Here is a 69,618-nt window from a genome sequence, read left to right as displayed (position 1 = left end):
ACACAAAAATAAACTCAAAATGGGCAAAAGACCTAAGTGTGAGACAGGAAGCCATCAAAATTGTCAAGGAGAAAGCAGGCAACAACCTCTTTGATCTTGGCCACAGCAACTTCTTACTCAACACGTCTCCAGAGGCAAGGGAAACAAAAGCAAAAATGAACTATTGGAACCTCGTCAAAATAAAAAGCTTCTGGACATCAAAGGAAACAATCAGCAAAACTAAAAGACAACCAATGGAATGAGAGAAGATATTTGCAAAGACATATCAGATATAGGGTTAGTATCCAAAACCTATGAAGAACTTATCAAACTCAACACCCAAAAAACAAATAATCCAGTGAAGAAATGAGCAAAAGACATGAGTAGAAATTTCTCCAAAGAAGACATCCAGATGGCCAACCGACACATGAAAAAATGCTCCACATCACTCATCATCAGGGAAATACAAATCAAAACCACAATGAGATACCACCTCACTCCTGTCAGAATAGCGAACACTAACAACTCAGGCAACAGCAGATGTTGGCGGGGATCCGGAGAAAGAGGATCTCTTTTGCGCTGCTGGTGGGAATGTAAACGGGTACAGCCACTCTGGAAAACAGTATGGAGGTGCCGCAAAAAAGTAAGAACTACTCTACGACCCAGCAACTGCACTATGAGGTATTTATCCAAGGGATACAGGTATGCTGTTTCGAAGGGACACACGTACTCCAATGTTTATAGCAGCACTATCAACAACAGCCAAAGTATATAAAGAGCCCAAATGTCCATCGATGGATGAATGGATATAGACTATGTGGTGTGTGTGTGTATATATATATATATATATATATATATATATATAATGGAGTATTACTCGGCAATCAAAAAGAATGAAATCTTGCCATGTGCAACTACGTGGATGGAACTAGAGGGTATTATGCTACGTGAAATTAGAGAAAGACAAGTATCATATGGCTTCACTCATGTGAGGACTTTAAGACACAGAACAGATGAACATAAGGGAAGGGAAGCAAAAAGAATATAAAAACAGGGAGGGGGACAAAACATAAGAGACTCTTAAATAAGGAGAACAAACAGAGGGTTACTGGAGGGGGTGTGGGAGCAGGGATGGGCTAAATGGGTAAGGGGCATTAAGGAATCTACTCCTGAAATCATTGTTAGACTAGATGCTAACTAACTTGGCTGTAAATTTTTAAAAAATAATAAAAAAAATAAATGCTTAAAAAAAAAGAAGAAGAGAGAGTGCCAGAAGAATGTGTTCTGGATCCCGGGAGGCTCTGAGGAGGAGGGATGATCTGAAGGTGGAAGGAAACCACTGGTACTGTAGCTCCTCCAAACTTGTCCCAAGCCCTCCACACCCACCCCCATTCCCTAGCCTGAGCACACCTTGCCCCACCACTCCCACCTGCAGATCCACGGGGCTCTGGCTCAGGATTCAGGACTGCCCAGGAAGGGTGAGGGCAGGTCCGGAGCTGCTGCCATGACTGTTTCTGTTCTGGATCACGTGGCCCATAGCTTGGTTTCTGTCTCGCTGTGTGACTGACTCTGAGTTTTATTCAGTGTTTAGAGGATATCTAGCATCTGACACCAGGGTACAAAGCTTATGCACCCAGTAGGGAGAGTAAGAAACTGGCTTTAGAAGAGACAGACCAAAGCCAACAAAAAGAATAATGGACAATCTTAGCAATGTCAGTTCTTAGCCAAGGCAGATAAAATGTGGGGTTTTAATTTAATCAAACATTGCTACACTACAGAGCTATGGGCCACCCAGACCAATTTGCAAGCTTTCCTTTGTAGCCTAGCATTTCAGGGATCATGAGTGTGCAGATGGTATGCACCAGAGCGCCTCTGCAGATAAACAGGAGGTTACCCAGCATCTCCTCGCCAGTTGGCTCTAAATTACAGCATTTACAGCGTGTCAACTCTGCTCTGAATGCTTCCTATCTGTCCTAATTTCATTGTCACACAACCCTCTGGCCATATTCCCAAGGCCACACAGCTGAGGAGGGGTAAAGCAGGGTGTTTGTTTGAACCCAGTCAGACTGATGAATCCTGAAAATGAAGACGCGTGCTGCTTCATCCGTCTCTGTTGCCGCCCCAGCAGGAAGAGGACAGGGTCCTTGGTCTTCCTCACCCCAGGTTCCTCCCTCATGCTCCTGCACCTTCTGCCATCTGTCTTTGCAACCAGCACATGGGACCATCTCGCACATGAAACGTGCACAGTTTGGTGAACAGAGAAGAGAATGGATGCTTCTTGCAGCAACTGCCCAGCCAGGAGCCAAGAGGGTTTCTTTCTGGGGCCTGCCATCTTTTCTCTTTTTAAGCTTACTTTTATATGTTTTGAGAGAGAGAGAGAGAGAGAGAGAGAGAGCAAGCAGGGGAGGGGGAGAGAGAGACAGAGAGAGAGAATCCCAAGCAGGCTCTTCACTGTCAGCACAGAGCCCGACACGGGGCTCAAACCCATGAACATGAGATCATGACCTGAGCCAAAGTCAAGATTGGACACTTAACCTACTGAGCCACCCAGGCACCCTTGGAGCTTGCCATCTTTAATTCTCAAGTGGTTAATCCAGCATTTAGGTTTGGTTTATGCCCAGACCAGAGTAGGCAGTTGACCTGAGCCCATCAAGATCTTTCTCAGGATTTACAAATGGACATGAGCAATTCTGGTTGAGGGCAGACTCCTGCCTGGGGTCGGCCATGCAGACTGAGCACTGGTCGGCCACTCTACAAAACTTCAGATTGGGGTCATTCTTCCAATGGATTCAGATGCACACCCCTCCTTCTGAATCAGTTCAGCTCACAGGAGTACTGCCAGCACCCACCCCTACTAATTTAATATACAGAGACACTGAGTGTGAAATAAAGACCATAACTGGCCTATGGCCCCAGGTCACCTTGTTCCAACTTTAAAAATCAAGATTTAGGGGCACCTGGGTGGCTCACTTGGTTGAGCACCCAACTTCAGCTCAGGTCATGATCTCATGGTTCGTGAGTTCGAGCCCCACATCAGGCTCACTGCTGTCAACACAGAGCCACTTCAGATCCTCTGTCTTCCTCTCTCTCCGCCCCTCCCCTGCTTGTGCTCTCTCTCTCTCTCAAAAAAAAAAAAAAAAAAAAGGCTTTATAAAAATAAAGATAAAAATCAAGATTTAAAAAACCACAACTGATGTTAACATATAAGCAAGTCCACCTTGTTGGAGGGTGAAAGAGGAAGGATAGATTTGATGTGGGAGGGTTTGGACTGAGTTGGAGAGGGCAGGTAGGAAGAACTCCAGAAAGCATCTCTTCATGGATATGTATTTATAGTTATAGTTATAGTTATTTATTTCATCTTTTTTTTTCTCAAGAGTGAAGGGCTCACTGGGTCTGTTGGGAATGGGGTTGGATCAGGAAGCAGCCGTCAGTTCGGGGAGGTCTGTGGTCTCCATTTCATAATACCCCTTTGCGCTAGAAAAGGTCTTCCCCTTCAAGATCTCTATGAGTTGCTGTAGCCGCTTGGCAAAAGAAAGCACTTGGGGAGGTTTAGTGATAGGTGGGGGTGCGGGAGGGGGTGGGGATGGGGATGGAGGCGGGGGTGGGGGTGGAGGCAGGGATGGGGCTGGGGGTTTGGGTTGGGGTCGGGGTCGAGGTTGAGATGCAGGGGGATGCGCGGGAAGTGGTTGAACAGGGCGTTGGAAGTACCAAGGAGGGCGAGCAGAAGGGTGGGAAGAGGGGCGTCTGACTGGGGGTGCTGGAGTAGTGGGAGGGGGAGGGGTGGGCACTTGAGCCATGTGCAAGACATTAGAACCGATCTTGGAGGCAATCCAGTTCAGATAGGGCCAGGTGGCCGTGTAGACTCCAGGGCGCTTAGCTCGGGCACAGCCTACCCCCCAGCTTGTAACTCCCACGACCACATAGGTATTTGCCACGTTGTCTCTGCACATGAGAGGACCGCCGCTGTCCCCCTGCCCAGAAGGACACAAGAGTCACTCTCTGCCTGAGCCACTTTTCCCCTGCCCAGAAGGGCCATAGGCTCTGGAAGGACAGTCTCTGGATCACATGACTTCCTGCTGCCATGAACACAGTGGTTGTGGCAAACTTTGAGTTGGTACCAACATCTTCGGTTGGAATGTGAGAAGGGTATGGATTGTCGTGGGTTTCCTTCCAGTGAGGAGGGAGTAAGCGACCCATGCGTCCATGCATGTGGCTTCACGCATACATTGGCTTGTGTACACGTGGATTGGGAGGTTTTGATTTCTGGCGAAGAGAGGCAAGCATTCTCTTCAGGGGTGGCAGTTGGGTGGTTTGACCCCTGTGCCATGGCAGAATAAGCTCTCGGTGTGGCGGCTGGTCCTCTGTAGGGGCAGCAGGTTAGTGTCTCTCCCCACCCTCGCTGCTGGAAGATGGGGCCAGGGAAGGGGTCACTGGAGCAGGGCCCTAGCGGTAGTGTAGCTAAACAAGAGGGACTCAAACAAGAGGTCGGCTGGAAGTGGGCACCTGAGGGGAGTTACCTGGCAGGTGTCAATCTTGCCTTCAGGGTACCCCGCGCACACGTTGGTGGACCGGATGCGCCCGTTGTACCACTGGGTGGAGTTACATAAGTCGAGATCGATGAGGTTCACGCGCGCCTCCTGCAGTGTAGGTGACGTCCTGTAGGCTGCAGCCAGGCGCCTGGCTCAGTGGTCAGCGAGCACAGACATGTGCTGGGAAAGCCCTGCCCCGTCCCCCCCCACAGAACCCCATCGCCCCCAAATGCTCTGATTAAACCCATGAAATAAAACCATTAAACCCGTGGGAGCGAATGCCCCTGGCCTCTCCTCATATAACCCCGAGGAGAAGAGCAGGCAGGGTGTGGGGTGCAGGTGGGCGTGTGCAGTCGGTAGATGCAGATGCGGCTCCAGGGCTGTGTGTGCTGAGGGCAGATTAACAGCCAGAGTGTGTCACCTCATTTACAGCCCACAGCAACCCCCTGCGTGGAGGGCTGTGACTCGCCTTTCCTCCACTTCGTCCTGGCAGGGAAGTGGTGAGGCCGGGATTCAGACCAAGGTTTTCCTCTACACTTAAGCCCAAGACACACGTCTCATCCCCCATAGCACAGCTCTGGGTCACACTCCCTGCTTTTCACCCGGGATGCCTCTGCTCAGCTGTGGACGGGAGGAGTCCCTCCCGCGTGCCTCCCTTCTGCTTTGAGGAGATTCTATAAAGGGAAGAGCTGTGGGGTCGTGTCCACACACAGACAGACCTGTCAGGGGCGTAGGCGGTTGGAATGACCTGAAGTCAAGTCAGAACTTCCTTTACAGCCCCAGATGCTCCATCATGACCTTCGGGCTAAGGAAGGTCCAGCCCAGGCGATGCCTCAATCAGCCAACCTCGCATCTGGCTTAGACAGAGCTCAAGAATAGGTGCAGCCATTCCCCCTTCACCAGTGGCCCCCACAAACAGAAGGGCCCCCCTACAGCATCACCCACAGCCCAGCCACCGCCTGGTGGGGGAGTCTGAAATTGCCTGCATACAGGTGGCGAGGTGGCAGTCAGACCTGGAACATGGCGATGCAGGCCAACGTGAAGCCAGAGCCACATGCAGCAAGGGCGGGGGGGGGGGGGGAGCTAGGCACACAGTAGGCACCCGGAAAACAGCTGAATGTGCGTCTGTGTGGCTTTGAACATGTTTTGGGTCCCTTTAGCTCAGCTTTGTGTACCATCCAAGCAGCAGTGAGAGTGTTGTATGTGCCCCGTCCCTGAGACAGGGGTGACACTGAAATTGCCACAAGAAGCCTGCTCATTTAAGGTGAGCTTTTTTTTTTTTTTTTTACATTTTTTACCTAATTTTGAGAGAGAGAGAGACAGAGCACAAGTGGGGGAGAGGCAGAGAGAGAGGGAGGCACAGAATCTGAAGCAGGCTCCAGGCTCCGAGCTGTCAGCACAGAGCCCGACGTGGGGCTCGAACTCACAAACCGTGAGATCGTGACCTGAGCCAAAGTCGGACGCTTAACCGACTGAGCCACCCAGGCACCCCTAAGGTGACCTTTTAAATCTATGCCACAGCCTACAGAGTCTGGACAGCCACAAGATTCATTGTCAAGAGCCAGGTGTCCTGAAACAGAAAGGGGGTTCTCAATCCCGACACCTTGGCTTTACAGGAAAAATGCTAAAAAGGTCTGCAAGCATTCAAAATTCAGTAGAAAAGGAAGACCACCCCCAAAGTGCCCTTTCAGCCCCAGAGCGTATGGGTTCAAGGAGGACATAGAAAAAGAAAGGTCTGAAGGAATGTCACAGAACTTTGGAGGCTGGAGATTTCTTTAAGACTTGGTCTTGGCGGTGGGGGAGCGTTCACCAAAAAATGATAGAAAACCCATTACGTTGAGGGGAATTCTAGAACAAAAGAGACTTTGCATGATGTCCAGGGTGTAGCTGGGAGCCTAGAATCCTTTCGAGCAAAAGGATAGCAAAGGTGAGGCTGGGGGTGGGGGTGTAGATGGGAACCCTGAGATCAGTCCCCCCAGGGACAGCAAGAACCCCGGACTGCTGTGCCCGTGTCCAAGTGGGTGGGCAGAGCAGGGTAGGCCGGTGAGTGGGAAAAAAAGAATGCTCTAGAGGCCACGGCAGAGCCATGGACATCAACAGCCAGACAGAGGTTGACACCCCGGGCCAGGGAGAGAAGGCCACGGGCCAGCAGAGGCCAGTGAAAGCTAGGGTGCCTGGGAAGAGAAGCCCTTCCCTGAGGGACAGAACGGACAGCAAACCTGCCCGAGAGCGGAACCAGCCTTGAGAAAGAAGAGTGACAGGGAGCACCCTGAAACTACCAAGGTTCTGTCACCACGAAGGCCTGACTTGCGACTCGAAACGACTGCAGCGCCTTGAATTGCGAGCCCTCGATCTTCCATTATCAAGGGACACAAGAGATTTCAGTCTTGTTTCACATCCCCAGTGTGACTGGGTAAAGATGTCCACGAGACCACCTTTGGAAACCCGAAAGGCCTAACCTGCTGGTCAAACCCTTGCTGCCCACTGCCGACCTGCAAAAAATCTCTCCTACAGTGAAAACGAAGTAACTCCAAAGGGCAGGGCGGGTTCTGGCATTGTGACCACCAAGGGTGGGGAGGAGAGGTGCACTGATCAGGACCAGGAGGGCTGGGCTCAGGGGGCTCAGAGCTCAGAGACCACGTGACCGGCCCCTTCCATTCACAGATGGGGAAATGGAGGGCCAGAGAGGAGAGGGACTGGCCCACAGCCACAAGACCCTATCCAGAGCTCTTCTCCAAGTTTCAGGAGCACCCGCTTCCAGAATGCAGCAGCTAGGCTCCAGGCCCCAGATACAGACACAGGCCAGACCCCGTGCTAAGAGCACCAAGGTTCTCCTGTGCCTGAGTTCAGCCTTCCCTTCGGCGACCACACTAGTCATAAGCTGTGAGGCTTTGAACAGTTTCTCCAGCTATAAAACGGAACCTACTTACAGGACTCTGGTGGGGCCTGGGGGTCACTCCACCAGGCAGCACATATTACCCCTTCCCCTCAGAGACCACCAAGAGAATGACCAGCAGTGTCCCCCCTTGAGAGCCCCCTCCATACTCACCATTCTCTCTTAAGAATCCCCAGCCAGCCACCCAGCAGGCCTGGGAGACTCTGGGTGGGCCTGCCCTAAATTGGGGCAGGCAGCCGGATCCGATGAACTGCCCACATGGAACTGGAGGGGTGATCTTCAAGAGGGCAATGTCATTGTACTCTAAACTGGGGACGTATTTCTCATGGATGATGATTTTCTCGACATATCTCTCCTGTTGAGGCGGCTTCACTGGTTTATCGCTCCCATACACAATTTCCCTTGCTCCAAAAATCAGTCTCCAGTCATATACTTTTCTGTGGGCACAGAGGCAAGCCAGGTTATCCTCAGTAGGGACTGGCTCGACAGAAACCTCTGGTGATGGTGACCCTCAGAGCCCTCCCCTGTCAAAGGTCTGGTCGCCACTAGGCCCGGGAGGCTGCACAGAGAGCTCTGGGGAAAGTCCCTGCCCCAGAACAGCCTTCCTGAAGACCTCCCTCCACGCGTTCCCACACGTACTTTTTGGAACCGAAGCAGTGAGCAGCCGTCAGCAACCAGTGGGAGTTCAGCAGGGTGCCTCCGCACGCGTGGTACCTTCGGTTGTTGTGGGAAGTGAAGACCTGGAGGCTGACCATCCAGGGCCAAGCCCCGAGTGCCGCATCCTGCCCTCCGACGATACGGACACTCCCTTGTGGGTTCTGCCTGAACCGTAACCCACAGGGGCCACTGAGGAGAGACCAGGGGCACGGTTCAAACCGAGAACAGGTCCAGCCTGTCCTACCTGCACAATGGGGGAGGTAAGGCTAGGGGTCTGCTGAAAGTGGGGTGGCCCAGAGTAGGTAGAGTCCAGGGGGGACGATGCTGAGGAGAAGCGCTGTCGGGTGGTGGCGAGTCCAGGAACCACAGCGTCCGGGAAATGGTTTGGGGGAAAGAAAGGGCCACGGGAAGCAGGACAGACAGTAAGGGCCCTAGAAATGTAGGAGATCCCTAGGCAGACGGGGAGGCTAGAGGTGTCGAGGCTGCAAGGCAGGGGTGGGTGGTGGCAGAGGAGGCAGAGTAGCCAACGCAGGTCCAGTGGCCCCAGGTATGGGGAGCCGCGGGGGTCCAGGGACAGGAATTCTGGGAGCCGGGGAGAGGCCACAATAGTTTGGGGGTATCTTGGAGGCTGTAGGAGTCTAAGTTGGAGGGGGGATCCCAGAGGCATGGCGCGATGGTATCCTGGGGCCTTAGGAGTCATACACAGGTGGGGACACCTCAGTATCTGTGGGAATAAAAGGCCTCCTAAAAAGTAAGACTTGATGTTCCAGAGGCAGTGAGGCCAGTCTCCAGGTGAGGAAGAGGTCCCAGTGTCTGTGCTGTGGGAGCCACAGGAACCCAGGGGTCAGCCCTGGGGCCCATGGGCTGATGAAGCTGGGAACAAGGACGGTCTGAGTCGGGGGTGTAGGTCACACCTGTGAGACCCAGGAACGACTAAGGCCCGCGCTTGGCCTCCTCCCTCGCCCTGGACGGAGAGTCTGGGTGGGGCTTACTATTCAGAAGACACTCTCTCCACACACACCCCAAAGGTGTCCCTGACACTTACTCACACGTGGCGTTATCTTTGGCAACCACACACACAGCCAAGACCAGCAGGATGGCAGTTGGCAGCATCTCCACCATCCTCCTGCCCCAGCCTGGCCTGGAACCCTAGCGACTTCACAAAGCCCTGTGGCCTCCTGACCAATCAGCAGTGTGACCTCCCACCCCCACCCCCCCAGGCATCAGGCATCAGGCCAGGCAGGAGCCCTTTAGCTTAACTGGTTCAGGCTCAGAGGAGTTCCCAACTTCCTGTTCAGGTTCCGCCCCCCCAGCCCCCGACTCCTGGGTGCAGCCCCCTCCCTCTGTCCCAAGGCCAGGATCTTCATTCCGAGTTACCCTTCTGAGGTCCCATATCATCTGAGGTTCTAGCTTTGTGCAAGCTCGGGGTCTGCCCCTCATGCAGGCTGTAAGCACATTTCCTGTTCCAAACATGGATTGAAGGGCAGCTCTGTCCCTCTGTGTCAAGATGGCGCATGTCAGTGGTTACAAGGGGTCAGGTTAATCAGGTCAGATTAATCGATCCTTAACACTGTGTGGGGAAAACTGTCTTTCCTCTTCCAAGAACATGCTATCAGCACACTTTTCAGAGAGCCATTCTGAATTTCCTTAATTCAGCACTTCAAAGCCCACCTTTCTATTCATTCCTGAGTATCACAAGCTCTGGTGTTTCCTACCTGAGTGTCTCCAGGCCTCCCCTCTGGGACCTACGTGCAACAAGGTGTGTCTCCTATACTTGAGTGTAAAGAACTCTCATTACACTTAACTGAATATCAGAAAGTTTCATTTCTTCTGATTGTCAGGAGACTGTGTCTCACCTACCAGAGGTGACAAAGGCTCACCTCACACACCTGCGTGTTAACACGTTTCACCTCTTCTGTAAGAGTGTGAGAGATCACATCTCTACCTGCATGAAGGGCAGTCTCCCATCCTCGACCTGAGTGTAAGTTCTCCACTAGTCAATCTGAATGTCCGGAGGGTGCACCTCTCCTACCCGAGTGTCGGGACACCTCGTGTCCTGAGTATTAAGGGTTTTCAGATTTCCAGATGATCTTTATTCCTGTAAATATGAATGTCATACCTTCTCATCTCACGTAACTTTCAGGAGGTCACATCCCCCTCAACTGAATGTCCAGCAGGTCTTGAACATCCTACCAGAGTATCAGGAGCTGTCATCTCTTCTTCCTGCATGTGAGGATGTCTCTCTTCTTCCATCTCAAGGCCAAAGGCCTCGTCTGGACCGCCTGAGTGTCACTTTGTGCATCTTCTCCACCTGAGAACCAAGAGGTCCTATATCCCCTATCTGAGGCTCAGGAAGTACATCTCACCACTGTGAGCGCCCTGAGGGTTCGCCTGCCATACTCAAGTGCCAGGAACTCTCCTGTCCTCCACCTGGCTGCCAGGAGGTCTCCCTCCCTCCCTAAAAGTCATGAGCTTTCATCTTCTCTACCTGAATATCACAAGGTCTCCTTTGCTCTGTGAATATCTGATATTCTCGTCTCAACTCTCTGACTACCTGAAGGTTTCCTGTCTCCTTCCAGGGCATCTGGAGCTCTCCTCCACCTGAGAGTCAGGAGATCTTGTCTCTCACCTCTTCTGCTATGTCTGGAGGTTCCAGCTCTTTTCTCTTAGCAACCAAGGGGTCTCCTCTTCCCTACTCGAGTGTAACAAGGCCTTGCCTTCCCTACCTGCACGTCCAGTGTTTCCATCTCTTCTCCCTAATTGTCAGATGTCTCGTTTCCACTAGACAATTGTCCAGACATCTCATCTCACTACCCAATTGTCAAGAAGCTCTCATTTTCTATACACGAGTGTCCCCAAGTCTACTCTTCTTGCAGGTCAGAAGATCTTCCCTCTCCTATTACTGGGTTAGGGTTGCTGACAATACTGACTCCATCTCTGGCCCTCCATCTTGTTCCTGTTTGCTCAGTGACCTCCCTTGGGGCTATGTGTTCCGGGCACCTTGGAGATTGATATACACACCTTAGGAATGCCTGCCAAGGCCAGGATGGGGGGAGGCTTGTTTTCACCCCCTCCCCCAAGAACCTGTTGGAGATAACATAGTCTTTCCCCTTGCCGAGGCACAGGTGGTGACACAAGAGCTAATTAAAGGTCGGCTGTCCATTAGGTGCAATCTCACTACTGCCCTTCTGCATGTGCCTCATCTTATGAAATCTTTCAACTATGCAGTCATTCTCTGCCCAATCCACCTGAATAAAACTCTGTAAACAGGGGTGCCTGGCTGACTCAGTCAGTAGAACGTGTGACTCTTGATCTCAGGGTTGTGAGTTCAAGCCCCATGCTGGGTGTAGAGCTTACTCAAAATTAAATCTTAACAAAAACAAACAAACTCAGAGTAAACAGTATGTAGTGGCCTGCTTGGTTTTCCAGTCTCAAAGTGCCTTCTCTGGGAAATACTTTCCTGTTCCTCCTCCGTCTTCTAACACTGGCCCAGGGCATCTTATCTTTGTTTAGCAGGGAGTGACAAGGCCATATCCCCCCAATTAGTGGCAGAATGATTCCACTTGAGTTTTGATATGCATTATTTACCTTCCTGACAAGCAACAGGTTTTCTTTCCCCTAGAGGAATGTAATTGGGTCTCAATAACATCAACTATGTGAGTATCACAAGATTTTTATCACTGCCCCCTGCATGTCAGTGGGGCGCTCTCTTTTCTACCTGAGTGTAGGGAGTCATCTCTCCTAGGAGAGTTTCAGGGCCCTTGTGCACTTTACCCGACTGTTAGGATTTCTTACTTCTCAGACCTGAGTGTCACAGAACATATTTCTTCTACCTGATTTCAGGAGGACTCTGATCCTGTGTTTAAGTTTCTTTTTTTTTTTTTTTTTTAAGCCTTCATATCAGGTGGTCTCTCCTCCTCTACCTGAAGTTCAGGAAGTCCTATTTCACAAACCTAAGTTACAATTCACCTACTGAGGGTTAGGAGTCCTCACTTATTTTAGCCAAGTGTCAGATTGTGCCTGATAAAGTAACCAAAAAGGCTTTGGAATTATACCTCAAGACATTGCAGCAAGAATTCAAGAAGTGATCATTGAAGTTTTGACTATTTAAGAAAACACCTATTCAGGTGTTTTTATAGGATTTTGATGGGTATAAAATTGATATGGTATTTAGGTCCATGAGAATCATTTAACGGAATGATGTCAACATTAATTTTAATGCTAATATGTACAATTTTCTAGAAATCACAACCTTTGCAGGTATTTAACCATATGACGAAAATGTTAGTTATAAGATTCAAGATGAAAAGTAGCACCTAGTTTTTCAAAACATTTAGGGTTATGCAGTAACAAAGTTGAAGGCCCAATGTCTAGATTCTAGAGGACAACTACTATCTGACTCCACAGAGCAACACTCCTGATTTTAGAAGGGGCTGCCAGTCCATACCTGCCCCCATGGCCACAGTAATGAGGGATAGGAACATGGCCTACCAGGTCTAATTCTGTCATTAACCCTAATGGAAAAAGCAAACATCTCAAATAAGAGTGACTTCTCCACGTTGTTCCAAAGCACAAGGGAGAGAGGCAGGAAGGTACCAGACGGTAGGAGTCTGGGGCCAGAGGAAGGGATCCCAGGAGTGCCTGGGTGGCTCAGTCCGTTAAGCATCTGACTTCGGCTCAGGTCATCATCTCATGGGTCGTGAGTTCGAGCCCCACATCGGGTTCTGTGCTGACAGCTCGGAGCCTGGAGCCTGCTTCGGATTCTGTGTCTCCCTCTCTCTCTGCTCCTCCTCTACTCTCTCTCTCTCTCTCAAAATAAATAAACATTAAAAATTTTTATTTAAAAAAAGGGGGTCCCAATGGCTACTAGAGGCTTGACTCAAGCCAAGATGAAGCTCCCAGCACAGGGAGCAGGATGAGGGCTTCCCCATCCCCCCCCCACCTCACCTCCCTCCTTCCCTTCCCACCCCCATATGCCCCCTTGCTTACCGCAGCCTGATTCCTGCCCCTCGCTTCTGAACTCCCACCCCTGCTCCCCTGACCAGTCCAACTTCGCAGGCACTGAAGGTTCTGACTTGTCTTCTGAGGTATGAGGGTGGGGGGTATTCATTTTCTCCCCCAAACCCCTTAGGAGCCAGAGTGGGTGATGCCCTTTCTATGGAAGGCTTGTTGCCTTCCTCTTCCTCCTCCTCTCTTCTGTTGAAAAGCTGTACTCACCCCAAGCTCTGACCCAGACCCAGAGAGACCCAGGGCTCCTCGTGCAGAGGATACCAGCCCCCCAACACCCTGGCTCAGGCAGACAGCAAGTCAGGCAGGGTCCCACCTCTGCCCCCACATTTAGACCCTCCCAGTTCCTTACTCCTTGACTTCCTTCATGGCCTCTTCTGTATGCTGACCACAGTTTCTGACTTGAAAATGAAAACTAAAATTTTGAAAAAGTTGAAAATTTGAAATTGTGGGGCTTTCTAGATAGCCTGCAAGCCTCTCAAGGTCCAAGCCTCACAGGGCCTCACCCTCCCTCCCAGGCCAGCCGGACCTGCACTTGCTCCCTCCAAGCACCTCTGCCTGCCCCCACCTCCTCTGGGTGAAGACACCGGAGTCTGTCCGTCTCCCAGCCACTTCACTCCCTCTGGGATCTTCACACTTTCCAGTGGTATCTCCCACTGGTCCCACCCCTGACCATCGATAACCCAAGTCAAGGTCCACGTTTATTACTGTCAGATCTGCACTCCACCTTGACCCAGTGGGGCCAGGATCTGCAGGCACTGCCCCTGCCACGACCCTGTCAGGTAACTGATGCCTGGGGAGCCCTCTCCCAACTCCCGCTGGGCCTCCTGTGCCCACTCTGTGAGAAGATATCCATCCATCCACACGGTTCACCCTCTCTTCCACCCTTAAGGTGCCTCTGCCCTTCCTGTGGGTGGGCCACGCCCCACCCGGTGCCACACTAGCCTTGCCACATCATTGGCTGGTAGCAGCCAGCTGCTCACATGACTGTCAGCTCGGGGTAGGGGGGTAGTAAAGCCCGGACAAGGGCAGTAGCCATGGGGGCAGGACAGCAGGCACAGACATGAGAAGGTTCACAGAATTCAGAAACAAATGGACACGGTGGGGGAGGTGGGGCAGGGGGACAGAGGACAACTGGACTCCTACCTCAGGAGGGCTACACTCAGTGAGCTGGCGGGCAGAGAGAAAAGCTTCCAGACAGGAAGCATGAGCTGAGGCCCAGCAGGAGTCCGGAAGAGATGCGAAGAGAAGGCTGGCATGGGGACGTGGGGTCAACAAGGAGACTGAGACAGGGCTGAGAGCCACCAGTGCATGTGGCCGAATGCTCGTGTCAAGGCTGAGGTTCGTCCCATTCAGGGGACAGCAGTTTGTGCTCCCAATACCTCCTCGAACAGGCAACTGAGAGACGGCTTCATTTCTTATAAATTTATTACATAATAATATTATAATAATTATTATCAATAATAATAATATAAGAAACATAGATCTCTGTGGGGTGTATCACAACGTCAGGGTCAGGAGGCCTCAGGACTGGAGCAGGGGTGAAATCCCCCGGATGGAACTCCATACAAAAGGAGGGGTGAAGCGGGACTGACCCTGTAAAGTTAAAAACCCAAATTGAACGGAACCAAAAACCCACAGGTGAGTGTGAGACTGAGGGTGTATGTGGCAGTCTGTTACAGTGACTGCTGCTGTGTGTGACCTGGTCTGTCGGTGAGAGGGTTACTGGGTGTGACTCTGCCCAGGGAATGGGGCCGGTGGGCCAGGGCGGGGCAGGCGGGCACAGACCGGCGTGCCAGGCCCCTGGGCTGTGAAAACTTCAGTTTTCTGTTTTTTTTTTTTATTAAAAAAAGCTAGAAATATAAACAGAAACTTGTGAGTGACGTGGATGGAGCTTAGTCCAGACTCCAAACCCTAGGTTTAAAAACGTCCCAGGGCCCCCCACCCCACAGGTCATTGCTGAGTGTGAGGAGTCACAGTAAGGGGGGCTGGGGTGCCCTCTGGGGTCTTTGCCTCTCCCCAGGGCTTGCAGTGGCCTGACTCTAGGGGTCCTCTATGATTCCCCCCCCCAGAAGCCCAGTGGGGGGCGGGGCACTGCCTCCAAGGGCTCTTGGGAGCCTGTCCAAGCAGCAGAGCCTCACCAAGGAGGCCCGCTCAGGCTAGACGAGGCTCTGGAAGGACGGGCTGGGCAAACAGCAGGTCCTAGGGTGCCTCTGACTTTCTTTGGAAGTGGAAATGGGGTGCTTTCACAGGGACACACCCATACATGCACCCTGTGCACACTGCTGAAGCCCCCACACTAGTCCCAGAGTGGCCCGTTGGGACCACACTCCAGTCAGGCACACACAGGGCTCCGACGCACTCAGCCGCACCCAGAGTTTCACACACTCGCACGTGCGCGCGCGCGCACACACACACACACACACACACACACACAGGGCAGGAACAGGAGACTTTGGGGTCTGAGGCAGGGAGGCTTCTCTGCTGTGGTTGCCCAACAGTGTGGGGAGGAGGCTAGACCCCTCCTGGGAAGGGACCCTGTGAGGGACTTGGCTGGGGCGGATGCCAGGGCCCTGCCCCTCCCCAGGGCAATGGTCTCCCAGGCCACCTGACCTGGCTAGTGCCCAGCAGGACTCGCTGCCTGCCGCCCCTCCTCCACGCAGCACCTGAAGGGTCGGTGGGGCACACTATAGCTCAGCGAGGGGAGAGGGCCGAGCTGGGGCCCCAGGGCGGGCTACTAGGACCCTGGCCAACCCCAGACCAGCTGGAGCGTCCCCCGCCCCATGTGGGGTGGCAGTGGCAGTGAGGGGCCAGAGATGGAAGACTGGGCAGCAGCAGCGGAACCAGTGGGGGGGGGGGGGGCTGTAGGGGAGGGGAAGGGAAGCTATTAAGGACAGAGATATTTGTTCCTTTTCTCGTTCCAAATATAGAGTGGATTAAAATATGCAAAACAGGGGGGGGCTCCTAGGCCCCCAACCGAGAACCCCAAGTCTCCCCCCTCCCCCCGAGTCACCAAGGTGTGTCCTGACCTCGCATGCTGGACTAGGTCCCCCCCTCTGGGAGAGTAGCCACCAGGAGCTGTGCGGGAGATGGTCAGGCCGGAGCACCCCACCCCCAACCCTCTCCCGCTCCAGCCTCCCCTGGCCCTCGCCCTTCCTGACCGTGTGCTGGGTGGGACTCGCCGGCCGGGGAGGGCACTAAGCAATGTACAGGGCAAGTCTCCGAGCAACAGCAAACAGGACGATTCATGCAACATTCCTGGCCCGGGCGCCTTTGTGGGGGGCAGGCCGAGCCCGCGGCCCGGGGGTGGGGGTGGGGGGCCCTGCCGGCAGGGCGCGGCTGGGACGTGGGGAGGGGGCGTCAGCTGCCGTCCAGCTGCCTGAGCGCGCGCTCAATGTTCATGCGGTGGCCCACGCGCGTGACGCCCAGCTCCACGAAGTCGTCCTTGGTGAGCGCCGGCAGGTGCGCGCCCTCGATTTCGTGGTCCTCGAAGCGGTCGCGGTGCTCGCCCAAGTGGATGCTCTCCAGCCAGTCGCCCACGTCGAACTTGCTCCACAGCTGCAGCGGCTTTTGTTGGAAGGGCCGGCGCGGGCCGGGGGCCCCGGGGCCGGGGCCAGGCGCTGGCGAGGGCAGCGGCGACGGCGAGGGCGAGCGGCTGCGTGCGCTCACGCTGCGCACCACAAAGCGCACCTCCTTCGGCTCGTGCGGGATGGAGAGGCTGGACGACTTGAGGATGGTGGGAGGCGTGAGGCCGAAGGGCCGCCCCGCGCCCCCCGCGCCCGCCCCCAGCCCCTCCACCCGCTCCAGCGACGCGGGCTTCACTGGGCTCGGGGCGCGCCGCGCCACGGGGTAGCGGCCGCCGGGCCGCACCGGGTAGGAGGCCCCGCCGCCCGGGCCCCCAGGGCTGCGCTGCGCTGAGATGGAGCTCAGCTCACCGAGGCTGCTGAAGAGCCTGCGGAGGGAGAGGGGGTCAAGGCCAGGTGAGGGGCGCCAGGAGATGTGGGGGCAGGCAGAGGGGAGAGGGGCCAGTGGCCAGGAGGACGCAGGTCGGGTGGGTACTGGGGCTGGGGTGGGGGTAGCCTTAGGGCCACAGGAAGAAAGAAGGGTGGGGTCCTGTGGTCATGATAGGGCCCCTCTGTTTGGCCCCCAGGGTCAGAGTCAGGGCCCTGCCGGGAGAGAAGGGGCCTAAACTGGAACATAAAGAGTAAAAACAGAGGGCCCCTTCACTCCATGGGGATCCAAGAGCAGCCCACCAGAGGAAAGAGCCTCTCGTGGCAAAGGGCCGACTGCCCCATCCCTGACAGCCTCCGACACAGGCTCTGGGCACTGCCCCATCTGCCCGTGTCCTGGACAGTAAGACTGGCAGTACCTCTCCCCACTCCCACACACAGCTCTGCTCTCCTGAGGAGACCCAGAGAAACCTGGGCAGGCTTCAGGGACGGCTGAGTCGTGATGAAGGCTGGTGGCTGCACAGACTGACCAAGTCCATGAGTCAGAGACAGACACCAGGCAGCGCTCATGCCCACACAGAGCAGCAGCATGTGCAGGTGTCAGGCAGCGACACACCCATGACAGTCGGCCTCCCTGCACAGGACGGCACCCACACGCGTCACAGACATGCAGCAGCAGCGGCAGGAATGGCAGCAGCCTGTTCGTGACAGGGACACAGCAGCACATGTGCGCACACACACACACACACACACACACAAATGATGCCTCTCTTCCCAACATCACCTGACAGGACCCCCAGACCTGCAGCCCCTCTCCAGCATGGCCATGGTGGGAGGCCTACCTGGGGGCACCTCCAGAGAAAACCCACTCCCCTCTCCCACCCCCTCCTTTCAGTCCCTATCCCCAGTTGCGCCCAGGGGAAGCCTCAGGGGGCTGTCGGTGGCACAGAAGCCTCACGAAGCCAAGCAGAGCAGAGACCAGGGTGACCAGGTGCAGCTATGGACAGTGAGAGGCATGGGATGGGCATGCTCACTTACACAGCCGGCGCTCGGGACCACCGCGCAGCTAGACAGAGCAGCCACATGCAGATGGGCAGGAGAGAGCAATGAGAAAGAGTGTTAGCAGCCCAGGCCCACACAGCAGGCACATGGCCCACAGTCACAGCTACAGTATGGCAGCCAGGTACAGGTCTCCCTGGCCAGACACCCACTGGGGGAGGAACTCAGTCAGGTACAATGGGAGAGAGCAAATCTGGGGCTGTTGGGGAAAGGGACCTGCAGGCCACACGTGGGCAGATCTGGGTGGGTTCCGGGTCTGCCTGTGTGACCTCCACAGGCTTTCCTTGGGACACTGTGTGGCAAGTGCTCGGCAGACACCTGGCACTTGGGTGACACTTCATGTCCCCTTACACTCTCTGCGGCCTGACTGGCCTCTGCAGCTGCCATCCCCCCTCCCTGCCCCTGCCCCTGCCGGGCTGAGGAGCCTCCTCTGGGTGCCCCCATCCACCTCTGCGCTATCCTGACTGGTGCCAGTCTCGCACCGCACAGGGCACCCTGGGCGTCCTTCCGCCCCTCCGTGCGGGCTTTGTCTTTTCATCTCCCACCTGGGCAAGACCAGCCTCTCCCTAAAGATCCAGTTCTGTCTGTCCCTCCCGCTCGACCTCAGTTCCAGTTTCCAGCTTCCATCACTTTCCACCGGCTTTCTCCCCTCAGCCGCTCTCCCCGCTGCCTCCCCCCAGGGCTCAGACCCACAGCAGAGCCTCCTGAAACCAGGCCTCCCTCCACCCTACCCCCCATGGCGAGGGGCTCTAAGGACACCTGGGGTGGGCTCAGGGAACAGGCACCGGCCAGAAAAAACCCTCCCTGCTCCCACCACACCTGATCTCCCTGGCACCACCTGGGCTTTGGGGCAAAGTGGGTCAGCAGTGAAGGAGAGAGGGAGGGTACCCAAGGGGATGTTGCAAGGGGGTGGTGGGTGCCCAGGTGGCGGTGACTGCTAGGGAAATGCTAGGGTGGGGGCTGCAGTGCAGGGGAAGGTGCTGAGGGGATGGCCCCAGTATAGCCCCACCACGACTCTCACACAGCGACTCAGGCCTGAGGACCTCGTGTCTCAGGAGGGAATCCTGCTTAGCCCTACCCCAAGGGTTAAGTTTCAGTGGAACCATGTGGGTGTGCCCAGGGTCTCCGGTGTGACAGAAGCATATTGACAAGTTGGCAGGACCACAGCCAAGCTGTGAAGGCAGAGAGAACTGGACGGGTGCTGGGGAGTGCAGTGGAGACGACTGGCCTGAGCCCAGAGCAGGGTCTGGGCTCCAGGACGCCCTTCTGGCCAGTGCCGAAGCGCTCCTTCCTGTCAGAGGGCTGAGGCGGGCTCTAGCAGCACCCAGGCAGACCCTCCTGAGGAGAGGTGGTGGGTGCCAGGAGATGGGCACCTGCCGGAGAAAATGCGGCTGATGCCAGGAGGTGCCATGAGTGAGGGAATGAAGAGCCGTATTCCACTGGGTGGGCGAGTGGGGAGAGAGCCAGTCCTAAGGATGCCCAAAGCATGGTGGACATGGCAGGAGGCCTACAAGAAGAGCACAAGGAAGTCTGTGGCCTCCCAAGGCCCCAGGACACAGCAGGGAGTGGCCAAGGGTACCCGTGGCCCAAGTGCTTGCCCCTCCTCCCTTCCTCCAGGGGAGCAGGGAACTGCCCACGTCGTCCCCTGAGCAGGAACCCCAGCAGCGTCCACAGCCAAGTCTCCACGCCACTTCGGCACAGCCGTCACCGTCCACTGCCAGTCTCAACTGACGCCGCCCCAGCCGGGCCCCAGCCACGGTGTGGCCACATCACAGCACCCGCCAGCCTCCCAAAGGGGTTCTGGGCCACCCGCCCCCTAACGAGCGGTACCTCACCGGGCACCCCTGAATGCCGTCAGCATCCTCCTCCAGATGGCTCCGCAAGGCTCCGCGGCCCCGGACGTCTCTTCCACCACGTCTGAATCTGCTACTGTCTTGCTGCCTGGTGATTCCTCAGCCACTGGGGTCTGGCCTCGCCCCTCGCCCCTCGCCCCTCGCCCCACACCCCTGCAGTTACCCAGGCTGTAGCAGGACCCCTTCCTTCCTAGATGGGTTTTGTGGGTTCTCCTCTCGGCACACACACTTTCTCCTGGGCCACGTAGTCCACTCCCACCCTTGGCTACGGCTGACGTGCCCAAGAATGCTTCGTGTGAGCCCAGGCTCTCCTGAGCTCCAGACCTCTACTGGGGCCTCCAAACATGCTCTCCCTTCCCCCAGTCCTCCCCACACCAGGGACCGGGAGCCACCCTCAGCTCCTCCTCCTTTTCATGGAGGGCTCCCAGCATTAACCCAGGCCCTTATCCTCACCCCCCCGGCCACCTCAGGGTCCAGACATTTTCACTCAGCACCTCTCACCTCATCTCCTCACTGACAAAGCTAAATGTCAGCGAACAAAAATAATGGGACGTGTCCCTCCCAGGCTTGACTGCCTGTTGGCACCAACAGACAAGGAAAAGCCCAAGCTCTGGTCCTGGCCTCTGTCTTGGGCCTTCTGCCAGTGCACTCATGCAGGGCAGGTCTAGGCCTCGTGGGCTTTTGCAGTCTGGGAGCTCCACTCAGGGACATAACCCTCAACAGCAGCGCAAAACTAGATACAGACTCCTAAGCTTCAAAGCGCACTCTCCGCTCAGGGCGTCTCCAGCCTTTCGCCTTCTCACCGCCCAACCTCAACACACTCCAACTGCCTCTACGTCCCCTCATCTGTGAGCACTTCCTGCTCCCCCAGCATAGTTCAGGGCTCCTGAAGCATGTGACCCAGTTTCGTGTGGCCTGCAAGGACAAAGCACATCCTGGCCCCAGTGCTCTTGCGTCGGCCGTCACACCACAAGTGTCAGCCCGGGTTTCAGAAGAAGCCCCACTGGCCTTGAGATACCTGCGGTGACACGAGGTGGTATCCAGATCCCAGCCAAACATGTTAGTAGAACAGGGTCCGCAGAAGGTCACCAGAGCAGGGTTTCTACCCCATTATAAGGAATGTGTGTCTTCTGCAAGACACTTACTAACGATCTGCCAGAGAAGCTGAGACCTAACAGGTTCGAGACCATGGCGCAAAGCACATCAAAGGGGCTAAGAAGATGCAGGAAAGACACCCCTTCCACTTTGTATTTCCACAGCTATTTCACCATGAACTTTTTTCTATGAAACCAGAGGTGAGGGTCAGACAGATGTAAAGCTGAAAGCCACAGCAGAGCTGAGTGTTTCTGCGGTGCTCAGAGACACTATGGACTTCAGACGACATGTGGGATTCCGATCCGAAGGCGAGTGGAGTTGGGTACAGATGTGAGCCCCAAAGACCATGGTGGGGCTCTGAGAGGATGGACGTCCTGTCTATACGAGGGCTAGACCCGAAGCTAGAAGCATAGAGCAGATGAATAGTCTAGGATCGATGTTGCAAAAAGCCAGAGGTCCCTCCAGGTGGCCAAGGCAATTACTCTGGGGCCTCTGCCAAGAATGGTCCCGGGAAGGAAACAGCCCCACCCAGACACCGGAACTTCCCGCACTTAGAACGTTTCTCTTAGAGGCCGTATCGCTAGCAGTTCATCGCTAAATGAGAGAGGAGTGCTAGGTTCCGGCCACAGTGAGCCGCAAACGAGAGCTGCCCAGCAGCCCTGGCGGGCACCACAGCTCCTGCCAGCCACATGGAGGGGCCGACTCCACACGCTCACTGAATCCTCCGCTCAGCCCCCTGCCTCTGGCCAGAAGCCAAGAGTGGGCAGTGGGGTCCACGCCAGGGGACTGTGGTTTCACCCAGATCTGAGGGGTGAGGGGAAGCAGAGAGGGCCAAAGGAAGTGTGAACGAGAGAAGGGGGTGCAGAGGGAAGTGGGAATAGGAAGGCAGGGCAGAGGGATGGCTCCGCGTAGCTGGGCTGACGAGGGAGCGCTGCGCGGACTCGAGGATAAGCGATTTCAGAATACACGTGCTATTTGTGATATACGCGATTGATAGATAACGGTGTCAGTCTACCCAGTGAACAGGTGCGCATTTCTGTGTGAGAGGCTACCGCACAGAAACCCAGCATCCGTCACCAGAAGGGGCTTAACGACACAGCCCCGAGAGTACAGTGAACAGAGAGTGGGGCTTGGGGCCAGACAGATACCACCACTTACCAGCTGCAATAGACCTCTTTAGAACCTTAGTTTTATTGTCTGGAAAATGGAGAGTATACTGTTATCCATCTGAGAGAATGGCTGTAGAAGTGAAATAATATGACCTGGCATTTTCTAGCGCAATATCCGGCCCTTTTATTTCCCACGAAGGACCTGGCTGAGCGCCCACTTCATGAGAGCCCACCATGCTGCAGCCCTGAGCTTGGTGCTTCAGGGTGTCACCGTCACCATCTCTCAGGGGAGGGACTGAAGTTCACAGTGGCTCGTCCAAGACTACAGAGCTCAGATGCAACTAGCTGAGAGTTGATATCCAGGGCCCTCTGACCCCAAGCTGATGCCAGGGAATGAAGCAAACTGCCGACATTGGTGAGAACATGTCACAAGGGACTTGTGTTGTTTTAGGTTTTCCAGCATCTGGACCCCTGTAACAGCAGCTGATTTTCCTCTGGAGACCCGCCCTCCCTCACTCTCAGCACCTGTTTGCTAGGTGGGCTGGCCCCGTGCCCCAGCTCCCAGGAGAGCACAGGACTCAGGCCTGGCCAATGGAGGCCTTACAGCATCCCTGACCCTGCTGATTCATCCAGGGGAAAGCAGGGGACCCATGTGAAGCCAATCAGAGGCTGGACTTTTGCAAGAAGTGCCAAGTCAAAGAGGCTCCCTTTCCAGTGCACCTGTGGGGTAGGTGGGGTGCAAAGCTGGCACCTGTGGGTCTTGCCCTGCCCCAACCCATGTCCAAATCAGAACACAAACACAGGGTCCTGGCACAACCCAGAGCCATGGGACAAGAGACCTTTACCCTGACAGAGGAGAAATGCTCAGGGTGCCCAGCCACCCCATGGGAGCCAGCAGAGCAAATGACAAGACCCAGGCTCGCCTGAGCCTGATCATGGGGTCCAACAACCAGTGCATCTGAATCATGTGTCTGTCCTTCAGTGATATTTATCCTAAGCCCCCTCCCTAGATTACAGGTCACAAAAGACAGTGCTTGCATTTAGCTTAGTTCTTTCGTCTGTTGAGCAAACGTTTATTGAGGGCCTGCACTGTATCAGGAACTGTGCTTCCCACTTTAAATGGCTTTAATTTTCACTGGGACCAAAGGACATAGAGAACAGAGGGACTGGCAAGGGAGGAGAAGCAGAGATGAAGATAGGGGCTGGTCGAGGGTGGGTCAGGGAACCCCCCCCCCCCCGTCCCCAGGGGTTAGGTCCTGCAGAGGCCCAGGACCTGGGCTACTCATCCCAAATGGATACCCTGGCCATGCCCATAACGCCCACTCTCAGGGTACCTTTGGCATTGCCCTGCTGGAAAGAGGGCTTTCACATTCAGCTGGGAGTTGGAAGAGGCAAAAAGGGGAGAGGGCCCCAAAGTGAGCCCCTGAGATGACAGGAGCTGAAGGACAATATTCCTGGACCACTTAGGGGAGGCACCGTGAGCTTCCCAAGCCCCCACATATCTTTTGAACCCTTAACTGGAAGAAGGTAAATCAGACAAGCCCGTGTGAATAAGACTGAATCCCTCACTTTGTGAGCTGTGCCTTCCAAGGCTGACAGGAAAGGGCCCAATAGGCTGGTCTTCAGGGAGCAAGAAGGAGGCCAGGCAGTGGCACCTCACACCCCACCCCACCCCACCCCCGACAAAGCCAGAAGAGGGAGGAGGGCCTAAAGGGGTACAGAAGGCAAAGGCAGCTTGAAAAGGGCAGACAAGGGCCAGCCAGGGGGTTACCAGCGCTGCCTCAGACCAGCACCAGTGGGCAGGAACCAGCTCTCCCACCAACATCCATGGAGCCCACAGGCCCAAGGGGGATCCCTTCAGGAGCAAAGCCTTGGGAATGGGGTCCTCAAGGAAATATCCAAGGGACCAGCCCAGGGGCTCTGGCAGCTCTACCAGAGCAGCACCCCAGCCCCTTGCTCAGCAACCCCCACCCCCATTTCCAGGGCACAACGTGGCCTCTTCAAGTCCCCACCCTGGGCAAGAGGTGGGACGAGCAGACAGACAGAGGAACAGGGAAGGTACGGAGAAGGCGAGAGGGCAGATGGAGTATGGAGGGATGCTGTGACTTCCCCCTAAGAATGGCTTCTTAATGCACTTTGAAAATGCACTGCAGTCTGTGTTTAAGGGGCTCTGAGGCAGAGCAGAGAGACAAATTTTTCTGGGGCAGAACACAGGGAGCTGCTGGTGCGTCCCAAAAGGAAAAGGAGTCTGTGTACTCTAAGCCTCAAAAGGAAGCAAGGCAGGAGGCAGCTACAGGAAAGGTGGCACCAGCCATGTGGCCGCAGGGAGGATGGGGTTGGGGGCCCACAGGCTCACAGCGAAGCTGAACAGTGGCGGGAGGGGAGCGGATTGCAACTCCAGGATGGAGCACAGAACAACCCGTAACAGGAGAGGCAGCTTTGGTCGGGAGCAAAAGAGTGAGAGCCCACAAGAACCCCCCAAGGCAGGGCGTCTCCAGGAGGGCTGTGGAGGTGCTCGGCCCCGCTGGGTCTCTGATGGGTGCCCAGCCCCCACTCCTAGCACCAACAGGATGGAGAGAACAGCGGCCCCAAGATTTCGGATCCCTGAATGAGACTTGTCTCACACAGACAAAGCAAGGGCAGACAAAGGACACAAGTGGACAGAGAGGCATGCCACGGACAGGTAAGGGGTGGGATAGAATGGACTGGGGAGGGGAACGGAGGAAACCTCCGATGGCGGACAGACAAGAGGAAAAACACAGGGTGGGTGGGGGGGGCCATGGACACGGGACAGGACCCTCCCCACACTGCCCTGCTCACCGAGCTGCCGCGATGGGCGACTTCTTGGCAGGGTCCAGCAGGCCGCCCAGGCCACCAACCGGCTCTTCCCCCAAGGAGCGTGTGTCTTTGTTGAGCTGCTGCAGGCGAGAGCTGAGCTCACTGATCACAGTTGGTTTGTCATCTTCAGGCCCTGGGAGTCCCCGGCTCTCCACGGGGTCCCCCCACAGCTTGGACCTTCTCTGGAAGAGGTAGCGAGGGCGAGCAGGTCCGGCAGCGGAGGCCAGCCCGGCAGAGGCGGCATGCTGCTGGGCCATGAGCTCACTGTCCGAGGACTGCTTCAGCAGCGGGTCCCTGAAGGTCACCGGCCCCTTCCCCAGCGGGGACTTGAGCTTGGGCTTGGGAGGCACTGGTGGCTTCTCGAGTAGAAAAGTGTGTCCATCGGCGAAGGAGGTGTGGGTGTCAGTGAGCTCCCCGCTCTCCGAGCTCAGGGTAGACATGCTGGACACCGTGGAGATAGTGCTTGTGGTCTCCAGGTGGGGGTCGCTGGAGCTGCGCGTGTCAGCCTCCTCCACCCCTGAGTCAGCTGCAGACTCAGGGGCAGGAGGCGGCTCGCTGCTCGGCTTCCCTGAGGCCGGGCCTGGCACCACGGTGGGTGAGGGACCTGGGCCAGGAAGTGGGGTGGCCAGCAGGACCCCGTTGGCAAACTCTTCGGGAGGCGGCACCAGCCCAATGCGAGCTAGCTCCTCCCTGGTCTCCTCATCGCTGGAGGACAGCTGGGCGGGCGGCAAGTTCACAGCGAACACCAGCTCTGGCTCCTCCTCGGAGCTGCCCTGGCCCGGCCCGGGGTCTGTCGGAGCCGTGCTGCCAGGGGGCTGAGCCCGGGGGCTCGCCAGGGGCTCTGCCACCACTGCTGACTGTGCGGGGGCGGGGGCCAGCTCCGGGGTGCCCGGGCGCTCCTCTTCAGCCCCCAGCCCGCTGGGCTCCTGCCCATTGCTGGTGGCGTGCACGACGATGAGGCCGGCCGGCCGCTGCAGGGATGTGTCCAGGACGCTGAGGATCATGGACTTCTTATCATCTGGCGACTTGCGCTCCTCCCGGGGTGCTTTCTCCGGCTCCCTCCGAGCAGGCACAGGAACCCAGGCGGGGCTTCTTGGGGAGAAGGCTGGGGAGGCCAGCGCCCCTCGCTCAGAGTCGCGGGCCTGCACATCCACGAACAGAGGCCCGGGGCGGTCAGCGTCAGGGCTGTGCACAGGCGTGGGGGACCGGGAGGGTGCCTGGGAGGCCAGAGCACGTTCTCGAGCGGCCAGGGCGAGGGCCAGGGGCGAGCTGGGGTCCAGGGGTTTGCCGGTGAGTGGGTGGATGAAGGTGGAGCCTGAAGGCCCAAGGCTCGGGCCGCTGACCAATGGCTTCAGAGCAGAGACGGGGGAAGGCAGGAGCAGGTCTCGGCCGGTGGTGGTGGTGGTGGCGGCGCCAGCCCCCAGCAGGCGCTCATCGATGGAGCGGGAGGGCTGCAGGGAGGGCAGGTCTGTGCTAGGTGTGCTGCCCTCGATGGCTCCCACCGACAGGAACACGGTTGAGCGGCGCCGCTCCTCCAGCCGCCGGTCCTTGCCCGGGCCTGGGCCCCCGAACGCGAGGCCGGGGCTTTCCCCGGGGCCGTAGTCAAGGCCGCTTGGCCGAGGCCCACGGTGCGTCGGGGAGGGCTCCCGGGCGAAGCTGCCGCCACCCGGGCCAGGGCTGCCCACTGCCAGGGCTGCGCGCTCCTGAGCGTCTTCCACCTGCAGCTGCTTCACCAGCGGGCTCTTGCGGCGCTGAGGCTTGGACGGCGCGAAGATGCTGGCGCTGAAAGCGCCCAGGTTGGCGTAGGGACTGTCGGGGCCGGGTGGCCGCGGCCGCCGCTTTGGACGCTCCGGTGGGGTGGCTGCCGGAGGAGGCCGGGGGGTGTCGCCCGCCTCCGGCGCCGAGTCCTGAAGGATGATCATGGAGCGCGCACGCTTCTGCCGCTCTGGGTAGGGCAGCGGACCCAGGGGCGCGCCAGAATCGTACAGGCCGGCGGCCCCAGCGCCCAGGCGCGCCTCCAGGCCGGGCTTGAAGCTGGAGCGCACTGTGTCGTAGGCGCGGCCTGGAGGGGGTGGCGGTGAGAAGGCGGGGGGCGGCCCGGAGTCGAAGTAGTAGGGAGCGGGTGGGGGCGGCGGTGCGGTCTGCGGCGGGGGCGGGATGCCACGGCCCTCACGCACCGTATCTTGCATGGACGTGCTGCGCGGAAAGCGCCCCTCCAGCAGGGACGCCAGCTTTTCATCCTCCCCTGCGGACAGAAGGGCCCTGGTGAGACCCTGGCACCGGCCCTGTGCAGGGGCCAGCCCTGCCCTGACTCCACCTGAGGGCAGCCATGGCCCCAGATGCAAGGACTGCGAAGCCACCCCCTTAGAAATTGGCGGGAAGTGATACCCAGTGGGGGAGGACGGGGTCAGGAAGGGCACGGAGGCTGGGGTCTGAGAGAAAAGGGGACAAGGCAGCCCAGAGCAGGAGATCTGAGCGAGGCCCCTAGTCTGGGCTCCTCCCTGGATGCCAGCTCTGCACCCCAAGCCCAGTGTTGAGTTGGGGGGAGGGGGCTCTTGGAAAGACGTGGGGAGAGGTATTCTTTCAGATATAAGGCAGAGGAGGGCCCCACCAACAGACTGTGAAAGGACCCAAAGTCTTGGGTTTGGGCCAAGACCTGCCCAAGCCCCATCACACTGAGAGGGCCCAAAGAAGACACCCAGGGAGAATCGGGGCAGCCCCTACACATCCCCCCATGCGGAGTGGTGAAGACAACTGCACAGAAGAGGTAGGGGCGGCTGGTGCATGGCTTCCATCCAAGACTGAGCGAGGCCACATTGCAGCAATGGAACAAGCAGGTGTCACCGGGAGTTCCCTGGTGGCAACCAGAGACGGGAAGAAGAGAGATGGTCAGTAATTAGGGGGACACTCTCCCAGAGTAGGAGTGATGCACGGACTGTAGTCAGAGGGGCAGCAGGACTGTGGCCAGCTGAGCCATGCGTCTGGCAGAAAGAAGGCTGGCGCCCAGCTGAGAAGGTGTTTGTGAAAAGACAAGCCCTGAGAGGCTCCATCCCAGAGACCCAAGTGGACTGGACCGGACACACTGCCCGGTCACTGCTATAACCTCAATGGCTGAACTTCAGTGAGGGAGGGTGGAAGGGAAGGAGGAAGAGCTAAAGCGGAATTGTAGACTAAGCACCTGACCCATGTGTCAGTTGTACTCCCTATGGGCTGTGTGACCCCAGGCCAGGCCCTGGGCCCCCCTGAATCTCAATTCTCTCATGGGCAACACAGGCTTAAAATGAAACCCGCTCTGCTGCCCGAGTTAGGGTCTGTGCGAGAGCAGGACTGGGATGCTCAGGGCCCTCATTGTCCTGCTGCCTGGCCAGAGCCTGGCAAGATCTCCCAAGTGTCCTTGTGGGCACAGCATGGACACTTGTACCGTACGCACGTTCAGTTAGGCTGCAAGTGTTCGACGGCCCAACCGGAGGACAGTGGGTGAACGTTTCCTCCGTGTTGATACGCACAGGTCTCTGGTGCAGTGCCTTAGGAATCTACACTTGGCTTCACTCTGTACTTGCTCGCATTTTTATGAACTCACTGCAGTGCAGATTGCCTGTTCCCAGCCACCTCCTCCTTTAGCCAAGGGGGTCTCCCCAGGCCTCCCGCACTGCACGATCTGCATCTTGTCCTGCATGACAGCTCTTCACCCCGGGCGCAGCAAAGGTGGGTTTTCGTGTGGCTTGAATTCTGGCATTGGAAGTTACTGTCTGACATTACTTAATCTCTTAGCAGGTCAGTTTCCTAATCTCAAGAGAAATGCCGGCCCCTGTTGTGGGGCTGCCACAGCTGGAGCCATTTAAAGCCTACAGCATGGGGCTGAGCACCTAGAAGCATCCCAGGAAGGAGGCCGAGATGATCATCATCATCATCATCATCATCATCATCATCATCATTTTTAGGTCTGCCTTCCACCCCCATGGCTGGACACAGGATTTGTGCCAGGTTCTTTTGGGGCCTCCTCCCCGCTGCACAACTTATCTTATGAGACAAACTACATGGGGAAAAGCTTGTGCTCCTAGAAGACGCAGGAGATTTGGCATGCCAAATTCTAACTTAGGGTGAAGGTAAGTCACTTGCCTGGGATGAAGTGGGGAATCTGTTCTGATACCACCCAAGGTGGGGTGGGGACCTCTGTCCAATGAAGAGTAGCAAACATTTCTCAAACACTGTGTTCCAGCCTCAAGATTCAGGACCTGCATCTAGGAACAGTATCAGTGGTTGAGGCCTATACTCAGCCTCTGAGTACAGCCCACTGGGTGAGCCACATCGTAGACTTGGAGGCAAGTACTAGATGGGACTCAAGTTTATGGACCAGGACCCTGAGGTTTCCGGGACTGAGTCATGTGCCCAGGACAAGGGTGGGTGGGGGACTCTGGGAATCTGACACCTTGACCAACACTCACGTTGGTGGTGGGCAGCAGGCCAGGGCAAGGAGCCTGAAGATGAACCCCTCTCACTCACTCACAGAACGAGCACAGGAGGGTCCAGGAGGAATACCCACCAAGAGGCTCACATCCTGCAGGGAAGGCACTGAGATCTGGACCTGTGGTGGTCAGTCCTAGGACTGGGCTGGGCTGAGCGACAGGCCATCCAGGCAGACTGAGGCCAGGTGCAGAATAGCGAGTGTTGGTACACCCGGGTAAGAAGGAAATGGAGACAAATGCCCCCAGATGAAGTAGGAGAAGGCTGAGACTGGTCCCCGAGGCCCCAAGGCAATGAAGAGCCCACCACGGGTGAACTGGAGGGATGTGGGATGGTCTCTGCTCTGCAGAAAGCCCCCTTTGGGCAGGTCTGGGCAGATGGCTGGCATGATGTCTTACCAGAAGACAAGGTAAGACCTTGGGCAAGTCACTTTACCTCTTTACCTTAGTTTCCTTACCTGTAACACAGAGGTACTAACAGTATGACCTCAACAGGGTTACTGTAAGTATGAGATGAACCAGTGTGCGTAAACACCGTGGTGTTTACTCTGATGACGAACAGACGATGGGGGAGCTGCAGTGTATGCAGACAGAAGGATGGACAAGCGGGCAGGTCTGTGAAGGAACGGATGGAGGAGTGGGCGGGTGAGGGGGGACTACCTGTCTAGAAGGAAGGGCAGTGAGCGGAGCCTGTGAGATGCCCCAGTCTGGGGCCGAGAGAGATGGCTACATGAGAGGCGTGACAGCGAGTGTGAGGCATGATGAGGCCCCAAAGAGACAGGTACAGCAGGCACAGAGGCTAAGGACACAGCCTTGAGAGGACCCACGTCGGGTGTGGAGGTTTTTTTTAGGTTTACATCTTGTCCCGAACAGGTACGGCCTGAGAACAGAGGAAAGAACCAGGAAATGTCCTAAAGCTCTGGGGAGGTGAGCAGAAAAATCAAATGCCAGTTGAGGTCAACAAGAGAAGGGCTGGTCATGTGTCTGCTGGAAGGAATGCCCTGCAAACCACTGGTGACCCTGGTGGCAGCAAAGTCAGTTTTAGGTGTGGACAGAGCTACGCTGCCCCAAGCTGAGGAGCAGGTGAGGACAGAGACAGCAACTGCAAGTGACTTCTGGAGAAGACTGGCTGTGAAGGAAAAGAGAGATACAGAGCAATACCTGGTGGGGGGCGCAGGCTGGACGGGGAGGAGTGTGGGGGGGCGCAGACTGGACGGGGAGGAGCGGATGGAGGGACGCAGACTGGATGGGGAGGAGTGTGGGGGGCGCAGACTGGACGGGGAGGAGTGGATGGGGGCGCAGACTGGACGGGGAGGAGTGTGGGGGGCACAGACTGGACAGGGAGGAGTGTGGGGGGCGCAGACTGGACGGGGAGGAGCGGATGGAGGGACGCAGACTGGACGGGGAGGAGTGTGGGGGGCGCAGACTGGACGGGGAGGAGCAGATGGAGGGACGCAGACTGGACGGGGAGGAGTGTGGGGGGGCGCAGACTGGACAGGGAGGAGCGGATGGAGGGACGCAGACTGGACGGGGAGGAGTGTCGGGGGTCGCAGACTAGAGGGGGAGGAGCGGATGGAGGGGCGCAGACTGGACGGGGAGGAGCGGATGGAGGGACGCAGACTGGACGGGGAGGAGTGTGGGGGGCGCAGACTGGACGGGGAGGAGTGTGGGGGGCGCAGACTGGACGGGGAGGAGCAGATGGAGGGACGCAGACTGGACGGGGAGGAGTGTGGGGGGCGCAGACTGGACGGGGAGGAGTGGATGGGGGCGCAGACTGGACGGGGAGGAGTGTCGGGGGTCGCAGACTAGAGGGGGAGGAGCGGATGGAGGGGCACAGACTGGACGGGGAGGAATGTCGGGGGCGCAGACTGGACGGGGAGGAGCGGATGGGGGGGCGCAGACTGGACGGGGAGGAGTGTCGGGGGTCGCAGACTAGAGGGGGAGGAGCGGATGGGGGGGCAATAGTGGACCAGAGCAGGGATGGGGGCACAATGGACAGGAAGTGGTGGATGGAGTGAGGAAGCCTCAAGGGTCTCTTTTGGCAGTTTCTGTGGATTTGGGGAAAGGACGGATCCCACATATGTCCACAAACAAATGAGATTCCTGGGCTATGACCAGGGAGATGGGGTTCTCAGAGGAAACCTTAAAACCCCAATTGGAGGGTTGGAAGAGACAGGGTCCTCCAGCCCCACATCCACCCCAGCCCCATGCAACCCCCAGCCCAGCCGTACCTACAGACTTGGTCCGTGGAATCCCCTTCCGCAGGGAGCCGGGCAGCTTCTCTGGGCCTGGAAGGCCCTGGCGCTCAAATAAAGACTGTTGGAGTTGGGGGGTTAGAAGGAAGCTCTAGGGCACTGGGGGTCCCAGTTCTCCATCCAGCCCCGGCCATCCTTCTAAGCCTGAGATCAAACACCCCACACACTAATCGCAATGGTGCTGGACCAGTGGGGCCTGACCCAAGACTCAGACCCAGGCATAGAGACTCCAGAGAGCAGGGGCATAGCCAGTGGGGGCCTGGGCATAGAGTACTGGGTAGGGTTGACATGGACAAGGCTGGGGGAGCAGCCCAGAAGATGCCAAGTGAGAGGAGTCGGGGGGCGGGGTGCAGAGACACCGCATTGTACCCTCAACAGGGCTGGGGTGCTCTAGGTGGTCCTGGGTGTGGCTATGCAGGAGGCACTGGGACCCAGGGCCAAGAGTGAGCGCTCAGCATTTGTTAAACTGTGGCCATTCTGGGAGGACAAGATTTCCCCACGTGTGTGAGGAGAAGCCATGGGGCCCTTCACCCTCACCCCTGGAGAGGAGGGTCCAAATGGCGGACTGCCACCCCAGAAAAATGCACAAACGCACAGTAGGGGACGTGGAGCTCTGACCCCCGCGCCCCTCCCTGCCTCCTCCCCTCCCCATGCCCCCCCCCTCCAGCTGCCGGGGTGGCTTACACTGATCTCAGCAGGTGTGATCCTCCGACTCGTGGGCCGCTGTTTGACAGTGGCAGCTCTGGAGTCAGCGTCCGCGATGTCTGGCCTCAGCGTGGGCTCCGTGGCGGCTGCCAGGATCTCATCCAGCTTCTCTGCACAGCCAAGGGAGGCACCATCTCAACCACCCGGACCCTGAACCTGCTCCACCCTCGTGCACCCCATGCTGAGTCCTCCTGATGTTAACGGAGCCACTGGGCCCTGCCCGCCTGATGTCCCTTCTTCCAGACCTGAGACCGGGGGCCAGAAGCCGAGTAACATGCATCCCATCTGAGTCCCACTCCCGCCTGGCCGCTCTGTCCTCCAAGGGTGGTCCAGGTCACCCTTCGGACCCCACTCCAGGAAAAGCCTGACTGACCATTCGGGAGAGGACCAGGACAGGGACGGCACTGTTTGGAGTTTCAAGTCTTCCTGCGTTTGTTGCCCTTGGCCCTGTCCCTTTTCTCCTCAACACCTGGCACTACTCATCTGTCTGTAGCTGCTGCACCAAAAGCTAAGCTGCCTCTGGTGGACCTCAGCCCTAGGACAGACCCTGGTGTGCAGCAGGTGCCCATGGAAGGTGTGAATAAGCTACGAATGAATGAACAGGGGACACTGCCTGAAAACAGAACTCACAGTCCCAGGCTAGGGACCTAAAAATATGGCTCCAGGCAGATGAGCAGGCCAAAGAACCTCCATTCCTGGAAAAGCAGCCCCACCCTGGGTGGGAGGTGCTGATGGTGCTGAAGGGGCTTCCACGGGCCCCTTGAGAGGAGGGTAAGGAAGATGGGGGGCGGGAGGGGTGGGGAGCTGATGGGTGAACAAGGCCCTAGAAGGGAGAAAGGCACCAGGAGGCCTCAGGCAGCATTCTTTTCAAATCCATCATAAAGAAAAGCTTTGTTTGCTTGTTTTTATTAAAGCTGTTTAGTACTTTTTAAAGTGGTGTTTTTGATTATCAACATGACTTGGAAATTGTGTTAAACGCATGTGTCTGAGAACTGGCAGCTGTGGTCCGCTCAGGGCCGGATGTGGGCTGCAGCAGGAGTTGGGGGCAGCTCCCGTGCCCACACGGCTGCCACACTGACCTCACCCCACTCGTCACTCAGGGTCTGAATCCCCAAGCCCTCAGGGCCCATGCCACCCTAGAGGGCCATGTGTCTGGTCACGCCCGGGCTTTCGCTCTCCAAGTGCCTGTTGTCAGAGGACACAGTCAGCCCCAACACCTCCCACCAGCACCTCCTGGCTCTGCCTCTGCAACCCACTCGGCAACTGCCACGGAGAAAGAAGTCAGAGCTGGCCGGCACCCAACCCGGACCAGACCCACATCGCGTACCACCTCTGTCCTGACTTAACCTCTCTGTGACTCAGTTTCCTTATCTGATAAAACAACCCTAAAATGGTGGCTGCTTCAGCGTCTACTGTCTGTACCTACTGTCAGTGTCCACACATGAGAAGTGCTGCCCTGCCTGGCTCAGGGGAAGCACTGAACACACACGGTGCGCCTTCTCTCCCCAGAGAGCTCGTGAGCTCTCAGGAGGAAAGAGCCAGTACCATCCCCTGCGTGCCCTGAGTGTCCAGCCTGGGCCCTGAGTAACACAGGAGTTCAGCAAACGTGACAACTCACCAGAACATGCTCCATCTACAGACTAGCTTACCGGTCCTGGGTGTAGCTCCCAGCGCCACTGTACCTGGGCCCAGGTGCACACCAGGAAGGGCTCGTTAGAGGGATCTTCTTCTTTGTTTTTGTAATGAAGCAAATAATTCCCCTTTGGAAGCTGAAGCCACCATCACCACCCTGCGTTCAGTCCTTGGTGATTTTCAGTTAAAAGAGCTTGTGATGAGCCTTCTCCTCTCATTCCTCACAAGCACACAAAGAAGATACTGATACCGCCCTCATTTTACCCAAAAAGAAACTGAATTTCTGAGAGATCCGAGTGCTCCAGATCATAGATCCAATAAGTTAGGGGTCAGACTTAACAACCACATTTTCCAGAAACCTCAGACATAAAGACATGAGTGAAGTAAAAAGTGAGCATGTGCTCACCCGAGCTGCGGACTTAGAAGCTGCATCTCTAGCTCCAGAAGAACTCATCCCAGAGACCAAAAGCAGAGTGCACATGAAGTTAGCAAAGCAAATGCTGTTGGAGGTAAGGTGACGGTGCTGGGGCCAGGCCAGAATTATTTCCAAAAGAGAAGGAACCGAGAACTCTCCGAACTACCAGCTGGTGAGGGTCACACCAATCCCCATTATTAGAAAATATATTCTTAAATTCTTTTACATACTCAAAAAAGAAAAGGAAGCCCTCTGGGAACCAGGTCTGGGGCACCGGGAACCGCACATTCCCATCAGCCTCACATACACCGGTTATCAAGATTCCACATGTGCTGGCGACACAGCTCGATGTGCAGCTGTTTAAACAGCCAGAACCCAAGCAGGTATGATGGGCCCCAGGGGCGAGGAATCACCCGTCACCTCCCCTACAGCTGGAAGAAGTGCCCAGGCCACAGCATAGCACCCTGGGAGCTCCGCTAATGATCTTAGGACGGAACCAAAATATTCCAGAAATAGCTTGTGTCTGCCTCATAGAGTGAAGAAAGGTGTCCCTAGGGGACACCCAGTTTTAATACCTGAAAAGACACCAAGGAAAGCACTTCACCTGAGACTAGGGCAAGGGTCAACAGGAGAGCTCTGAGGGCCGGACCACAGGCCATGCTGGAGAGCCTGGGCCCAGACAGATGGTGTTGGTGTGCCCCCAGCACAGGGAAGGCCCTGTGGATCCCAGAGTGAGGGATGGGTGGGCACCGGGCACACGGACAAATGGGCAAACACACATGCCTGGGGCCACAAAGCCACCTCAGGCTTCCCTCTGGCTCTGACTCCTATTCAGCTGAAAGAGTCTCCCGTCCACTTGAGAGATGGAGAAGGCTGGCAGAGGCCAGGCCCTGAGATCTCACCAGATGCTGGACCTCAGACTCTGTCCCCCCCACCGTGGAAGCTACATTCTTTGCAGCCAGGCTGGACACACAGAACATACAGGAAGGAGCCTCAAACAAACAGGTGAGGCCTGATGGGAGGAGCAGGGGGTGGTGAAGTCAACAGCCTGGGCTATGTTGGGCAGAGGAGCTCCAAGCTCCCTCCCCAATGCTGTGGGGCCTAGACTCCTGTTCTGAAGGGACTGTCAGCACCGGACTAGACCCCACAACAGATCAGCACAGAAATGGGACCCACACACCAGGCACAAGGAGCCCCCAGAAAACAGGCAGAAAGAAGCAAATGGGCCAGAGCTGAGCACCCAACACTCTTGCCCACACTGGCCCAGTTACCATGCTCCCTGAGGAGACCCACAGCTGAGCCCTCTGAACCTTCCCCCTACCCAGCTCCAGAACATGGCAAATGGTGTGGCCTCCACCGGGAGGCTTTCCCAGCTCTGCCTCACTAGGCTGCTCCCACACTCACCTGAACCCCCAAAGCCCATGGCTGTGCCTCACTGTCACACCCCCACAGAGCCACACCCCTGGACCCCCCCCCATCCATCCTTCCCCAGCTCTCTCTACTGCACCCCCACCAGATCCCCAGGGAGAAGGCCGACAGGAAGGTACAGCCCAGGCTTCCAGAGCACCCTGACTTGACATGGAGCCTCTTCACACATCAGCACTTCCCTGGACAGGGTCAAACAAAGCTGGGGGCATGGGGACACAGCAGATGACTCACCCCCTTTCCTTCTCCGAATGGAGGCTTGCAATCAAGAAACAGAGCACAGGGGTAAGAGGCAGGCTTCATCCATCGGCATCTGGGCCCCCTTCCAACTCCCACCCCTTCCAACAACCGGGACCTCCCAGATCCCGTACAACCCTGGCCTAACCCTCCCTGTCAGACCCCAAGTGGCAAATGTGCCCAAATGCCAAGTTGGTACCCAGCTTGAAACTCACGGTGGAAACAACCACGAGCAGGTATACATGCTTGTGTGTATGCATACACATGCACATGCACACGCACATACACATCCATGCACCTCCACTCACACATATGCATAATTGCACTTATGCACACACAGGCATGCACACACGTGTGGAGATGTCCACGCACAACTTAATCATACTCAGTTCAATCAAATGTTTGTTCAGAAAAAAGGCAACCCCCCACCCAAAAAAAAAGTTCAGAGGCCACTAACAGTTGCAGTGGTCACCCTTGAGTATTCCGTACAGCATCAAAGAGCAGGTCAATGTGTTTGCCAGACCACGGCCAATCAGGTATCACACTCAAGCACGGCCCCTGCTCTAACATTCCCATCACAAAAGAAAGAGGGACCCAAAAGCCCCAGATTTCTCACAGGAAGGCAGAGAAATAGGAGAGGTTTAGACCCACCAAGGCCCTCCCTGGCCTGAGTCTCCACTGCTCTGTGCAGCCGGCTCATTACTGGTTCAGGCAGACGGACATGTGGTGACCACTGACCACGCTGAAGGGCACTGGGAGTGCCCCACCCTTCCGTCTCCTCCCACCACCTGCTTTAGGAGGAGGGCTCCTACCCCAACCTCTTCCTCTCAACCCCATTTCCGCCAGTCACCCCGGGCCTTCATTTTCTGGACACTGCCACTCCCATCCCCCACAGTATGCTCTTTACCTCCTCTCCCTCCTGCATGACCTTGCTTCTCCCCCACACCCACCAAGGAGCAAGGAGCCATCTGGGCGTGAGTCTCCACCCTTGCCACCTGCTTTTTCTGCGGCCTCACACTTTCCTTTCTTCCCAGGTGTTCAGGCCGTCTTCGCAATAGACCACAGCATCCTAACAGGTCCTATCAGTTCTTAACAGTGTGACAGAGAACTGACATGTTTATGCTGCCAATGAGCCTACAGGTCTTATTTCTATCTTATAAAAGCACAAACACTGGATCATGGGATGACCCCTTAGGTACCCAGGGAAACCCTGATGCTGGCCTGGCTTCCTCAAACCTACAGAAAGTAAGCAAGCAGTCTGGTTTCCCCCGACAGCTGTCCTCTGGAGGCAGGAGTAGCTTCTCCCTCTCTGAATGGAGCTACATAGAGTCTAGGTCCAGCTTCAACATAAGCTGTGAGCCCGCCCTCACTCAGCAGTGTGCATGGAGGCTCTGTGCTAAGCTGTCCCTTTGTCCTCCCCCAGACTCTGCTCAGGAAAAAAAATGGTGGAAACAATGCTGACCTGAGGCAGCAAGAGAGAACACCTCTGAAAGACAAGGGTGTACGGAACGACCCTGTCACACAGCAGCAGGAGGGCCCCGGATCACAGCAGAGAGGAAGGAGCTTCTTTAGACAGAAGCATCCCATAAAGCAGAAGGCAATTCTTCTGTTTCCACAGAGCTCAGTCCCCTGGCCCCTGGATTACAGATCTCAGGCTGCCTATGCACCTCTTCATGCAGAACTAGGAGGGTCCCTTCTGAACATGCAGCTCATCATGGCTATGTGACAGCCTCTGGAAGGAGACTCCTGGGACCCACCCACCAAAGCCTTGCTCTGGAGTCTAGCCGGACCCAGGTGCCTACGGGTACTGGTTTGTCAATCAGTTTCCATTCTCAATCAGTATGACAGATCAGCTCCCCCATAACTAGTCTTGGACCTTTGTGACCCTGGGGCCAGAAGTCTGCCAGCTTCTCTGCCTCACTCTTCAATGAGTGGGTTTAGTTGGGGACAGAATTCTAGGTGGAAAGGCATTTTAATTCAAGGCTTTAGTTATTGTTCCATTGTCTTCTAGCATCTACTATTGCTGATGAGAAGTCTGCTGTCAGTCTAACCATTGTTCCTTTCTATGTCATCCAGCTCCTTTCTCTGGTATTTAAGATTTTTCTTGTCTATGGTGTTGTGAAGTTTTACTATGACAGCTCTAGATGTAGATTTGTTATTTCCTTGCTTGGGGTTTATACTTCTTCAAAATGGAATTTCATGTCCTTATTCAATTTCTGAATATTCTTAGCCATGTACTCTTTAAATATTGCCTCTTCCCCATTTTAATCTTTCCCTCTGGGACTCTCATTAGACTGGGATTTTCTCATTTGTCCTCCATTATCTCTTATCTCTAGGGATATTTTCCATATCCCTATCTTTCTGTGCTGCACTTGGGATAATTTCCTCAGAATTATCTTCTAATTCACTGTTTCTTTCTTCAGCTGAATCTAGTACACTGTTTATCCCAGTCATGGATTTTTTAATCTCAGTGACTATACCTTTTGTTTCCATAACAGTTCTTTAGGGATCTTTTAAAATCTGTTTATTCATCTTTTGGTTTTTGGTTTTGGGTTTTTTCTTTTTGTTTTTGTTTTTGTTTTTGTTTTTGTTTTGTACTGTCCTGTTCCTTATGAGTTCTGTTAGTTTCCTTAAACTTTGTATTTAAACACCTTATTTTGCCTCTTTCATATTCTTTGATTTCTAGTTCTTCTGATGCTAATGCTGGTTCCTGGGCTTGCTTCTAGTTTTCCCACTTCTCATGGGTCCACAGCCTCATCTCTTGGCTTTGTGGGAGCAACAGAACCCTAGCTCCTGCCATTAGGGTCTATAACACTGTCCCAAGCCCTCATGGACTATGGAAGCATCATCAGCTTCCTCTCACTTAACTGACTTCTCTTTTCATTCTTGAGATCTGGGAAATTTCCTTTGTCTTGAGTGCTATATCCTTTTGGCTTTTACTTTCTTCAGAATATTTATGGGGAAGAAAAGTATGACCATGTCAGCCTGACCTATCTTGGTGGCTGAAGTCCACAGTAAATGACACTGCAGTCAAGAGTCTCTGCCTGAAAGGAGGGGGTGGCTCAACCTGTGGCCAGGACAAGGTCAGGGGTCACTCTATTTGTAAGATCGGGAACCATTTTCAGAGACAGGTAAGTGTTCCTTCTATAGCTGGGAATGAACAAAGCCTGAAGCCGAGGTTGGGGATCAGTCTAGAACCAGGATCAGGGCCTTTGCTGTGGACAGGACTATCTCAGAACTCAGCCTAGGACCAGAGTCAGCATTCCTTCTATGGCTAGAGCCATAGAAAAGTCGGGGACTAGAACTGGGTCACGTATATTGGGATATGCCCATTATTAACTGCCACATATGTCAGGACACAGTCATGTATACCTGGACACGCCTATGCTGAGGCTATTAACAGTCACATATTCCAAGACATGCCCTACAACGAAGCTATTGGGGGTCATCCCAGGATCGTGCTCACAACATGCCATACCAAAGCCCTGACATACTCTTATCTGCCTCTTGCAGCTTATGAGGGCCTGTCCCACCATCATACTAGTGATGTTCACACAGCCCTATGAGGTCAGCAGCTTGCTGTAACCCATGCTTAACTGATGAGCGAACAGGTGTTAGGAGGGCAAAATAAGCACAAAGGTCAGAGAGCTAGTGTCAGCAGAGCCACGGCAGAGCCTAGGTCCCCTAACTTCTGCTCTTCCCTCACCTGGATGAAATGGAGGAGAGAAGTCAGACTGGAAGTACACGGAGCCAGAGGCAGCAGGTGCACATGCATGCAAACACACTGGGAGGCCAGGCCCTGCACCCTCTCGGTCCCGGTTGGCCCACTGTCTATATCCAGCCCTCATGCCATCCATGTGTTGTACCCCTCCCCACCACTCCAGCACCCACCCATTTATCTTTGACCTATTCACACATCCGTCCGTCTGTCCTTCCACTCCCCTGTCTCTACCTGGCCTTGGCCCCAGCTCACTCTGCCTGGCCTCCCACCCTGGACTGTCTGCCTGCTGTCCACCCCCCACTGCTCACCAAGTTCCTCAAGTTCAGCCGTCATGGACTTGGAGCGCAGGGTCAGCGTGGTGCTGGGAGCCCTCTTGGGGGGCGGCGGGGCTGCAAAGAAGAGGGAGGCCTTGGACCTCCTGTCCAGCAGCAGGCAGCGCGGCGTGGCCAGGTGCAGGTGCCACTTGCGCTCCACCGCCTGGATCTCCTCGTACTCCCGTGAGGATGAGTCGCACTGCGCCAGGATCTTGTTCAGGCTGCGGCTGGATGCAAACTTCTTCATGGCGCTGGGAGCTCAGGGGGTTGCTGAGGGCCCAGCGGGGCCGGGGTAGTTGGGGCCTCAGGAGGTAGGTGGTCAAGGGCCCCAATGGGGGTCACGGTGCTGGCCAGCTCCCACCTGAATGCCCACCCTGTAGACTCCGAGGGCTGAGCAAGGGGGCACCAGAGCCATGAGGTGGGGGCTGGGAGGGGTCTCCCGGCAGGCTGGGCTCCTGCTGCTCCAGGGCCCCCCCACCCCAGGCCCTGGAGGCCGCTGCCCCTCGGGGGACCAGGGTGTGGGCAGCAGAGCCAGGATCTGGGCTGGGCCGGCCCAAGCTGGCAAAGCCTCCTGGGCCCAGGCTGTGCCGCGACGTCGCGGGGAGAAGACGCTTTTCCTCTTCCCTCAGGTGCCGCCTCCCCCTTCCCTCCGACAATAAAGCGGCGGCAGCGTCAACCTCACAGTTGCTATGGCAACCCCGGCCTCCAGGCAGCTGCTGGCAGTGTCGGGAGGAGGGCTCTTCCACGCCAGGGGCTGGGGGGACGCCGGGAAGGAGGGGGTGGGGATCTGAGGAGGGGCACCCTGGGGTCAGGGGTCAGAGGTCAGAGGCTGGGGGCCAGGGTTGGTGGGCTAACATCAGGGATTGGGAAGCCACCCAGGCCATGAACGTGGGTATTTCACCTAGGTTTAGGCATCTGACCTCCACAGTCTGGGGTCAGGGCGTGGGGAGAGGAAAGTGAGCCTGGGGTCAAAGGTCTCAGGTCAGGAGCCAGAGGGGAAGGTCTGAGCACAGAGGCCTGAAGCCCGGCCCCTCACCTCTGCGCCGAGCCCCGTCTTCTTCTGGCTTCCTCGTCACAGACACAACCTTCATGACGAGGCGGTTCCCGCCCTGGCGGATCAGAGCCACCACCTGCTTGTGCCCGACCTTCACCACGTTCACCCCGTTCACCTGGGACAGACAGGTGGGTGGTGGGGGTGTTCCAAGTGTGTCCTCCTTGGGGCTCAGAGGTCAGCACCCCACCTGGCTGCACAGGTAAGGACAAGCCTCACCTCGATGAGGAAGTCTCCTGTGCGCAGCCCGGCCCTCCAGGCCACACCCTCCACATCCACCGACTCAAGATACTGGAGCGCAGGGAAGGCCGGCGTGGGTGTAAACTCCTCGATGGGGGTCTCTGCTGCGGTGGGGGGGGGGGGAGGGAGGGGTTGGGAATGGGGGAGGGCAGTTAGGAAGGTGCTTCACCTGCGTGGTCCAGGTGGAGGCAGCTGTCACATAGCAACCTCCCACAAGTGGCTCCACACGCCGAACAGAGGACAACTGAGGCAGCATGTCAGGGTGTCCTGGGGCTGGGGGGCAGCAGGCACTGCCACCCAGGGAAGAAACTGCCCCCCTCGGCCCCACCAGAAAGGACTCCCCTCCCTCAGACATGCTCCAGCAGAGATCTTGGAAATCAACAGGGGGAAGGGATTGCCTCGTACTGAGATATTCCAAACCAAGGACACAGAGTCAGAGCAGAGGAGCAAGGCAGGGGGACAGGAGCCGAACTAGCAGGGAGGGAGGCAGTGGGGGAGTCAGGGGCAGAGGATAGGGCAGGGGTGAGGCAGGGAGGAGAGCAGAGAGGAGGAGCAGAGACAAGACACATGCTGGCAGTCTGGCAGCCAGCCCCACACCCACTCTCGGTGCTGTCTACCCTTCCTTACCTTTGGCCCCCCGGAGCACAAAACCAAAGCCCTCATGGTCCCGTTTCTGTAGGACAGCCACCTTGTCGTCAATGACGTAATCGCTGGTGGAGGAAAGCAGGGAGGGGTGAGGAGAGCCCTGCCAGAGAGTACAGCTGGCCAGGCTGACCGCACACATGCCCCAAACAGGATCCCACGGGCATGGCCCACCCCAGAAGTCACCCTTGCGCTGACGGAGGAAGGCAGAAGACAGAGGTGGGCTGGGGACCACCTCGCCTCCTCTGACCCCTTCATCCACAGGCCTCCTCAACTAGCTCTGGTCCTCCCTCCACACCTGATATCCCATCCGCATGCATGCCTACCCTTGCCCACCTGCCCACCGGCCCCCACCTGTACCTGTGTGAAGTGAGACTGTCATAGGAGCCCACTGTGTAGTGACGGAAAAGGCGCTTCGTCCGGTCTTCCCGGGTTTCTGAGGGGAGTTTCAGGAGCTGATGGAGGGCCACATCCTCCAACCGACCTGAACTGCCCCTCAACCATGCTGGTCACCAGCCTCTGCCAACACACACACCCCTGGCCTGGTTGTACCCACGTGGAAGTGAGGGGCCCAAAGGTCCTAAGGTAAGAAGGCTGAGGGGACCATGTTGGAAATCCTGGCTTCTAGGGGTCAGGATCCAGAATAGGGTAGGAGCTTTGGCCCATCTCGCTACGGAGTGGCTGCACACAGCCAGGAGCAAGGCCGAGCCATCTTCAGAAAGAGTCAGCAAGCCCCAAAGCCAGGAGCAAAGAAGCTGTGTACATGTGTAGGCCTAGGTGTGTGTGTAACTTGCAGTCACGTGTAAGTGCCATGCTCATATAGGCGTGTGTGCATATGACTGTGGTCACGTACAAGGGTCATGCTGCAGGCAACGCGCACTGGCTTGGAGGTGGCGTTGTGTCCTCACTGAGACTCTCATGAGAGCCCACCGATGCTCAGTCTCACAGGTCCCTTCCTCCAGAGCCTGCCTCTGAGTGCACAGGAGGTCCAGGTGTGGGGCTGATGTCACTGTGTCCCACAGATTCCTGCCCCCATCTGTACTCTTGATCTCTAAGTCCCTCACAGCTGTTGCAGGGTTAGCCGGCTGTCCACCTGCTACTCCGCCCATGGCCGTGGCCTTGCTGATTTCCTGCAAGCGTGCAGACCCCAGTCCACATCTGCAGCCACAGCCCCTGTGCTCCAGGCTTTCTTCTCCAGCTGCCTGTAAGTTAAGATTGTCTCACACTCTAGCCCCCATTCCTGCCCTCCTGGCTTCCAGCTCTCCAGGACCCTGGAGGGCTCCCAACGTGGCTCCACCACCACCTCACGTTTCATCCACAGCTCCTCTCCCATTCCCTAGCATTCTAGAATTTCTCAAGATTAATTCATTCATTCAACAAGTATTTATTGAGCTCCAACTGTGTACCAAGCACTGTTTGTTTTAGGCTCTGAGAATATAGTAGGGAACAGAACAAAGCCTCTACCCTGTGGAGTTTACAATCTATTGGAAGAGAGAGAACAGAGAGACAGGAAACAGGTGCATGCATAACATGTCAACTGCTGGCAAATGTTAGGAGAGAAGGGAGCAAAGTGGGGGTACAGAGAAAGTCTGCAATTCTAGGGTGGTCACATGCTGGCTCATCAGGAAAGGATAGTTGGGAGGCACAGAACGTTAGGGAGCAGCCTGAAGACTCTGTGGGCAAAGGGCTTCCAGGGAGCAGGGGCACACAGGGCAAAACCCACATGGCAGGGCTGGGTTTGGGTGTTCAAGGGACAGTGAGCAGCCATACAGCTGGAGCAGAGGGAGTGAGAGTGAGAGTGAGAGTGAGAGTGAGAGATAGAGAGAGAGAGAGAGAGAGAGAGAGAGAGAGAGAGAGAGGAAATGAGATCAGAGAGGGAAGCTACAATTGATTGTGAGCTCCTCATAAGTAAGGACCACCTCTTATTTATTTCTGTGATCCCAGCACCTAGCACAGCAGCTGGCATATAACAGGCCATGCAAATGCTAACTGGAAGAATAGATGGGTGGACAACTGGCTGAATAAGTACACGGATGGATAGATGGAACAAAAGAGAAGTAGAAGGATAGATCAGATCAAAGGTAAATAGATATTTAAGTGGATGGAGAGAAAAGAGAATGGGCTGGTGCGGGGAGAATGGATGGAACAAACGGTAGTAGATAAGTAAATGGATGGATAGGTGGGCAGGGTGGGTTGACAGAGAGGGGAGAGCTGGACTGGTGGACTGATCGATGTATTGATCGATAGATGGATAGATGGTTGGGTGGGTGCGTATGTGGGTGGGTAGATGAATGGATGCAAGGAGGGGTTGGCCGGGTGGGTTGATAGAAGAGTAGAGGATGGCAAGAAAGGGATAAAGGAATATAAGAATAGATGGAACAGTGGCTGGATAGAACAAAGAGAGAATTCCTGTTAATATGAGAAGACGCAGGTGTCAGGAAAAGTACTGGTCCAAATTTCAGGATCCTGCCACTAGTGTGATTCTCAGTAAGTCAACAAACCCCCTTAAAGCCTCTCCTGGGAGAGCAGAAACCTTTACCTCGAAGGGTCCTCTAGGTTCTGATGGCTTATAACCTGTCACCCTAACCCTAACCCACCCAGTAGCTCATCTGCTCCCTTCTCTCCTCTTCCCACACACTGCCTGTCCTAAGACCCTCTGTAATGTGGCTGCACACACCATTCTGCCGTTTCCAAGGCCAGAGCAGGCCAAGTCTCATCACTGCTGGTGGAGGGGGAGCATCAGACCCCTTCTTGCCTCCATCACACCCTTCTTCACATTGACCCCACGTCTGAAAATGTTGGAACGTTCATGGTACCTGCCTGCAGAAGGACCCCCTCAAACTGCACAGTTCATTAACCTCCATTTTTTAGATTTTGTCACACAAATTATCTGAATTACATAACAAAAATTCATCTTCCAGTTTTATTAATCAGACATGTAAAAGCCAGCTCAAGTGAAAACACACAGCATGACCCCCCAAGAAAGACAGGGAAGGAGGGATGGAGGGAGAGGAGGGAAGGAGGAAGGGGAGGGGAGGGAGGAGCTGGCCAGAGCTTTCCAGGTGTCCTACAGACCCTCTGAGCACACAGGGCTTCACCTCAGCTCTCAGCTCTCTGCCTGAAACTGCTCCTTTTACCCCTTCTGCCCCAGACAGGTGCCTGGGAGGTACACTCTCTGATGACCCTGGGCATCAGCCTGGCCCCCAGCAGTGGCCCCTTTTTGTTCTGTAAGTCCTTCTCTGTCCCAATCTCCAGTCTCAGAAACAGATCTGTCTTTGGAAAGAAAGCTGGGCCTGTTAGAAGCAGACTCCCATTCCTGAGCTGCCCTCTGGCCTCACAGAACTCAGCACTTGGGTCCCAGATCAGAGCAGCTGGTGGCTGGTCTTCAGATGAGGACAGAGGCCACTCCCACGCCTTGCCAGCTGGCAGACCCCACAGGCCTCTCTCCCTCTGCCTACCCATGAAAGGATCCCATCTACTTAGGTCCCTTTTGACTCTTTCAGGTGACAAACCCCGGAGCCACCCTGGTCTAGGAGCCCTGCAATTGTCCGGAGGCGTACAACTCCTTCTCCAGGTCACTCCTTACACTCTCCCATCAGGATTCTCAGCCCACCCTAGCCCTCTCCACCTCTCACTCTGCTCTGCCTGGGCCTTCACCCTAACCCTAAACGACCTGAAGAATCGAGACAATACGACCCAGTCTCCTGCAACGCTGCAGCAAACTGGAAAGTTCCTCCACTTGCTCTCACAGCCACCTGACCGGCCTCACGCTCCCCAGTAAAGCCCCACCATCTCTCAGCGCACACACTTGAGTTTCACTCACTCGGAGGCCCTGAAGCATGGCAGCTATAGCAGACTCTGCAGCCCACTGCCCTCCTCGAGACGAACTAACAACAGCCTCCACCTCTTAGACCTGCCGGGATGAGTAGGTGAGTTCTCATCTACACAAGTGCTTCAAACTATGCCACACGTCCAGACGCTGCTAGGAGCATGCGAGATGCCAGCACACGGAGATCTGCAACAGCAGGCCCGGCCCCCGGCCCCATCAGCTAACCAACCGCATGGCAGACCCCCAGCTTCCTTCGCGGCTCCTCTCCAACTCCTTCAGGGCAACCCCGGGGGCCCCCCTGGACTCACATCATGACAGCCGCGTGCCAGCATATCTGCTGTAACTGCTGTGCGTGCCTGTTCCTCTCTAGGCAGAGAGCCGGCCTCTGCAACCCAGCTCCCAACACAGGGCCCAGCACACATCAAACACCTCGTAAACATTTGCTCTTCTCAAATCCCAGCTCCAGTCCAGACCTCCCCAACCCCTTCCCAGCTTCAGATCAGCTTCTGGATCCACACAGTTCTCAAACCAGAGTCTTCACTGTCCTCCCACAGGGGCGCATAGGACCCCGTCCCTACTTGTCAGGCCAGAGGCCCTTTCTTCCCCACCCTCCTCCATGAAGTTGGCACCAGGACCCAAACTTCTGAAACCATTCCCCACCTGGACACACGGCCCCAACGACCCTCCACAGGCAGACAACAGGGGGCCATGTCCCTTATAGGCACCCAGCCACCAGGAGATCCGTCAGGGCAAGATAGGGAATGGCTGAGTCAAGTACTAAAGGCATCCGCTCAGGAACAGGCCAGCAGCTGCACCCCTGCCTCCGTGCGACTCTGCCATGCTCCACACAGAGCAGAAGTCCAGGCCACACGGCTGGGGGAGGAGGGGGGCGGTCCCTTTGAGAGACTCACAACCCAGGGCAATGGAGCACAGCAACCCTGGGCCCAAGCCCTTCACGTGCAGAGGGAGGGATGCGTGCACCCTTGGTCTAGATGCGACACTGGTAACAATCACGGGCCACCACTTCTCCCACTGACTCTCTAAGGCAGAAACAACACTCATGGGTCCGGGGGCCTGGGAGCTATGGAAGGAACAGCCACTATTTTCTACTGGCAGGACCACCTCAGATCCCAACACCCAGAGGGGTGCTTTCTGGAGGCCCAGGCAGTCAGCAAGGTCTGACTAAAGCTGCCCACCAGCCTCAAGAACTGCAGCCTCTGCCCTCATGGCCTCCCTGCAGGCCAAGGATGGAGCCGTCCCCCACCTGCTACCCTGGGACCATCCTGGCCCCAAGGCACCCACGACAGCCCCTCCGGGCCCAACTGGCCTCATTTCCTCTTGGCTGGCCCAGGCTTCCCTGCACTGCCCACTTGGACAATCTGTCCACCTTGGAAAGACGCCTCTTTTCTCACACTGACCTCTTTACTTATCTGCCAGCCACACAGGAATCTCACACTCCAAACACCCAGTATTTCTGTGACGACTATGTGTGTGTGTGTGTGTGTGTGTGTGTGTGTGTGTGTGTCTGGCGGGGGGTTACAGTCACTGGGAGCCACATGTGGGATCACATACAGATGCACATTCATAATACGTGTCCTATGGGCAGGTCACGTGTGTCTCTACAGCTGTAAAGTGCCCAGCTCCCTGCACATGTGCTCCTAAGTACGGACAGGGTGTGTGCACCCTGTGTCTGTCACGTACACAAGTTTGTGTCCACTTCGGATGTGTGTCTGAGTTTACTCTAGTCCTTTCTCTGTGAATATCTACGGGTTTAACTCCAAGCAAGACCACAGGGGAGCTAGAAGGGGCAGTACCCCTCAGTAGCCACCCAGGGGATGGGGGGTCACTCACCATGCCGTGTGTCATACTGTCTCATCTGCACCTCCTCCACGCAGTCGGCCGGGAACCAGCCCGTGCGGCCTTTCACGGTCCCCTCCCAGAAACCGCCCTCCCCAATGCTGAGCACTGGAGGGACAGAAGCCAGATAGGGTGTCAGCGTACAGCAGGACACTCAGGAACCCACCTCACCCACCACCACCTCAGGCTCAGGCTCTGCCTACCCTGACCCTTCACACACACCCCTCCTTCACCCTTTCTCCCCTTCTGTTCCCTTCCTCCCCTTCATCCTCCTGGATTTTTCCCTGGGAAGATTTTGAGAGTCACACAGAAGACAGAAAGGAACAGATGGACACAGCACAGGACAGGCATGTGGGGGACAGAGAGACACACAGATGGACACACTCGAGGGGGGACAGGAAACAGAGGCAGGGGCCACAATCCTGCTCCTGTCCTCTCGGCTGACCCTTCTCTTCCTACTCCTTGAACCAACCCCCATCCTTGCTCTGTCGCCCACCCCAAAGGTCACTGCCAAAAACTCAGGGTCATTGTGCTGTGACCAAGGGTTAGGCCACATGATGGACCAAAGGAGGGCCGACCTCACAACTGTTTCCTTCCCAGGCTCCCTGGACATACAGCACCCACAAGGATAGGACCCCAGTAATGACAGAGGCCCCCATGATGAGAGGAGCTTGTCATGGCACAAGATCTCCCCAAAACACAGGAAGCGTCAGTGACAGAAACCTTCATAATACACAGACACCCACATAACTGTCACACATATCCCCCACCATGGGACAGGGTCCCCACCTATCACAAGGGTTTCCAATGAATAAGTCCCAGAAGTGACACAGGAATCCCATATTCGAGGAAGGTCCCTGATGGGATAGGGTCCTTCAAATACACAGAACCCCAATGACACCAACCTCCATCATGACACAGAAACACCCCCATGACGAGAGGAACCTCCATGGTGACAACAGGGAACCCACAGTGACAGAGGACGGAGAGGGACCCGCATGACAGGACCCCCCCGTAAAGGCAGGCACCCCTCCCTGACACAGAGCCCTTCACGGTGACACAAGGAATCCCCAGTGGCAGGTGCATCCCATAATGACCACAGCGGCTCAGAGTTCCAGAGACACCCCCCCCCCCCATGACACAGACCCCGAAAATGGCATCAGCCCCTCCACGATCGCGGAGGACCCCAACCATGCACCCGGGAGTGGCGCCCCCCGCCCTCCTCCCGCGCGCCCCGCGACCCCGCCCCCCGCGCCCCCCTCACCCTTCACGGCCTCGCCGCGGTGCAGCGGGATCTCGCCCTCGCCCTGCGGGCTGTGCGCCTTCACGGCGATGAACTTGCGGCCGGGGACGGCGCTGTAAAGTTTCCGCTTCGGGCCCCGGGGCGGCGGCGCGGGGGGCGCGGGGGGCGCCGGGCCGGGGCCGGGCGCGGGGCCGGGGCCGCCGGGGCCGCCGGGCCCGCTCGGGCTGTAGACGAACACGTAGGTGACGGACGCGATGCCGGGGGGCAGCGGGCACGCGAAGCCGGCGCCCGGGGCCTCCATGGCGCGCGGCCCGGCCCCGCCGCCGGCCTCACCGCAGCCGCCGCCGCAGCGCCCGCCGCCCGCCGCCCGCCGCCGCCCGCCCGCCCGCCGGGGGCCCGGCCCGGGGCCGCTCCATGGGCCGCGCCGCCGCGCCCGGCCCGCTCCCGCCAGCGCACGAGCCGCGCCCGCTCAGGGCTCCGGGGCCGCGGGGCTGCGCTCCCGGGCGCGCCGGGCTCGCTCCATGCCGCGGCCGCTCCTCGCGCCCCGCCTCCTCCGCGGCCCGGCTCCTCCCTCTGCGGGCGGCGGCGGCGGCGGCCGGCCCTCCTCCCTCCCCTCCAGCGGCCGCCTCGCCGCCGCGGCCCCCGCGGCGGGAGAGGCCACGGGGCGAGGGGCACTGCAGCGCACGGAGGGGGCGGAGGAGGGGTCGGCTGAGGAAGGCGGGGGACGCGGTGGGCAGAGCCGGGTGGGAGCTGGGGAGGGGTTGGGGGGGGGGCGGCTCCCCCAGCGGCCCGCCCCCAGCCCGCCTGCCCAGGCCTTGGCCTTCTCCTCCTCCTGGCCCCTGCCACGTGCCGGGCGCCCAAATCCTCCCCCAGACCTGTGTCCTCTCCTCCGCAATACCTGCCTCTGATGCCCATGCCCACTCCATGCCGACCACCTTCCCCGGACAGCTCCCCCGACCTGGGCACGGAACCTGAGGCCTCGGCCCTCCACCTTCCCGCTGCTAAGAAGCCTGCACTGGCTCCCTAGTACCTAGGCAGCCCGGGTCCACATTCTCAGGCAATAGCCCGGCTCTCTGGGATGTGAGAGTCAGCTACACTCCAGTCACATGGTTAGGGACCTTTTCTTCCTCTGGGCTACTCATGATACTGTTCCCAGCACTTCATTCTAATCCCACTCATCCTCCCAGCTATTAAGTCACTGTCACTCAGCTACAGCCCCAATTTTCTCTGTCCTGCTCTGGGATGCTGGGGGCGGGTCGCTGCGGGGGGGGGGGGGGGACTCTGCCACACATTGCAGGGGGCTAAGGGCTCCTTGCCAGGCTCTATCTACCAATAGGGGGTGCTGGTTTGGGGGGAGGGGAAACCCAAGACAAGGCATCCCCCTACATCACCTCTCCACCCCAGCCCGCAGCTCAAATGCCAACCTCTCTCCTTTCACCAAAGGCCATCTCTTCCTATGAGGTTTTCTCCCTCCCGTGGTGCACCAAACTTCCTCAGCCCCCTCCTGGCCACTCACCAAGAGGCCCCCTTACCTGAATCACTGCCCACCTAACTGCTTCTTAGGCCCGGGCCCCAGTTGCCAGTGTCCTTCTGACACCTTTAGGACTCCCTGCTATTTGCTCCTACCACTCCAGGCACCTATTAAATGTTTGTAGAAAAATAATAATAATCCTGCCATCCCCACAGAACAGTGAGCTAGAGCTCCATAAAGATCAGGTCTCAGTTCTATGCTTGCTGAAAAGAGAAACGAATATACAAAAAAATAAATGAAAGCAGGGCATCTATAGCTTTTTGTTTCCGGAAAACCGAAATATCCCAAAGTTTGTTCCTTTCGCCACTGGGCCATCCTACCCTTAAGAAATCCATGGGACATGCAAAAGCTTCAGGGGAGAATTAAGGTGATTTGGAGCAGGACAGACAGCCTTGGAGCCTGGGCAGAGACACGGAAAGAGAGGAGACATCACAGGTCACAGCTGCATGAGCAGGGACAAAGGCAGAGGAAGAAATGGCTTCTGTCAGCTCATGCTGCACCCCAAGCCCTGTGCTGAACACTCAGGCTTAGAAACTTTGGGAACCAGGTCTACCTGGGGCCTGCCCGGTTATGTCGCTTCCTAGTTCTGTGACTTTAGACAAGTCACTTACCCCATCTGAGCATCAGGACCCTCATCTGTAAAATAGTAATAGAGCAGAGCCTCACGTACGGCCAAGGTGAAGTGAGATGATACACATATGCTGCTCAGCCCAGCTGTCATCTTGAAAACAAAGTGCTGTTTATGTAACTCATTGAACAGTGTCTCCTGAGCACCTCCTATGTGACTGGCTCTGGGGAAGCTGTAAGAGGACGGCTCCTGCCCTCGAAGTGCTGGGAAGAGAGATGCCTTAACCAGCAGTGGCTGGACATGCTGTGGGTCAGGGGATCCCAGTAGGGACCCATCACCTGCCCAGGTTCTGGAAGGCTTCCCAAAGGAAACCACTGTGTGGAATTAGTTCTACCTTACCGATGAGAAACCTAAGCATGGAGTGGTTAGCTGTCACCCAGTCAACTGATGCCAGGTCTACAACTGTCCATCTATAGAGCCAGTGCCCACCAAAGCCGGTGGGGCTTCAGCCCAGGCTTCTTCCTCTAAGTGCCAGAGATGCCAAAACCCCCACCACCACCACCCCCACACCCTCCCCCCCCCCCCCCACATATCCCTGCTTCTCAGGGTCCCAGTGCTAATGGCAAGGGGCAAAGAGTAGAAGCAGAGTCTTGTGGTTATATAGGGCTGGAGGGGTGGGGGAAAGACAAAGACTCCCCCTTGGAGACAGGGATAGGGATCACTCATAGGCTTCAAGCCCTCAAGGAGATAAAACTCCATTCCCTGACCCCTAACCCCACACCACCCAGCCCTGCCTCATCTCAGCCTTTGCTCTCCTAGCACTGCAAGAAACTTTGTAAAGCACAGAGCTGGCCAAACCCTCTCCTTCCAACATGCTCCCGGAACTCTGTTCAGAGCAAGTCCAGATCCAACCAGATCAGCGTGGACAGGGCCTCACCTTCTTCCGCTCCCCATCCGGGAGGCCCATCTGGGGGCCCGCAAGCCCCCCACCCCAAGCCTCAGCCCATCACTGTAGAGGTGCCAGGCACCACTAGGCCTCTCCCTGCCTCTCCATGCTGGTTCCTCCTGCTTGGGTCCCAGCACCCCACCCACCCAGACCCTGCCAGGGCCTCCCAGACCCCTCCTACCTGATCTTGCTCTGGCTGCCCCTGCCTGCTGTGGGGCCACCGATGTCATTCTCTTGGTCACCATCCCGATCCCGGTCTTTCTCCTCCTGCAGCCGCTGGAGCAGCAGCTGATGGGGGAGGCTTCGCAGAGAAGGTCCAGGAGAAGCTGCCGGCTGCACCTCACCCTTCAGGTTGATGTCACTGGCTGAGCGCTGCAGGGGCCGAGGGGAGGCCAGGCCACTGGGGCCAGCCAACCGCCGCCGCTTTGCATAACTGGGGGTTTCCCTGAATGGTACTGGAGTGGGGGGTGGGGGGCACAGATGAGACTCTGGGCAACCAGATAGGGTGACCAACACCCTGGTTTGCTTTCCAGATTTTAAAACTAAAATCCTATGTCCCAGGAACTGCCTCAGTCCTGGGCAGCCAGGACTGTTGGCCAGCCTATGACTGAAGCTACCATTAGGGATCACATCCCAAACTGCCTCTAACTCTAGCTTCAGGGCTAGAAGCCTGTTCTTCCTGTCAGCCAAACGAGGTCCTGAGTGTGCTCAGACCTGCTCTTGGAACTGCCCATTTCGCAGGCTTCAGCAGAGACAGAACAGGCCACATATGATAAATCTCACTACACTACTGCTATACTGGACCATCTATAGGTGACTCTAACAAGGAAAACCGTAAAAGATGTTCTAGACAAGGGGTTGGCAAACTTCTGTAAAGAATCAGATAGTAACTGTTTCAGACTTTGCAAGCCATATAGTCTCTGTCCCAAGGACTCAACATTGCCACTCTAGCACAAAAACAGCCACAAACAATATATAAGCAAATGGGTGTGGCTGAGTTCCAATAAAACTTTATTTAAAAAGCAGATGGTGATTTTTAAAAACATGATCCAACTATATGCTATTTACAAAAGAATCACTTTGGACCCAAAGACACAAGTAGGTTTAAGTAAAAGGATAAAGGAAGATATTTCATGTAAATAGTAACTAAGTGAGCTAAGTTGCTACATTTATATCAGACAAAACAGACTTAAAGATAAAAAGTGTTACAAGGACGGAGGACATTGCATATAGACAAAAGAGTGTCAATTCATTAAATAGATTAACAATTATTAACATATATGTGCCAAACAACAGAGCATCAAAATATATGAAATAAACATTAACACATTTGGAGAAATAGACAGTTCTATAATAATATTTAAGACTTTCAACACCCCACTTTCAATAATGTATAGAACAATCTATCAGTAAGGACAATCAATAAGGACATAGAAGACTTGAACCAATTAGACCTAACAGATATGTGTTTAGAACACTACAGAAAACAAGAGCAGAATATACATTATTCTCAAGTGCACATGCAACATTCTCCGGCATAGACTACATGTTGGGCCACAAAACAAGTCTCAATAAATTTTAAACAACTGAAATCACATAAGGTATCTTATCCAATCACAACGGGATGAAGCTAGAATTCAAGAAAAACAATAACAAAAAAAAAACGGAAAAACTCACAAATATGTAATAATTAAACAACACACTCTTAGTTAGAAAACTCAGAGTTAGAAACACTCTGAGAAAATGAAAGCAAAAACATAAAACATCAAAACTTTTGGGATGCAGCAAAAGCCGTGCCAACAAGGAAATTCATAGCTGTGGACGTCTATATCAAAAAAGGATAAAAGTCTCAAATCAATAACCTAAGTGCACATCTTAAGGAACTAGAAAAAGAGGAGCAAACAAAACCCAAATCTAGCAGAGGAAGGAAATATAAGGATAGACAAAGATAAATGAAAAAGAGAACAGAAATGTAGAGAGAATCAATGAAAACAAAAGTTGTTTCTTTGAAAATATCAACAAAACTGACAAACCTATAGCTAGACTGGCATAGAGAAAAAAGAGAAGAGGGACATAATCAACTAAAATCAGAAGTGAAACTGTGGCACTGCTACCGATCTTACAGAATTTAAAAGGATTAAAAAAGAATACTATGAACAATTGTATGTCAACAAATTAAATAACTTAGATGAGATGAACATATGTCTAGAAAAACAGAGATTACCAAAACTGACTCAAGAAGTAGAAAATCTAAACAGACCTATAACAAGCAAGGAGATGGATCCACAATCACTAATCCTGCAACAAAGAAAATTCCAGCATCAAACAGCTTCACTGGTGAATTCTACCAAACACTTAAAGAAGTATTAACACCCATCCTTCTCAAGCTCTTCCAAAAACTAGAAGAGGAAAGAAAACTTCCTAACTTGTTCTGTGAGCAATTAAAAAATAAGCAAAGGACTTGACAAGTCTCCAAAGAAAATGTACAAATGGCTAATAAACACATGAAAAGATGCTCGACATCACTAGCCATTAGGGAAATGCAAATCAAAACCACAATGAGATACTACTTCACCCTGACTAGAGTGGCCATAATTTAAAAAAAAAAAAAAAAAACTGACGATTACAAGTGTTAGCAAAGATTTGAAGACTTTGGAATTCTCATATGTTGCTGGTAGGAATGTAAAATGATGAAAAACAATTTGGTAGTCTCTCAAAAAGTTAAATATAGAATTATCATATGGCCCAGCAATTCCCTCCTAACTTTAAACCCCCAAATAACTGAAAACAGATATTCAAACATATTTCACACATGTTCACAGCAGCAATGTTCATGATAGCTGAAAGGTACAAACAACCCAAGTGTCCTGCTGGAGGATGCATGGATAATCAAAATTTTATAAATATAAATGATGGAATATTATTCAGCCATAAAAAAGAACGAAGTAGTGATACATCCTACAATATGGATGAAGCTTGAAAACAAGCTAAGTGAAAGAGGCCAAAAACCAAGAGTCACATATTATATGATCCTATTTATATGAAATATCTAGAATAGGTCAATCTGTAAAGACAGAGTGTGTGTTAAAGGTTGACAGGGACTAAAAGAGAAGAGAATGTGGAATAATTAATGTATACTCGGTTTCCTTTTCAGGGTGATGAAAATGTTTTGAAATTCAATAGATCTGGTTGTATAACACTGTGAATATATTAAATACCACTGAATAATTCCACTTAAAATAATTAATTTTATGTTGTGTGAATTCAACTTTAAATGAAATTTAAATCCTCAATTTTAAAGCCTCAATTTAAAAACAAAACAAACAAACAAAAAAGCAGACTGTGGGCTGAATTTAGCTTGCAAGGTCTCATTGGCCAAGCCCTGTTCTAGACTCCCGTTACCAAAGTGTGGGCAACAAACCCTCAGCCTCACCTCAGAGCTGAAACTCATTGGAAATGCAGACTCTGAGGCTCCGCCCAGACCCAATGAGTCAAAATGTACATTTAACAAGATCCCTGGTGGGGTGCCTGGGTGGCTCAGTCAGTTGAGCATCAGACTTCGGCTCAGGTCATGATCTCAGTTCACGAGTTTGAGCCCTGCGTCCCCGCGTCAGACTCCGTGCTGACAGCTCAGGGCCCCCCACTTCCTCCCCCCACCCACCATCAGATTCTGTGTCTCCCTCTCTCTCTCTGCCCCTCTCCGCATCTGTGTCTGTCTCTCAAAGTACATAAACATTAAAAAAAAAAATTTAACGAGATTCCTGGCTATAGCATTAGAAGCACTTCCCTCAGGCACTATGGGACAGCAAGTCAGTGAGACCTGCCCTTGAAAGCATGTATGGGAGAGATGGAGGGGAGAATGTGGACCCTCAGTTGGCCTGAGGTGACAGAGGTGAGGAGGCAGAGGTGACTGCTCCCAGACCTATCAGTCTAAGGGCTAGAGGCCTGCCAATAGGCTTCAGTGTGTCGCGTCCCTTGAAGGGTAACAGGACCCAGCCTACCAGACCCTCCACTAGGGCTCCTTTCCTGAGAAGAAAAAGGAGGGTGGATAGGCAGAGCCTTCCTCCAGCTCTTCTGTATGCAGACCCACCCAGGGTCCCCAAGCTGGGGTGAGACATGGCCACTTGTGAGTGTCACTGAGGGAGTGTCCTTGGAGTGAAGGTGTGCAGAGGGAGTAGGAGTGACAAGGACAAACCCCTGGATTGCCCAGGTCCAAAGACAGGTTCTGCCCTTAACCAACTCTGTAAAAACAGACTAATAATAATCACTTGTTGAGGGGTTGTTGAGAGAGTGGCCTAAGATAACAAAGCTTATAGTAAATACTAATGGATATATTACCTGTAACTCAAGGATATCCGGCTATGCCATTTGAGCATACATGTGATGCCTGAGCAGGTTAGGGTACGTGGCCAGCAAAGCCAGTGCCCACACAGGGACTAACAGGTATGGCTGCCTGCTCTGTACATCAGCTCAGCAACAGTGTGCCCAACGCAAAGCAGGTGATCGCACTCTGGGCCAGCCAGACAGTAAATCGTAGTAACGGTGACCCTAGGGACCCTAGCATCTCTGTCCACATCAGGAAAATGAGAGGCAGCTGGAGCCTTCCTCTCTCTTGGTCAGGACCAGACACCCCCCTCCCTCTAGTCAGATGGACCAAGGCCACCTGCCAGAGTCGAGACACAGAATCAAATCCCACAGGAGGTCAGAGATAGGAAGGGTATGCAAATAACCATATTTTACTTAAGAAAAACTGAGGCACAGAGGCCTTACTTAGTAGCTCTCCCATGGTCAATCACGAGAATATGAAAGGATCCCCATGTCCACAAACCACGGTTCTCCCAGGCTAACAACTACCTCCAAAACACTTACCAGTCCCAGCCAGACTATAACTGAGCCCTCACTCTGCCTCTTGTCCCCAATTCAAACCTCAGAGCTCATCGGGGTTCTCTCCCCACCAGAACCTGGACCCAAATTCTCCACCACGTCATCAGCCCAGCCGTTTCTCCAACAAGCGCCTACTGATGCTCGCTGCACTGAGCTTCTGCAGCTGCTGAGTCCACCCCTCCCCTCTTAGAGACTTGGTCCATCATCATGGTCCCCTGGCCTGCCTGGGACATGACAGGCTCATAACCAAGCCTCATTTGAGAAGGTCTTTTCAGGGAAGACACTACAGAAGGAAGAATTCTTAAACACGAATTTGACCTTAATCTTAACCCCAGTCCAAATTCAACCCCAGCCCCGACTGTAACCTCACAATAGAACCAAGGCCAACCCTAGCCTTTTGCTGTCCAACGTCACTTATAATTTTTTTTTTTAAATGAGGACACTGCACCCATCGCAAAAAGGGGAGCTTGGGAGTCTGTGTTCCACAGAGAACCATGGGAGGGAAAACCTGGTCCACCCAGGACAAAGGGAGCCGAGAAGGGAGCCCCTCTGTGGCCAGGTAGCTGGAGGGGTGGCCTTTCCAGAGGGGAGGCCTACCCTCTCCCATAGCCCCAGCCACTTCACACAGGATAGAGCAGGCAGGATTCTAAGGACAGGTCCCAGAGCGGCTCCACACCCATCACATGGGAGTGGGTGGGGACCTCCCTGAGGCTCCAGTGTGATGGCCCTGCCCATACTTCTGCCACCGGTGGCATCTCCTGGTTTTCCTACTGAGACCATGAGTCAGGCATATACTGGGATCTCCTTGGCATACTGGTTCAGAACTCAGCGCATCCCCACCACTGTGTTTTGTTTTCTTTACGTGATCTTGTCATATTGAAGCACGCCATGGGCCACTTAAACTGCCTCTTAATCCAGGCACCAATGACACACTGAGGGTCAATGACTGAGATCCACTGCCCCATGTCCCCTGCTGGCCCTTTGTACGACCTCACAGGAGAAGAATCTTGACCCTAACTTCAACCCCACTCTCAACCTAAATCGATCCCTAAACCCAGCAGTGTCCCCAACCTAACCATACTCTCGACTCTTATTCAGACCCTTTGTCCACTCTACACAGGCCCCTCCCTCAGCACAGTCCCCACACCTCAGGACCACTGACCAAAGTAGAGCCGGGAGGAAGAGGTTCAGGGTATGAAGGGCTCCCCTGTACCATCCCCACTGACCTCTGTACCTGTGGGAGCCCCGACAACCCCCACAAATCCACATCCAACAGGGACCTGGGTTGAGCAGAACTCACCAACATCCGAGTCTTTGTGGGTCTTGATGACCTCTGCGAGCTCAAAGTTCCCTGCGATGATGGCCACCTGAGGAGGGAGGGCGAGGGGGGGCTCAGGGATGCCAAACCTGCCCCCCTCGGCCCCTGTGCATTCTGCCTGGGCTGCTGTGTGGGATCTTCCTTGGTTGGGGTCCCCAGGCTCAGACTGTGGCCCCTGTCTAACCCACCACCCTATTCTGCCTAGGACTGAGAGGTTTCCTGGGACATGAAACTTTCAGAGCTAAAACTAGGACAGTCCGGGCCTACAGGTCACCCCAGTGATCCTCATCACGGCCCCTCCGCACACACCAGTGCACAAGTGTCAGCCATGGCCTCACACCTGCTACCCTCCGTCTTCTGTTCCCCTTCCCCTGCATCTAGTCACCTAACAGGCCCTTCCAGACTCCTTCAAACCTACCAGGTTCTTCTGCTACTGCATCTGCCCCCTGACTTGATGCCCAGGGAGGACCTACCTGTTCTCCTCACATCTCTGACAAGACCTCTGAAGGCCCTCACATTCGCTGAGAAGAGAATCCCAGCTCTCTCCATGGTCCAAAAGTCTCCCCCACCCACAAACTCCAGGTCATACAGAGACCCACCCATGTGGTCATCCCAGTGCCAAGAACCAAACCCAACTGGAGAAGGGGCTCAGAAACATCACCTGAATTAAGTCAGGGACTGGAACCAATCCTCTCACCCCTGGTTTGGCCTCTGTACCCTGCCTGTTTCTGGCAGGTCAAGCCCACACTGGTTTTCCCCTGACCCCAGAGCCCTATGACCCTCCTCTCTCCCTGGAAGGAAGACAAGGAAACCAACCACAATGAAGCCCTCCCCCCACCATGAACTGGGCACTGCACTGGCCCACCCTCTTCCTCTACCTCACCCTGGGCCAATCCTGGAGTGAGAGCTCTGCTATTGCCTTACAGGGGAAGAACCAAGGCCCAGAGAGATCAAGTCACGCAGAGACAGACACCCAGCGGTCAGCCTCATGTTCCTATAAATCACTCTTGTACCTGGAAGGCTGTCTGGCTATTGTAATTGCGGACATCCTTGTTAGCTCCACGGAAAAGTAGGACTCGAGCACAGCTTTCCTGTTGGGAGGGCCGGAGTGGGGGTCACAACCGGGCAGCTGGAGGGGTGGGGTCAGGATACAACAGCATGCACACACACCAGGGCACAGCGGGGGTGCAGGGCACATACACCCACACCTCCACGTCCCGTGCACATGCGCATAGCATAGGCATTGGCAGATCAGGTACACACAACACACACAAGTCCACTTGACCCAGAAAGCCCGGATGTACACAACTCACACATGTGACTTGTTTGTTTGGGAACAGATGTGCACACATAGGCCTACGAGGCCACAGCTCACGGCAGGACACAGGACATGCACTCAGGAAGTAGGACACGGGACCCAACACGCGTCCACACGTAAGCACTGTACCGGGGCACCTGTACACACACATGCACGTATACACATGTAGTCACACCTGGTTATAGAGGGCACAGATGTGCAGCGCTGTGTTTCCTGAGGCGTTCTGAGCCCCCATGTCAGCTCCATAGAACAGCAGGTGTTCCAGGTGCTGCACATGCCCAAAGCGGCAGGCCTGGGGGATGAGGGAGGTGCTGTTGGGTCCCCGAACAGAGCGACAGAGAGGACCCTCAATCCTACAGATAGGGCCGGGAAACCCCCCTCCCCACTCCCTGACGGAGCCGGGAGCTTCACCCTTACCCCCAGACAGAGGCAGACGCTCCCCACCTTCACACTCCCTGCCTACCTGATGGATCTCCTGCCAGCCGTTCTCATCTGTGGTCCCCAGCTGAGCATGGTCGTGAAGGAGCAGCTCGCAGCAGAGGGCATCCCCGCCCCCCAGGGCACTGTGGTACAAGGGCGTCAGGCCGCGGCTGTCCTTGTAGTCAGGCGAAGCGCCCAGGTCCAGCAGAGTCTGAGGGCAGGGAGCCTCAGCATTCATGCGGGGCCCAGCTTCCTCCCCCTGCTGGGCCACGTGCCCCTCCAGGCCGGGGCCCCACCCACACTGACCGTCAGAGCTGCGGCATTCCGCTGGCGTGTGGCACAGTGCACGGCAGTGAGCCCATCGCGGGTGCGGAAATCCAAGTGAGCACCACCGTTCCTCAACACCTTCAGCAGGTCCGTGGCGTTGTCCAGCTGGGCTGCAAGGCTCAGAGGACACTCTGGGTTCAAGGGACAGATGAAGGTTAAGGTCCCAACCATTCCAAGGCCATGCCCCTTCCTGCTCTGCTTCTTACCTCCTGAGTCAGGATCGTGGAAATTGGGGTCCAGCCCCTTGTCCAGTAAGCGGGCTACCTTGTCCGTGCTGTGCAGCTGGACGTAGTCCATGAACTTCTTCAGGTTTGCCTGGAACACGCAGCCATCCCAGTCAGCCCAGCCCCACAGCTACTATCTTCCGTCACCCACCTTCCACCAGGAGGCCTCAGGCCACCTGTGGAGCATCTACTGCCCCATGCCCCCAGTCTGACCTGTCACCCTACATCATGACCTTGTCGCCCCTCATACCACCTCAAGCCCTACACCCCCACCATGGCCCTTCCCAGCTCAACCGGGCCCTCCTGCTGCTTGAGGTCCCTCCCTGCATCCCACACCCACTGCAATGATTAGTCTCAGCCCACCCAGCCCCTCATCAAGGCCACGTTGCCCTGGCCATGCCCCCCTGAGAGTTCCCTACCCCAACCTCACCCCTGGCTCCTCCCCCCAGCCCTGGTGCCCCAACCTGCCCAGCCCGGAACAGCCCAAGGCTCCCAGGCAGGAGCTACCCTCACCACAGCCCATGTCCCTGTCACCCCCAAGTCCCCATCACCCCCAAGGTAGCCTGCTCCTTCTTCCTCATGAGATCATGCAAAGGCAGACCGCCGCCCCAGAGGCCCTTCCCCACCCATAAGCGGCCCCTCCTGTGACATGACTTTGACTGCCTTTCATTCATTCACCTAGTCATGCATCAATTCACTCAGCAAAATTCACTCATCAAAAGCCCCACTGAGGCCTGTGCTACAGATGCTGCACGCACAAGGCATGGCGCCCTGGCTGGAGGCGCCAGGTCTTCTAAAAACAATCAGGGTACATCATAAATGGGAGAGGACACCATGGGAACCAAGGTGGGTCTGGACAATGACACAGGAGGAAAGGTGCTCCTGACAGGGGAGAGACCTCAGCCAGGCCCGGGGTGGATGGTATGATGGTGGGGGGTGGTCAGAGGCCAGGCAGGTAGAAGTACGGGCCTGGGGCAAGGAGTTGAAACTCGCTCTAAAAACAAGTGGGACTCACTGGAGGCCAATAGTCACCAATGTCCTAGGGATTGCTTGGGACAGTTTTAGAGGAGAGGTAACCACTTTGGGAGGAACCCAGAGCGACAGGGTCACACTGGGGTGAGTGGAGAGAGAGGGAGACCTTTCCACCACAGTCTCTGCCCAGCCGGAGTCATGGCCCCTGACCCCTGTGTGCCCCAGGGGCAGCAGAGAGACCTGGCATGGAGGCCCCAGGGTCACAGAGGGGTCCTTGGGACACAGGGGTGATAGTGCTCAGATCCTTCTCCTAGAAGGAGACAGGCTCCAGAGATTGTCAATGAAGTGTCCAGAAAGCAAATGTCCGCTGGTCACTGGAGCCTGAGGTGGGAGCTGAGAGAGTCGGCCTGTGGGTAGGGGCTGCGGCACCCACACTGCCTCTCCTACATTCAGAGAAGGCAGTGAGGTGCCCCTCAGAGAATATTCAGGGTCAGGCCTACCTAGCAATGGTGCCCAGCAAGTGTGCCTGGGCACAGGGACCCAGAGTCAAACAGACCTGGGTTCAGCCCCAGCTTCACTGTCTGCACACCTGTGAGCAAGTCACTTCACTTCTCTGGGACTCAGTATCTTCATCTGGGAAGTGGGATAATAATAGTCCCTCCCAGGAGAAAATCAATGAGATGCCCAATTATTAGTGCCCAGCACTGGGCGACCACTAAGTGCTAGGCCCCTTGTTCTCCCCATCCCCTCCCGGTTCCCCTAAATGAGAACATTGGTTGGTGCTTGTTCATTTTCACCCCACCCAGGCTCCCACCAAGACACCATGCCCTGTCATATCCCACCACCACCACCCCGCAGGAGCCCACCAGAGGGGTCAGCCAGAATCTGATCTGACTTGAGCCCATCACCAGACCACCCACACAACAGCTGCACCCAGCCCTCCAGCAGCCCCAGCACATGCTGTGGACCCCTGACACAGGAGAAAACAGACTGAGGCAAGCTAGAGAGACTGTGCTCAGCCCCCAGCCAGGGTGGAGGGTGCTAGGAGCAGAAGGAGGGCTCTCGAGAATTGTTAAAGGACATTTTCAATATCACGAAATCCAGCCAAGGCTGGGGTGAAGAGAACACTGCTCGTGGGGGTCAGGAGGTAACTCTGGAGTCCCTTCTCTGTGACTGCCTCCTTACCTTTGTGTGAAGCTTTGCAAACTGCTTATCATCGATGAGGTTCTGGGCATAAACTCGCCTCTTGTATCGAAACTGCTCAGGTGAAAAAAAAGGCAGAGAAAAGGCACTCACCTGGGCTGAGTGAGCAAATGCACCAACAAAACCAAGCCCTGCTTACTCACCCTGCCAGCCACACAAAGCTCATGCTGCCAGTGACACAGAGCCAACCCCAAGTTCAGATGGGATGAATGCCTGCTGTCCTGCACCACCCTTTGCCTCTCATTCCCATCCCCAGGATCCCCTGGAAAATCCCGCTCCTCTTCCAAGACCTGATTCCAGGCTTACCTTCCTAGATATGTCCTCTCTGAGAAGAACAAACCCTATTTCCCTGTGACACCAAAAAGGCCAAGCCACTTCGTGCTCAGCCACCATAATGCATATTTTAATGTTCATGGCACTTGCCACCACCGCCCCAAACTACAAGCCTGTGTCCCCATGCCTGACGGTGCATACAATATCCTTTCCATTATGACCAGGTCTGCCTTCAGAGACCCCCCTGGAAGGGGAGGGGGCAGATGTGCGTACAGGTAACGCTCCGGCTCACTCTACACACCGCTCTGCACACTCACACCCCACTCTGCAGAACCACGGTGTGCCCCCGACGCACAGATGCTGACTGCACACCACACACAAGGCTCGCACCTCACACGCTACACACACCACACTGCGCACCGCACACACACTGCACGTACCGCTCACTGCGCTGGCCACACACAGCCTCCCACCCCCGCCCCGCACACACACACCGCTCCACACTAACTCTTCCCGTCCGCGTCCGTCGCTACCGTGCCCTTCGCTGCTCCTGCCACGGAACCCTGTGGTGGTGCCCTGCGCGCGCCCCTGCCCGCCGCTCACCTCCAGGTAGGGCAGGGGCGTGTCCAGGTTGGGCGGGTACTCCTGCAAGAGCCGCTCCTCGTCCAGGAACTTGCCTGCGCGGCCCCGGGAGGGCGGCTGGAAGAGCCCGTAGTTGAGCGCGTCCTGGAGGCTGTGGTTGAGGGCGCAGAGCACGCGTTGCTTGGCGGCCCACACGGGGGCGGCCGGGTCCAGGCGCAGGCACTTCTGCAGCGGAGCGAGCTCGTGAGCGCGGCCCGGCCCGACCCCGCGCAGAGCACCGGGTCCCGGGAGCCCCCCCGACCCCCCCCCACCCCAACTCCCCCCCACCCCCCACGCAGGAGTCCCGGGCTCCCGAGCCCAAGCCGCGGACCCCGCGCCTCCGCGGCCGGCGGGCGAGGACCCGCCCCGAGGGCGGTGCTTCCCCGGGACCCGCCCCCGCCCGGCCGGTGGGGAGGGTCTCCGCGGAGGCGGCGGGGGAGGGGTGAGTAGCCGCGGGCCTGGGGTCTCCCGCGCCCGCCTCGGAGCGCGCGGTGGGGGAGTGGGGTGGGTGTAAAGGGGGGGGGGGGGGGCTGGGCGAGGACGGCGGGGGCGCTACCGGGACGGGGCGGTGGGGCTTACCGTCTGCTGCAGGTCCGGGATGCCGACGCGCACGACCACGGCGCTGGCCCCGGGGCCGTCCATCCCCGCGCCCGTGCCCGCGCCCCGGCCGGGGCCCGGGAGGCTCGCGGCCGGGAGCGGAGCGCACGGGGCCTCCGCGCGGCTCCCCGGCCCCCCCTTCCCCCCCGCCGGAGCCCCGTCGGCCGCGCTACGCGGGAGGGGACCGGGGGGGGCCGGGGCCGGGGCCGGCGCGGGGGACAGCTGCGCCGAGGGCTCCGCAGGGGCGGCGGCGGCGGCGGCGGCGGCGCGGCTCAGCTGCATCGGCCCCGGCTCCGCGCGGCGCCTGCCTTCCCCGGGGGCGGGGGCGGCGGGGGGAGGGGGCCTGAGCCGGGAGGGAAGCGGGGGTGGCTAGGGGGCTGCGCCGGAGGCGGGGGCCGGGAGGGCTCGGGGCCAGTCGGGGACCGGGGGCGAGGGGGACAGTGCCGGTCCTGGGGTGAGGTGGGAGGGGTCGTGCGGAGGGCCTGGGCCGCCCCACAGGGCGGGGGCCCTGGGGGCTGCTCTCTGGCGGGGGGGGGGGGGGGGGGGGCGGGAAATCCTAGGCCTCGGCGTGGGGGGAGTGGCTGAACCGCGAGGGCCGCGCCGCCCTTCGGCTGCCGGCGAGCATCCGCGGACCACCGAAGAAGATTCGGAGAGGAGGGGGTCCTGAAGCTGGGGTGGGGTCCGCGTTGGGCACAAGGACCAGAGACGAGGCAGGAAAGGGAGAGAAAAAACGGGAGAATTAATTTCCGGGGGTGGCAGCGTCCCCCCCATTCTACCGACCTCTCCACCCCACTCAAGGCCCGGGGGAGACGGTGACCAGCCTTGCCCCAGGCTTGGGGGGTGAGACGGAGGAGACATCGGGGCCAGGGAGGGACCAAGGGCTCTTCCATGGTCGGAGCCAATTAACCCTCCGACTTAACCCTTACGACCACGCTGAACAGTGTTCAGCGCGGCTTCCCGCATCCCCAGCCGAGTTTGGGGAGTTCGCTCCGGACTCCAAGGCCGCCTTTCCTCCTCCCCACTCTCCAGGCCCCCTGGTCTGCCTAGATCCAATGCCTGTCGCCCCCTCCCCGTCACCTTAGCGACGACAGGATGGGGGCGCGACCTATGAGGACAGGCTTAGGGGAGGGGGCGCTACTAGTCTCCACCTGCGACGGGAAAGTGAATTTTAGTTTTACACGTTGTCGTGGCAACGCGGGAGGGGGTGATGAGTGGGCGGAGAAGAGGGGAGCGCAGTCAAGAAACTAGCTCAGGCACCACCGCCCCATTGGAGCATGGCACCCCCCCAACACTGATAAGCCTCCCAAAACTACCCCAGTGCTGCAAAACCTGTGCCCCCAAGACCCCCGAGAGCAAAGAGCAGCCCCTAAATGTAGAAATATCCCTGATCTCCGGAGAAACAGCTCCTGATTCCATAGAACTCCCCAACATGCCTTGGCCATGCCCCCAAAGAGCAGGCCCTGACCCCCATAGCCGAACTGTTCACCCTTTCACTGAACAGACTTGATTATGTTCACAGAACAACCAAACATGGGCATACCCTCTGTTCCCTGGTGGAAAGAGACCCTGCCCGCACCCCACCACCCCCCACCAGCCTCTCCAAACCTTCTCCAAGAACAACAGCCTTAGATCCCCTGAGCCTCCCAGGAATAAACTTGAATGAACCCCCCCCCCCCCCACACACACACACACACAGAAAACCTCCCTACTCCTCCCCACCACAACTTGGAAACCTCCTGACCCCACAGGAGCAGTGCATGGCACCCCTCCAAGAACAGACCCCCTCTTTACAGAGCCACCTTAACCACTGTCTCCCACCACAAAGCCCCCTCCCCACCAATACCCACCTCTCTGCCCCCAGAACAGTCTCTGATCAAGCCAGAGCAAGGCCTTCTTCCCCAGGACAAGCCTTGGCTCTCTCCTCTTCCATCTACTACCCCTTTAGGAAAAATCTCTGCCTCCCTGGACTCCCCACTGACCCCACAGAGCAGGATCCAGCGCTGTCTGTGGGTCGGTCCTGCTTTCTCCTCAAGCCTGGGCGGACCCACGCTGCCCGGAAGTGTGGCCCCAGGATGCCCAGACCTCCCACCCCCCTGTCCAGGCTCTTCCCAAGGCCACTGGTCTGGCCTGAGTGCTAGAGCTGATGGTCCCCTGGGGGCTGGGGGCAGGATGGGAGGGCTGGGGAAAGGGGGGAGCAGGAAGGGGCCGTCAGAAGCCTACTTTTTATCTTCAGGAAGCACCTTGGGAAGCGTGAGGGTTGGATTTCCTGTGGCCCAGCCCTGGAGAGAGGAAACTAATGCTTCCCAGCCCCTCTCCTGTCTCCACTATCTTCCTGCCCCACCCCACCCCCCACCACCAAGCAATCCAGGCCCACAATTCCTGCCCACCCTGCCCTCCCCAGCCCTCCCACCACAACCCCCACCTGCCCTCACTCCTGCTCCCAGCCTTTCATCCTGCTGTGGCTGGCTGCTAGGCCATGAACATGCTCAGCAGAGCCCTTAGTTCTGGGTGGATGAAGGAAGGAGCCCAAGAGGAGCAGCCCCAGACCTCTGTACTGGCCCTGCCACCATGCCCACCCAACCCGGACTTCACAGGAGCCCCTCCCAGGCCTCCCTCTACCAACCTACTGCCCAGGGTGAGTCCCACTCTAGTCCTGCACCATGGCCATCAAACCTTTGGGGAGAAAACCTCATATCTGCTGATCAGCAACCAACAGATTTATGGTCTCCAGGCTCGGCTGGGCCTGGCACTGCCCGGGAGATACCAGAGCCTTGCTCAGTTCTGTGCTGGTTCCACAAAGTGCCTGGCACTTAGGGTGGGCACAAAGTGAATGAATTCCAAGCCTGCACATCCCCCCAGCTCTGCCACCACCCCAGCAAACAGCAAAAATAACAATACCCAGAAGCACGTTACCCACATTATGTCCTTCCATCCCCGCAACATGATGGGTTTATCGAGAAGGAAGGCAAAGGACAGTGGGTGTCTTTGCCCTTCATTTCGTTGAGAATAAAAGAACCAGGCCCCTCACCACCTCCCCTAGACTCCCGAGCAGCCCGGGGTTCCACCTGACTCCACCTCTCAGGCAGGGCCACCCTTTGCCTGCCACTGCCCCCCCTCCACAGCCCAGCCGAGCCCCTCTGCGCGCCTATGTCTGTCCTTGAAGGTGAGGGGTCACCAGGCCTATGGCCCTCTGCTTCCCACTCCTTCCATCCAGACCAAGATTCCAGAAAGATATTTTTCCCACATTCTCCCACCACACATATTCAGATGCAAAACAGGCCTCATAAGGCCTGGGGGAATTCATGTAGGCAAAGCGCCTGGACCAATGCCTGGCACGGGGCAGACTCACTCTGGTATGGGCCCCTGCCCACAACCATGCCGCCTCCCGTCCCCCACTTCCACCACACATGCTCCCATCACCACACATGATGCCTCCCAAACATCAATCATCTGTCACCTCTGACTTGAAACTCCAAACCCTGACATTCTTAAGCCCCCTCCAGCATTGGTGGTCCACAGCTTCCTGGCCTTTGGGGTAGGCTCCTCTCCTGACAAAGTTTTTTGCCTCCTTTCAGCTCGGCTGTGCCCCTCCCTCCTTTTGCACTCCTGGCGCCCGCTTCCAAATCCCAACCCTGCCCTCCTGTGGGGCCCTCTCCCAGCTCCCCAGACTCCCCCTTGGTTTCCATGACAACTTGGTGGGGTGTTCTGTTCATAGCCCTCCACTGACTGCCCTTCTCTTCGGTGTACCCTCCTTCCCCTCACTGCTGCGCCCCTTCCTCTGAGCTACTCTTTCTTCCGCAGCACCTCTTCTAACATACTCACTTCCTTCCTGTTTAGTGTCTGTCTTACCCTATGAGAACATAGGCTCCTGTGGTTCACTGGTGTGTCCACAGCCCTGGAATAGTGCCTGGTGCCCCACAGCAGATGTGCAGATGTGCAGCGTATATCTGCCGAGTGGAGAAATAAAAGCTTCAACCCACAGGCTCTTCACACCCACCTTTCTGTTTTCACATCAGACCCTCTCCCAGACTCCAGCACAGGACACATGAGGCAGGAACCCCTGAATGTTGAGTTGACTGTAAAACTGTCTGGATCTGGTGTATTTTTTGTGGGTAGGTTTTTTATTGCTTCTAGTTATTTAATGTCTATCAGTATATTTAGGTTCCATTTCATCCTGAGTCTGATTTGTTCACTTTAATTTCTGGGAATACAAACTATTTCTAAAGAATCAGTTGTTTTTTTTTTTTATTTTGCTAATCATCTCTATTTTCTATTTTGTTTTATTCTGTTATATTTCTCTACTTTTTTATTGTGTTATGACTCTTTCCAATTTTTGAGTGGATATTTAACTCAACATTTAGTCTCTCTCTTTTCTCACAATAAGCATGTAAGGTTGTCCATTTCCAAGTGCCACTTTAGTTATGTCCCTTAAGTCTTGATAAGTAGTATTTTTAATTTCATGTTGTTCTGATCTTATAATATCAATTATTTTTTTGGCTTGGGAATTGCTGAAAGTATGCTCACTTACATTTTCTTTTTTTTAATGTTTACTTATTTATTTTGAGAAAGAGAGAGACGGAGGGAGGGGCAGAGAAAGGGTAAGAGAATCCCAAGCAGGCTCTGCACTGTCAGCACAGAGCCCGATACGGGGCTCAAACCCACGAACTGTGGTATCATAACCTGAGCTGAAATCGAGAGCTGGATGCTCAACCAAGTGAGCCACCCAGGCACCCCAAGATTTTTTTTACTTTTTAAGTAATCTCTGCACCCAACATGGGGCTTGGACTCACAACTCTGAGATGAAGAGTTGCATGCTCCACTGATCCGAGCCAGCTAGATGCCCCCCATTTTTTATTTTATTTATTTATTTATTTATTTATTTACTTACTTACTTACTTACTTACTTAAAATTGCATTTTTATTGATTTTAAAGAGAAAGATCATAAATTGGGGAAGAACAGGAAGAAAGAGAGAATCCCAAGCAGGAGCCACCCTATCAGTCCAGAGCCCAACTTGGGGCTAAAACTTATGAATCCTGAGATCATGACCTGAGCTAAAATCAAGAGTCAGACACTTCACCCAGGCGCCCCTACATTTTCAAGTGTATACTAGGTTTTTTGGAGGGAAGACTAAACTTTGGTTGCTGATTTCTTATTTTATTGCATTATGGTGGGAGAAGGAGGAGGTCTGCATAATACTGATCTTTGGGGATTTTGTGAAGACTTTCTTTATAGTGGTATACATGCCCTGAAAGTTTCCTGTTTAATAGGAATTGTTGGATGCATGGGGACATATAATCTCCATTATATCAAGCTTGTTAATTGCATTATTACAGTAGTCTATGCCTTTTCTAATTTTGCAACTACTTGATTTATAAATTACCAAGAGAAGTGGGTTAAAATCGCACTGCTATGA

At 55.8% G+C, this 69,618-nt stretch overlaps 2 protein-coding genes across 4 annotated transcripts; both read right to left on the bottom strand.

The window, feature by feature from the left end:
• Positions 1 to 3,291: 3,291 nt before the first annotated feature.
• Positions 3,292 to 9,206, bottom strand: ACR (acrosin). Its single transcript, XM_053895443.1, has 5 exons — positions 9,107 to 9,206; positions 8,044 to 8,250; positions 7,558 to 7,841; positions 4,497 to 4,642; positions 3,292 to 3,950 (listed from the first exon to the last, which is right to left on the bottom strand). Exons 1-5 carry the CDS (start codon positions 9,181 to 9,183, stop codon positions 3,393 to 3,395), a joined length of 1,272 nt encoding a protein of 423 aa, XP_053751418.1. The 5' UTR covers positions 9,184 to 9,206; the 3' UTR covers positions 3,292 to 3,392.
• A 5,272-nt stretch (positions 9,207 to 14,478) lies between these two features.
• On the bottom strand, positions 14,479 to 66,295 carry SHANK3 (SH3 and multiple ankyrin repeat domains 3). Of its 3 annotated transcripts, XM_053895597.1 has the most exons (23): positions 66,183 to 66,295; positions 64,186 to 64,872; positions 63,589 to 63,792; positions 62,695 to 62,766; positions 60,520 to 60,628; positions 60,293 to 60,444; positions 60,030 to 60,197; positions 59,742 to 59,858; positions 59,262 to 59,339; positions 58,231 to 58,297; positions 52,228 to 52,501; positions 49,023 to 49,225; positions 47,753 to 47,866; positions 42,433 to 42,508; positions 42,058 to 42,140; positions 41,410 to 41,534; positions 41,176 to 41,308; positions 40,134 to 40,214; positions 36,102 to 36,125; positions 32,375 to 32,505; positions 31,667 to 31,751; positions 24,955 to 27,217; positions 14,479 to 17,020 (listed from the first exon to the last, which is right to left on the bottom strand). In XM_053895597.1, the coding sequence occupies exons 2-23, from the start codon at positions 64,483 to 64,485 to the stop codon at positions 16,429 to 16,431; spliced, it is 5,451 nt and encodes a 1,816-aa protein (XP_053751572.1). In that variant the 5' UTR covers positions 64,486 to 64,872; positions 66,183 to 66,295; the 3' UTR covers positions 14,479 to 16,428. The 3 variants fall into 3 exon arrangements, with proteins under 3 accessions (XP_053751572.1, XP_053751573.1, XP_053751574.1); XM_053895599.1 differs by lacking the exons at positions 14,479 to 17,020; positions 66,183 to 66,295 and adding an exon at positions 17,071 to 18,084 and having other exon boundaries at positions 64,186 to 64,757; XM_053895598.1 differs by lacking the exons at positions 36,102 to 36,125; positions 66,183 to 66,295 and having other exon boundaries at positions 64,186 to 64,757.
• Between the last annotated feature and the right edge of the window lie 3,323 nt (positions 66,296 to 69,618).

Source organism: Panthera pardus, unplaced genomic scaffold (genome assembly GCF_024362965.1).
Source record: "Panthera pardus isolate Hobbes unplaced genomic scaffold, ASM2436296v1 HiC_scaffold_6, whole genome shotgun sequence".
In the NCBI taxonomy this organism is placed as follows: Eukaryota; Metazoa; Chordata; class Mammalia; order Carnivora; family Felidae; genus Panthera; species Panthera pardus.
This window is presented reverse-complemented; position numbering and strand designations above follow the sequence as displayed.

Coding starts and splice junctions, on each gene's coding strand:
- SHANK3 (XM_053895597.1), bottom strand. CDS start 64,485: ATGCAGCTGAGCCGCGCCGCCGCCGCCGCCGCCGCCGCCCCTGCGGAG. Junction 62,767..63,588: donor CGCCCCTGCCCTACCTGGAG/GTGAGCGGCGGG, acceptor TCACCTGAGCAG/TTTCGATACAAGAGGCGAGT. Junction 41,535..42,057: donor TGTGCTCCGGGGGGCCAAAG/GTAAGGAAGGGT, acceptor CCCCCACCGCAG/CAGAGACCCCCATCGAGGAG.
- ACR (XM_053895443.1), bottom strand. CDS start 9,183: ATGGTGGAGATGCTGCCAACTGCCATCCTGCTGGTCTTGGCTGTGTGT. Junction 7,842..8,043: donor CACTGCTTCGGTTCCAAAAA/GTACGTGTGGGA, acceptor CTGTGCCCACAG/AAAAGTATATGACTGGAGAC. Junction 4,643..7,557: donor GGGATTCTTAAGAGAGAATG/GTGAGTATGGAG, acceptor GCCTGGCTGCAG/CCTACAGGACGTCACCTACA.